Raw genomic sequence first — 62,431 nt, forward strand, 5'->3', positions numbered from 1 at the left:
GCTCACTCAGAATGGATCTAAAACGCAACTGTCCTCGTGTTTTGCCGCAGGACAGCAATCGTGAGTAAATTTTCTGTCATCTTTTTTAGGACTGTAATATGAAGAGTGTGCAAAGTAAATATATTTAGCAACAGCGTGAAAGTGAATATCACATAACTGCACAATTAACATGGTATAAACATGTCTATTGGTACAATATGCGTCACATGACTACACATGCGTCATCGTTTTCAAAAGCCCCCTTTTCCACAGTCCATACTACAACCGCTCTGCAGTTTCAAAAGCTCTGTTTTACTGGACTCCTTGTCTTCGTGTGAATGGAAGGCCAAAACAAGAGGAAAAGACAAGGCAAGGCGTGGACAAGGCTTGATAAATTGCCAAATCTAGCAACAAATTGCTAAGTCGGCCACCCTGCAGGCTACCCAGGTATTCCAGCTCGTCCCACCAAATGTCACAAACCCTTCCACTTTCCCGCGGCCTACAGCCACAGCAGCCGAAGCAAGCGCAAAGCTGCTTCCACTTGAAACACAGGCCCTCACATCTCAGTCTATTCCTCCTGTTACTTCTAACCCCCCTTTTGTTCCTTCAGTGGCTACAAGCTCCCATAGCAGATGCTAGCGTGATGTTACCTCTGCTAGCGGCCCAGGATACACGGGCTCTTCAGGATGTCACGAACCCGACTCACTTCCCGTGGCCTACAGCAGCCGAAGCAAGCGCGGGGCTGCCTCCGCCTGCAACACAGCCCGACACATCTCAGTCTTTTCCTCCCATTACTAATACCCCTAGCTTTTTCTTTTCAGTGGCCGCCAGCTCCCATAGCAGACCAAAAAAATTTCAACATGTTATCAGAGGCTATCTGCTGGATTCTCTCCAATAATTACGCAATCCCCTACCTCTTCCACCTTTTAAACGATTTTTGATAATTTCGCCTCCCGGCTTTATCCCAGCCGCGCATCTAGAATAGGTTTGGGCCGATAGACGTACATCGCCGACAATGTTGGGGAGTAACTAGTTACATGTAATGGAATTACGTAATTTAATTACAAAATAAAAGTAATTGTAATTAGTTGCAATTACTTAGAAAAAATGTATCATTAAATTACAGTTACTTATGAAAATGTTAAGGATTACAAAGGGGGTTACATCTGATTTTTTTCACACACTCTCCGACATACAGATTTAACTGATTTCTTTCATAAATTGCAGTGACTGCTCTAAAATATAAAACACCAATGTTTCAGAAGTTTATAACATGCTTATCCGATAAGTCTTATATTTCCTATATGGGTTTATGCATATGCTTTTTTTCTAAGGCATTGTTAGATGCCAGTGTTTCCTATCATAGCTATGCAAAGATTTGTTTTCAAAAACAGTATCATAGCTATTAAACTATTTCTTGTTATGATTTTAAATCTGTATTTAACCTCAGAATGATTTTTAAGTAAGTCTGATTTCGTGGTGGCTGTGCTTCATAGGGGACATCGGATGACAATTTTCCACAAGTTGGTATGATTCTTTAGGGTATTTTTGAAATGGTCTCAGTGGTCGTGTAAAATAACACAGCGACTCGTTTCTGTGCATATCTATTTACATGCTAATGAGCTCTGCTCACCCCGCCCCTCTCTTCTGTAGAAGAGCAAACACGATTCGCAAATAATCATAAAAAATAAAAAGTGAGAGACTTACTTCTTCTGGAGGTGCAGCTGGATCATGAACAATGGGTACTGATAACAAAACCTTCCTTGAATTGTCCCTTATTCAGAAAGCAGTCTGGAGTAAAATGATTTGCGCAGCCAGACATAACGAATTTAGTGAAAGTGAAGTGACATGTGGCCAGATATGGTGACCCATACTCAGAATTTGTGCTCTGCATTTTTACCCATCCAAGTGCACACACACAGCAGTGAACACACACCCGGAGCAGTGGGCAGCCATATTGCTGCGGCACCCGGGGAACAGTTGGGGGTTTGGTGCCTTGCTCGAGGGTGGAAGAGAGCTGTGGTTATTCACTACAAAATCAAAATGGCTTGATAATTGAGACTGTTTAGGATTTTGGAGGATTAAAATAAGAAGTTAATTTTTATCATTGTAGGGTGGTTGTGTCCACACACTGCTTAGAAACATTTATATGCAAATGAAGATATTTTGCATCCAATGTCTCCTTTCAAATTAAAATAATATTGTCTTAATTCAAGTGATGAAGGATTTGGAAAGTCTGACAGTAATCAGTGTTAAACACTACTGTACGGTTAACCCTGCCTGGTTTACATATTTGAAAATGATTAAAAGTTGAAAACATTAGAAATTTAGAAAAGTAATCAAAAAGTAATCAAATGTAATCAGTTACTTTAATAAAGTAATTGAACGTGGAGGAGCACTTGGGGGGAGCGCTCTGGGTCCAGGCTAAATGCCGAGCTCGGACCCCTCTACCCGGACAGAGAGAGTACCGCGGGTTCGGGAGTAATTACCGAGCTCAGAGCCCTCTCCCCAGACAGCACGCCAAATACGCATAACCTTTACTCGGTTTATTATATGTAAGTGTGAACTTGTGAATGCACAGATGGGATTGCAAATTAAATTTACAGGGAGGATTATTAAAAATAAAAAATAAAAATCACTTACCTTTTGTTGGTGGTGTCAAAGGTTTGGTCCAAACAAACACAACATCTTGACAAGTATTTATTTGTGCAACTAGAGAAATTAGATGCTAATGCGTCCTGAAAACATACCAGTAAAAGAAAATATGACCTAGACTAAATTACATAAAAGTTAATTTGTGTAAAAGAGAAATATTTTTGTGCGTTTAATTATTAGCTGAGAGGAGTAATAATTGAATTTAAATTTAAAAATAGAAACCAGTAATAAAACAATCAAAACATTCTTGACAATCAACTCTAAGAGGGTTCTCGTTTGTTTTTATTGCATATTAATGTTGTTGCACTTAGCTGTTATTTCTTAAGGGATTTTATTACAATTGAGACAAATGTAGGCCTATTCTGTTGAAGAGAAAGAAAAGGTACAAAACTGTGTTCATCTGCTTCTCCCATTTGATCTTTTTACATAGACTATCACCCTAATACAATCAGATACAACAGTAATGTCTCATATTTATTACAATATATTTATCCAGTCATCTCATACCATTAAAGTATGTAATAAATCCTAATAAATTGAACATTCACTGTGGTAGGAGATGACTGGATGCTTTCAACTTATATCCTATCGAACTTTCACTAACTGAACAGCGGTCAATTAACTATTTAATATATAGTGAATTAAGCTACAAACTCGATAATGTACAATGTTTCCTTCTAAATGCATTTTGAGGTCCAGCTCATCATATTAACCCACATGAAAAAATACTATAGTAATTTATAGTAAATACTACTGTGTTTTTGAACCATACTATAGTAAAGTTTATTATACTGTATATATTATATTTACAACACTTTGTTAATAAATGCTACAGCATACTGTAGTATTAATTATAGTGAACTGATCAAATGTAATGAATACTGTAGTATACTTTAGTTTTCCCTACAGTAAACTGTAGTGTGTTGTATTATAATAGCTGTATAAAACTTAGTACAGTATTGGGTAAAGGAATTTACTTATATTGCTATAGTTGTTATATTACCACAGCTACTATAGAATTACCACAACAAATTAATTCAAGTGCTTTACTATAGTATGGTTCAAAAATACTATAGTATTTACTATTCACTATTATCACCTCACCTGAATTTGTTCGTAGATTTCTGTTGGATTTCTGTTTGTAAACCTCAACCTTTTTCGCTTATTTCAGTTAATAGCATCAAACTAACGAGCTAAGCCAGTAGTATTGACAGTGTCATATAAATATGGCTAAAGCCACAAAAAGCGGAGGAACAGACAAACCGATTCAGTTGAGTGAGTCAATTATGCTGGAACCGCTCCGATTAATTCAAACTCTAACTTGATTCAATAGCAAAAAAAAAAGTAAATAAATAATGAGAGGAGTGAAATTATTTCCCTATGAAATTAATTCCTCATGAAGCCAAAATTTAGGAACTCTGGCAACACATGCCATGCAATAAAACAATAAAATATATAATCTGACGGGAAGATCTAGAAGAAACAACTGTCCTCTCACCCACCCTTACGTCGCCCTCCTTCCTTCCTGGGCAAATGGACCAGGTCACCAAAAGTTGACTTAGGAGTGTCAAGAACTCAAGTTACTATGCGTATATCATGCATTTACTGTATCTTCAGAATTCATAATAATAACCCTTTCATGTTTGGTATTGTTCTAAAGGTCTCTGTGCGATTGGTAAACTGGTCTCAATTTCACAGTAGTCATTTATATTATGAGAAAGTTTGAAAACTTTTGTAGAATTGTGTTCTGCTGCTGAGGGGTGTGTCCCCCTTTAGGGGTCTGTGAGAATGTTTATCTATTTCCAGCCAGGTGCAACCCTGGAGCACGAGAACCCCAAAAAAACAACAACAACAAAAAATTATGTTTTTACAACTGATTTGTTGTTTGGTCTGAGTATATAAGGGAAGTGACAAAACATTACGATGGGATTCTATAGCCAGAAACCCCCATGCAGTGTGTGTGAGAGTCTCTGAACCTTTGCACCAGAACTCTCGCTGCTGTGTGCCTCTCTGCTGTCAGGTATGCTTTGGTTTTTGGCTCATTATTTGTTCTAGTTTTTCCATGAAATGCCTGTACATTGATCCTTGCCTCTGCCTGTTTTCCCTAGCTTCTACACAACATTACAGTTTTTGACTGGAATGTCTCTTTGACTAGTGCATCTTTGAGCCTATATTTAGAATAAGTAAAATACTTAAGTACTGTTAAAATCAGATACTCTAAGACTTGAGTATCAAGTTGTTTCAGAATTGGTGACTTGTAATTTTTAGTGGAGTAACTTTCACTGTAAGGTATCTGTACTTTTACTCAAGTATGGTTTTCAGGTACTCTTTACACCTCTGATAATTTCAGATAGGGACTTCGGAGCGGGTTCGCAAATCTTTTGATTCATATCGTAATTCCGGATCGAGCTGGTGCGCGAATCATTTTGCGAATTGAAAGATTTGTGATATGCACTTCGAAGTACCGATCTGAAATGATGGTTTGTGAATCATTATTAAGATTGGGACTTGGAGCAAGATAGTGAATCATTTTATTTAGATCCAAACTTTAGATTGGGTTCGCAAATCTTTTGATTCATTTCGGAACGGAGCAAGTTTGCAAATATTTTGATTCAGATCCGAACTTCGGAGCATGTATCGCAAATCATTTGATTTAGATCAGGATTTCTGAATGGGTGTGTGAATCATTTCATTCAGATCAGGACTTTGGAGCGCGTAACGCAAATCATTTGATTTAGTTCAGGATTTCGGAGCAGGTTCGTGAATCATTTGATTCAGACCAGGACTTTGTAGCGTGCATCGTGAATCTTATTTTCTGATTTCTTTCTTTCTTTTTTTATGAAACAGTACAAAAAATCAAACCACGGCAGTGGTTCTTTCTTTCCCATGAGAAAATTAACCATGGTTTTGTTAGTGTATTGATTACCATTAGTGAAACCATTTTACTACAAATACCATGGTTAAACTACGGTTAGTGTAGCAAACCCATGGTTCCCTTCCAGGAACGTCGAGCTGCGTCGGAAGACGCTAGGGGAACGCCATCAGCGTAACCGACGCTCTGAATATCGTCTACACCTAGTCCGATAGAAGGGCGAGGCGTCACGGGCGGAGTGACGTCACGACCAGGAAGTATATAAGCACGTGAGGCAGAGCCCGCATCAGCTTTTTGTCATTCAGCAAGCGCTCTGTGTGTTGTCAGTCCATATCTGTTTGTGAGTCTTATTTAGTGTTGTATGTCCTGAAAAGAAATTAGACATCCCTAAAGCCAAGACCAAAACAGGGGGCGATCCTAGATCGCGTTTCAGATTGTGTGCTAGTCCACTGCCTGCGTTATGAAAAAAAAGCATTATGAGCGGGGACACACATGATCTGTGCGTGGTCTACCTGAGTGCGGAGCGCGAGGCAGCGGCTCTCGAGGGAGCTGACTGCCCGCATTGTGAGCGGCTCTCGCTGCGCACACTCCGCACTCGGAGGGCTCTCTTCGAGAAGAGAGTCTTTGTGAGCTCCCCGCGTGGTGCTGGCCCCGCTTTTGCCTAGGCAGAGCGGCGGCTACGCTCGTGGGACTCACAGGCTGATTTGGCGAACGAGAGTGAGACGGGAATGTCCCTATCTCCTCCCGTATCCGTCAGATCTGGCGCCCCGTCTCGCGATTCGGAAGCGGTCTCTTCCCCCCGAGACGAGGGCTCAACGCTTCGTCTGTCTTCCTCCGAGGAGGTTGACGTGACGAGCGTTGATGAGGTTTCGCCGCCTCTGTCGCCCCAATTTATATAGAAGGAAAGCGAGCTCTCCACGCGCTGTCGGCCCCGCTTTTGTGCAAAAGAAAGATAGAGCGGTGGCTGCGCTCGCACGGCTCGCAAATGGATCAAAACAAATCCAGCGCCCGCTCTCTGTGCTCGGAAGCGGTTCTCTTCCCCCAGAGAGAGGGCTCGACGCCCCGCTTGTCTTCCTACCGAGAAGGTGGATGAGAAATGATGAGCGTTGTAAACTCTAGTGTTGCACAAGCACAAATAAAGCCAGCCCCACTCTGCCGAGGCAGAGCGGCGGCTGCGCTCGTTGGGCTCGTAGAGAAAAAAGGCTGATCTGGCTGGCGGGCATATAGAAGAGAAGAGAAAAGAAACTATCTTCTCCCGTATCCACCAGATCTGGCGCCCCGTCTCGTGGTTTGGAAGCGGTACTCTTCCCGCCGAGACGAGGGCTTGACGCTGCGTCCTCCGAGGAAAAGGGATGTGACGAGCGTTGACGAGGTTTCGCCGCCTCTCTCGCCCCAGTGTGAGGAGCCACAAGAGCCTTCAGTTTCCCCCGATCTCCACCGAGGTGTTGAGATCGCGGGTGGAATCTTTGAGGGCAGATGGTATGCGCGCTCTCGAAATTCAGGCGGCTGCTGGGCGGGCGCAGCCTCCTCCGCATACCAGCTCCTCGCGCAGCAGGTCCTGACGGGCGAGCCCCAGGACCGCGGAGAGCGACCCCTACTGGGGTGGAGCGGCTTGCACCGCGGTACACGGTGACCGTCTCCCCTCGGTGCTCTCCGGGGATTTGTCTGTCAACCCTGCAGTTCCAGGGCACGGCAGGTCCCAGCGAGTGTTTTTCTCAGAATTCCCCGCCGGTAGTGACTGCGGGCCTGAGAAACTCGCCTCAGTTGCCAGAGACCGCGTCTCCCTCTGAAGCTCCGCAGCGAGACAGCGGTCTGGCCATTTCTCGGACACCGGAGGTCAGTTTCGAGAGCCTGATTCCCTTAGTAGACCATTGGGCAGTGAGCTGCCGAATGCGTCTCTTTGGGCCCTGCCTGGCAGGGTCTGGTTCGTTCAGAGGTCCTGACGGGCGAGCCCCAGGACTGCGGAGGACGACCCCTACTGGGGTGGAGCGGCTTGCACCGCGGCACACGGTGACCGTTTCCCCTCGGTGTCCTCCGGGGATCTGTCTGTCAACCCTGCAGCTCCAGGGCACAGCAGGTCCCAGCGAGTGCTTTCTCAGAATCCCCCGCCGGTAGTGACTGCGGGCCTGAGAACCTCGCCTCAAGCGCCAGAGACCGCGTCTTCCTCCGGACTTCCGCAGCAAGACAGTGGTCTGGCCATATCTCTAACACCAGAGGTCAGTCTCGAGAGACTGATTCCCTTAGTAGATCATTTAGCGGCCAGGCAGCGGCTACCAGATGTGTCTCTTTAGGTCCTGCAGACGGTAGAGCATGGTTATTCCATCCAGTTCGATGGGCCACCTCCGCCGTTCAATGGGGTTTGCGTGACTACGGTCCGCCCCGAGCAGGCTCTGGTTCTGGGACAAGAAGTCGAGAATTTAGTAAGGAAGGAAGCCATCGAGTGGTTCCTCCTCACGGAGTTCACGCCGGCGGCTCAGCCGGCACTTCATTGTTCCAGAGAAGGATGAGGGGCTGAGGCCCATACTGGATTTGGGGTTCTGAACCACTCAGCCAGAAAGCTGAAGTTCAAGATACTCACTGGCAGGCAGATCGTGTCTCAAATCAGGTCCGAGGACTGATTTGTCACGACAGACCTCTCCAGTTACCCATCCTTCCCTTTCACAGGGAGTTCCTGAGGTTCGCTTTTGGGGGCAAAGCGTATCGGGTTCCTCCTCTCGGCCTTACACTCTCACCCCGCACTTTCACTAAGTGTGTGGATGCGGCACTAGTCCCGTTGCGACTGCAGAGCATCTGCATACTCAATTGCATCGACGATTGGTCGATCCTCGCTCAATCAGAGCGGGTGGCGATTCGGCATCGAGGTGTCGTTTTCGCCCACGTGAAAGATTTGGGGGTTAAGACTAAACACCGAGGAAAGTGTGCTTTCTCCAGCTAGAGAACCACTTACCCAGGCGTAGTGAGGGATTCGACCACGATGCAGGCTCGTTTGACCCCTGCTCAGATCGAGTCGATCCTCACGGCAGTCAAGAGAGTGCGAGAAGGCCAGCCATTCACTGTCAAGCAGTTTCAGAGACTGCTTGGGCTCATGGCAGCTGCGTCCAGCGTGACTACTTCTGGCCTGCTGTACATGACGCCCCTACAGTGGTGGCTCAAGACCAAGGGGTCTCCCCGAGGGGAGACTTGCTCCGCGCTGTCTAAGTGTCACGCCGCTGTCCGTGCCTTAGACATGTGGAGGAATCCTTGAGTCTTGTCTCAGGGCCCGGTGATGGGAGCTCCTTGTTGCCGCGTTTCGCTAGCGACGGACGCTTCCCTCACCGGCTGGGGTGCGGTCATGAGTGGCCACCCTACCCGCGGTCTGTGGAGTGGTCGCCACCTACGTGGCATATCAACCAGCTAGAGTTCCTCCCAGACCCAAGAGATCACCACGTGCTGGTGCGAATATGGGAGCAGACGTCCTGTCGAGACAGGGGCTGAGGCCCGGGGAATGGATGCTTCACCCCGAGGGGTGAAGCAGATTTGGAAGGCTGTGGCCAGGCACAGGTGGACCTCTTCGCCGCTTGAGAGTTAGCGCAATGTCCCCTCTGGTTCTCTCTAGCCCCTCCAGCTCCTTCGGGACTGGACGCTATGGTACAGACGTGGAGACCGAGGCTCCGTCCGTACGCCTTCCCCCCCGATCGCTCTGCTCCCGGGAGTTCTGGAGAGAGTGCGCCGGGACGAGGTCAGTCTACTGCTGGTAGCACCGTTCTGGCCGGGCCGAGTATGCTTCTCGGACCTGATTTCTCTTCTCGACGGCACCCCGTGGCCGGTGCCGATCAGGAGAGATCTCCTCTCACAGGCCGGGGCACCGTGGTGCACCCCCGCCTGGAGCTATGGAAGCTGTGGGTATGGCCTCTGAGGGGGCACAACTCATAGTTTCCGGTCTGTCAACCGAGGTTGTCGAGACCCTCCTCCAATCCAGAGCTCCCTCCACGAGGAAACTGTACGCCTGGAAGTGGAAGCTTTCACTTCTTGGTGCGAAGACCGCCAGCTCGACCCAGTCAACTGCCCGATTCGCGCAGTTCTGGAGTTCCTGCAGGCCCGCTTCTCCGCAGGGTTAACCCACTCCACTGTTAAGGTCTACGTGGCAGTTATCTCTTTGTACCACGCCCTTAGCGGTGGCCAGTCAGTGGGCAGACACCCCCTAGTTACACGTTTCCTCCGGTGCGCTGAGGCTGAGGCCTCCGGTACGATCATGCGTCCCGACTCGGGACCTGGCTGTGGTCCTGAGGTTCGGTGCGAGCACCTTGAGCCTATCGAGGAGATAACAGATGGACTCCTCACCATCAAGATCGTCTTCTTGCTGGCCATCACTTCTCTGAGGAGGGTGTGTGGCCTTCAGGCCCTGTCTGCGGCCCCTTCGATGTTGACTGTGCGCCCGGTTTGGCGAAAGTCTTTCTCTACCCCTGTGCGGGGTACGTTCCGAAGGTTCCAACGGTCATACCACAGCCGGTCGTACTCCAGGCCTCTGTCCTCCTCCCTTCGGGGAGCCCGGCCAGGAGAGGCACAACTATATGTGTCCAGTGTGAGCACTGGGCACGTACATCCACAGAGCTGCCCTGTGGAGGAAGTCGGACCAACTGCTCGAGGGCCTTGGTCCGCCTAAGAGGGTAGGGCTTGGTAACCCACTCTTAGTAAGTGATGTTGGATGCTGTCAATTTTGCTTACGAGGCCTCTGGGCTTGCCCATCCGTGGGAGTCAGAGTGCACTCAACCAGAGGTATGGCGGCCTTCAAGGCCTTTTTGGACAGATGTACCGATCAGGGCATCTACGACGCTGCTGGGTAGTCCACGCCCCTGACTTCGCCAGGTTACGACCTCGACATCCGAGCCACTACAGGCTCTTCTGTCCTCTTGGCCTGACATCAGGCAGGGACTTGTCAGTCTGGCGGCGTTGGTATAGCGTTCCCCTAGCGTCTTCCGACGCAGCTCGACGTTCCTGGAAGGGAACGAACCAGGTTACGTATGTAACCCAGGTTCCCTGAAGGGAACGAGAGCTGCGTCTCGCAGCCATACTTCCGGCATCCCTGCCAGCGCTTGCTTCATGACATGAAGCTGACGCGGGCTCTGCCTCACGTGCTTATATACTTCCTGGTCGTGACGTCACTCCGCCCGTGACGCCTCGCCCTTCTATCGGACTAGGTGTAGACGATATTCAGAGCGTCGGTTACGCTGATGGCGTTCCCCTAGCGTCTTCCGACGCAGCTCTCGTTCCCTTCAGGGAACCTGGGTTACATACGTAACCTGGTTCGTTAATTTGTGGTGACCATAGTTTAACTACAGTAAAAAAAAATGGTTTAACCATTGTAATAATAATAATAATAATTATAATATTGGTAGGTGGTAGACCTGGTAGGTCTTTCAAGGTCACCTAGGGAGGGGAGGTTTCCAAAGCACATCAACTATCAACTACTCACTGGAGTTCCTCAGGGATCAGTTCTTGGACCCCTTCTCTTCTCCATATACACTACATCACTGGGTCCCATCATACAGGCACATGGCTTCTCCTACCATTGCTATGCTGAAGACACAGCTCTATCTCTCATTTCAACCGGGATGATCCAATGGTAGCTGCATGAATTTCAGACTGCCTGGTGGACATCTCGGCATGGATGAAAAACATCACCTACAGCTCAACCTGGCAAAGACTTAACTTCTTGTCTTTTCCTCTCCAACTCTACAGCATGATTTCACCTTCCAGCTAGGCTCATCAATAATTACCCCATCAAGTTCGGCCAGAAATCTTGGTGTAATCTTCGATGACCAGCTGACTTTCAAAAACCACATTGCAAAAACTGCTTAATGCAGGTTTGCATTGCACAACATCAGAAAGTTCAAGCCCTTCCTAACGAAGCATGCTGCACTACTTCTTGTCCAGGCCCTTGTCATTACTAGGCTAGACTACTGCAATGTTCTTCTGGCTGGACTTCCATCAGGCGCAATCAAACCTCTACAAATGATTCTGAATGCAGTGGCACGACTGGTCTTCAATGAACCCAAAAGGGCCCACATCACACCTCTCTTTATTTCACTGTACTGGCTCCCGGTTGCAGCTCGCATCAAGTTCAAGACATTAATGCTTGCATTTAGAACAGCCACAGGCTCAGCACCTGCCTACTTCCACTCACTTTTGAGAATCTACATCCCCTCCAGAAGTCTGAGATCTACGAGTAAATGACACCTTGTGGAACCACCAAAGAGAGGCACAAAATCACTTTACAGAACTTTTTTGTTCACCGTTCCTGGCTGGTGGAATGAACTTCCCACCCCTATCCGGAATGCTGACAATTTTCAAGCGACACCTGAAAACTCATCTCTATTGTCACCATTTGACTTCTTTTAAAAAAAACTTTCTCTTTCCTTAATCTCTCCCTGTCTAGCACTTCCCGCATTTATTTGCCTCTTTGTGATGTCGCTTTGGATAAAACCATCTGCTAAATGAATAAATGTAAATGTAAATGTAATAATAAATTTACACCTTCAGAGTAAATTTAAAAGAGACTGCTTTAGGATTAACATAGCTTTTAATAGTTTCCATATTAAAATCTTGTCTAGATCAAGAGGTTTTGTTTATGTATGTGAAATTTAGCTAACAGGAAATGCAAATTAAGTTATATTTTGCTATATTCTCTTTTGAGTAGTCAAAGAATGCAAAGAAAACATCTTTAAAACTGCTGCTGTAATGTTGTCAAAATCAAACCTTCACCCTGTTCAAAACATGTTAAATTAAATGTCCTGTGATTATGACAGGCTTACAATCTTGAGCTTTTAGTAGCAGAGAATAAGTAGAGCAAATTATTACTGTAGGCACGATTTCTGTCTTCACAGGATGTGTTTGTCTACATATTTGCATTGCATGTCTGTTACAGTACCCGCCGCTTTACGTTCATGAGTTCAGACAGGAAATTAACGTAATTAAAATATTTATGGGAAATGACCAGTTCATTCACCCCGTCTGCTACAGAAGAACTTTCTGTTCATTAAGCTCTGAAAATGATTTTCAGAGAAAATCACCTGATGAGTAATGTTGAAGAACGGCCTAGATATGTCTGAACAAAATGAATAGTGCTCAAATCTTCCTGTACATGACGATAAGAAAAATTATCAATTATCAGACTCGAAAGGCTGTCAAACTAAGTGTCGGTTCACCTAAAAATTTAAATTCTGTCATCATATCGTTCCTGTTTTCCAGAGAGTCCAAAAAAGGGAGAATTTTTTAAGCGTCTTGCAGGTGCAGGTCTTCCCTATAATAACCAAAAAAGTTTTTGATTTGAATAAAATTGGTGTAACCCGACAAGAAGTTCAACCGGAATTTGAATTGAAATTAAAGCAAGAGGAATTTTCACTTGAAAGAAATTCCAATTTTGGGTGCATTCTGGGGAATTCAGTGTTTTTCAACCCTTCAGCTCATAAATCTGTCTTTAAGGCCTACAAAATATTCAAATTTCAAGACTTTTTGAACTTTATTGTAAATTACAAAAATACAAATTTGTGAAAAGGGAGATGTTATGTGCATGCATATTGCATGTTCGCATAGTGCTTCTTTACAAATTGGCATTGCCATCTACTGGTCTGGCATGCATTGCCAGCATTTTAAGTTATTTTTGCGGATCCGTGTGAACAGGGATAATTTGCTAACATTGTCTGGATGCTGGCAAAAGTTTGGAATGGAACAAAGTTTCCATTTTTAGCACATTGTTCTATGTAAGATGTAAGAGCATTTCTACTTAAATTCACAAAAATATTATGACTTCAGATGAAAGCTTTTCCTTTCAGAAAAGAATACCCAGAGCCTTTTCTCTGTTTTGTGCTATGAAATTATAATTTCTTTCTCCAGTTTACTCTTGTAAACACAATGAGCAATGAGCCATGACTGAGCAAACACCACAAAAATAAAAGACAACAATACAATTTTCCAGCATCCTGCACCAGATATTAATGTATATGACTTTGATTTTCTTACTATTGCATCTTATTACAATATAAAGCCAAATTTCTGAAATTAGTAGACAGAAATTAGTAGTAGCACAATTAGTATTTTCCTTTCTCATGTCTAAAAATATCTTCCAATGAACTCAGATGTAATCAAACACTGCGTTTCTAATAATCATTTTATGTCAGCAGCAAAAATGCATTTATAATCTCAAACTGGTTGTTATTTTTATTTTATTTTTGAGTGAGGGAAAGTTCAGGGCATGATTTTTTTTTTTTTTTTTTTTTTTTTTCATCCATGACTCATGAATGTTTCGCCTCCTCTTCTTCATATGGTAACTCCTCCTCTTCCTCCTCCACCTGCTCTCCGGCTTGGCCTCGGTTGGGAGAGATGTTACCGTGGCCAATGTCCAACACCTGAAGCTTGGACAGGTGAGAAAAAGACTCTTCGGACACCGAATGAACTGAGAGACGATTAAATCTGAGGGAGAAAGAGAACGAGAGGCAGAGAAAGAGTTAATGCAAAGGAAGCATTACATCAAGGCCGATTTAAAAGCAACTTATCAGAAACATCACCAGTGAAACCTGCAAATCAAATGCAATTAGGAAGACATCTTCAGGCATGCCGTCTCGTTCCGTTTTAAGCGGCGAGTGGAACGATTTCTCAGTAAAGATGAGTGGCTTCATCCTGAAACGTCACATGTTCTCAAATCAAACAGGAGTTCAGTGAGGATGAGAAGCGCTCAAGCCAGTACTTTTATAAATAGACTAACTATTTATAAAAGTATCATAGTATCATAGTACTGAGACTGCTCTCATTAGAGTTACAAATTACCTGCTTCTATCATCTGATCGTGGTTGTATCTCTTTATTAGTTCTACTGGATCTTAGCGCTGCGTTCGACACTATCAATCACAACATTCTTTTAAATAGACTAGAACACTTTGTTGGCATTAGTGGAAGTGCATTAGCATGGTTCAAATCGTACTCATCTGAATGCCATCAGTTAGTAGCAGTGAATGAAGAGGTATCATATCGGTCACAAGTGCAGTACGGAGTACCTCAAGGCTCAGTACTAGGGCCGTTACTTTTCACGCTTTACATGTTACCCTTGGGAGATATTATCAGGAGACATGGTGTTAGTTTTCACTGTTATGCTGATGATACTCAGCTCTATATTTCTTCGCGGCCCAGTGAAACACACCAAATTGAGAAACTAACGGAATGCATAGTCGATATAAAAAACTGGATGACGAGTAACTTCTTAATGCTAAATTCTGAAAAAACAGAGGTGTTAATTATCAGCCCTAAAAACCCCACATGTAATAACCTAGAACACTATCTAAGACTTGACGGCTGCTCTGTCAATTCTTCTTCATCAGTTAGGAACCTAGATGTGCTGTTTGATAGCAATCTTTCATTTGAAAGCCATGTTTCTAGTATCTTTAAACCTGCGTTTTTCCATCTCAAAAACATATCTAAATTGTGACCTATTCTCTCAACGTCAAATGCAGAAATACTAATTCATGTGTTTATGACCTCAAAGTTAGACTATTGTAATGCTTTATTAGGTGGTTGTTCTGCACGCTTGATCAACAAATTACAGTTGGTCCAAAATGCAGCAGCTAGAGTCCTTACTAGAACCAGGAAGTACGACCATATTAGCCCGGTTCTGTCAACACTGCATTGGCTCCCCATCAAACATTGTATAGATTTTAAAATCTTGTTAATTACTTATAAAGCCCTGAATGGCTTAGCTCCTCAGTACTTGAGCGAGCTCTTATCACATTATAGTCCTCCACGTCTGCTGCGTTCTCAAAACTCTGGCCATTTGATAATACCTAGAATATCAAAATCGACTGCGGGCGGCAGATCCTTTTCCTATTTAGCACCCAAACTCTGGAACAATCTACCTAATACTGCTCGGGAGGCAGACACTCTCTGTCAGTTTAAATCTAGATTAAAGACCCATCTCTTTAACCTGGCTTACTAACACACTAATACACTTCTATTATTCAAATCCGTTAAAGGATTGTTAGGCTGCATTAATTAGCTCAACCGGAACCGGGAACACTCCCCATAACACATGATGTACTCATTACATCATAAGAAGGATGGCATCTACGCTAATATTTGTCTGTTTCTATTCTGTTTCTCAGTCCGTGTCCGGATCCAGATCAGATGGTGGATCGGCGCTGGGATATGATGTATGTGGCCCTGATGTCGGCGGAGGCCAGACACCTGGATGGGCCCGGAGACATATCCCCAGTCACCATAGCCACCCGATCCAGTCCGTATCCAGATCAGATGGTGGATCAGCACCCAGAGACGACCTCTACAGCCCTGAACGTCAGCGGAGACCAGGACACCGAGATGAGCGCCAGAGACAGATCCCCAGTGAGGACCCCGCAACTTAAACAGCCATCGGGAAAGACCACTGGAACCAGTTGAGCCCTTACAATCTGACTTTGCTGCAGTTGGAATTGAACTGCTGGTTTGTTTGGCCAGAGGAGAACTGGCCCCCCGACTGAGCCTGGTTTCTCCCAAGGTTTTTTTCTCCATTCTGTCACCGATGGAGTTTTGGTTCCTTGCCACTGTCGCCTCTGGCTTGCTTAGTTGGGGACACTTCATTTCCAGCGATATCGTCGACCTGATTGCAAATACACTATTTAAACTGAACTGAGCTGGAAGATGACATCACTGAATTCAATAATGAAATGCCTTTAACTGAAAATCTTTTTTTTTATCTTTTCATTTTACATTATTGACACACTATTTTCTCCTTTTTTGATATTGTGCAGTTGCTTTGACACAATTTACATTGTTAAAAGCGCTATATAAATAAAGGTGACTTGACTTGACTAAATTGCCAAAAAGTTACATTGACATGGGTTGTAATGGCTCAGGCATATGTTTGTATTAAGAAACGTTCATTGAGTTCATGTCTGTCCACTTGAGACTGAGCACAGTGTGTTTTATTGACGCACATGAATCCATCTTTTTCATTATCGCCAATCTTTTTGTTGATAGAGGCTGTAGAGAGCTGAGGACACGATGTGTGCGAGGAATCCGCCTCTCCCACAGGAACATTAAGTTTGGAATCAAATGTCGCATTTATACAGTTTTCATTATGTTAACTTCTGTTCATGCTTCTTGAACATCTGTGTTCTTCTCATGTAAATGTCCATTTTCATTTTTGGACAAACTATTCCATTCATATTGCTCCTGGAAAGCTGTATTGCTTTATGAGTATTTAAGTATGAATATTATAAAAGTCCTGAAATTTTACAGAATAAAGAACAATGTAGGTCTACACTGGTTAAAAAAAATGTACTGTAAAAAAAAAATTCCAGGACATTATCCAATAATTTTATAGACATTTATAGTAACTCTAAACCAATGCACAATGCAATGAAATGCAAAATTCAAAATACAGGTAAAACAACTGTAAATAAAATAAAAATATGGAAAATTCCTTCATATTAATACAGTGTATTATGTCCTGTTTTACAGATTTTGTACAGTGTAGTGACATAAAAGTCTTTCCATTTTATTGTAAATTGAAATGCCATGATATTTTCATCACTTTCTTTCAATAAAGCTCTTTTCATTAAGAAAAAGTTACAAAGTTGAAAGACCAAAAAATCTGGTAATGTTTTTTTCTCAGTAAAAACTTTTACATCTTCACTGCTAAACTGTTTAATAATAACAATAGTTGATTTTATTGTTCTTATTTGTTAGATTACCTTGAGTGTTGTGATATATATATATATATATATATATATACATATATATACTGTATATATATATATATATATACTGTATATATATATATATATATATATATATATATAGTAATAATAATAATTATAAATGACATTAAAATATAAATTTAAATGACTAAATTACAAATTTACACTAAAATATAAATTACAAATTTTTCACTCATTCGACATAAAAATCCATCTTGGAAATGCATTATTGTAATACATAACACATAGTTCAGTACTATTCAAAATTATGCAACCATACTATGGTGGCTTCATTGCAAGCATGGATTATTATTTTAATGATAAATGTTTTCTCCATAGTAAATATTGAGAGTCTGTTTCACTAAGATTACATTTTTAAGTTTGTTTTTCATTATTATTTTTATTGCACCATATACTGGTGTCTGAAATATACATATTGTGTGCTAGACAAAATTTATTGTTCTGACATAGTGACCTATTTGCTGAAAAGTTGTCAAATGTTACATAAAAAGTGTTTATCTTTTTAATATACATTTATTCTATTAAATAATTTTGCATTTAACCCCCAAATAACTACGATATAGAAAATAATTTTGTTCATCTGCAGTGGCACCTGCTGGTTTTGAAAACATGCAACCAGCACTTAAACCAGTACAAATATCTGTTTCACATGTTTCTGAAACTGATCATCAGGTCAAGATGAGAAAACTATTTTGTCCTTGCTTCGCAGTCTCTGTTTACATTCTGAACGCTTACTGTATGATTTTATGGGAAATGTTCTCGTCTCACGTTATTGTGGCAGTAAGTGCAGCTGTGAAAGCTTCCATATTGAGTTCATTACATCAGAGCAGTTTCAGAAAAAGAAACACACAATAAAACCCAGATCTGTGCACACAAATGATCCCATTACTCAGTCAATGTTTATATGTACAACAAAATGCTGATAGCTATTAAAATTAGCTCATTATAAAATCCAACATGCAAGAAAATCATGTTTACATGAGAATTTGAGCTCATCTGGTTTTTATGCAGTTTTGACACCAAAACATAAACATGTGTCTGTATGTGCCTCTGCACATGTGTTTGCAAAATCAGTATAATAGATAAAAGTCGATATGTGCTGATCAGATTTTGCTAAAACAGTTTATGACTTTTACCTAAAGGATGATAAATACACAGAAAAAAGGAAAGGATCAGCGAGTCACCTGAGGAAGATGCCTTTGATGTTGGGTGTGTTGAGGAAGGCCGTGGCAGAAACGGAGCTGATTCTGTTGTTCTGCAGGTGAAGGAACTCAAGAGACTCGGGCAGGTCAGGAGGAATGTGTGACAACATGTTACTGGAGAGATCCAGCGTCTGAAATACACATAAAACAAGTTCAAGCATCCTCTTTCTTCATATATCAAAGGGAGATTCGGCCAAGCCTTTGAAATGGGAATTTGGTTGAGCAGAATCTTTCCTTGGCTGGAAACAGCTCTTAGGAAATCATGCAGTGAAAGACACTGCTTCTTTTTATATCTTATCTTTATTCCTCATGTAAGAGCAGAGGGTCTGCTTTTCCTGTCCGGCTGATAACAGAAAACAAGCTCTTTCTTACCTACAGGCAAAATTAAATTAAATTAAAAAGACATAAACTATAAAAATAGTAAATAAAGAATATTTAAAAAAAAAAAGACATGAAAAACTACAAAGAATTATATAAAATAAAACAAAATATTACAAAAATAAAAATTATTTATTTTCATGAGGTCCACTTATATATTCGCCAATGAATAAAAAATAAAACAAGGTAATTGCGACTTTTTATCTCGCTATTCTGAGATATAAACTCGCAATTATGACTTTTTTTTCTCAGAATTCTGACTTTTTATATCGACCAAGCAAGACATCCCCGATGAAAATTATAAATAAATTAAGGATTCATTATTTTTAAATAAGTACTTTTTATTATTATTATTTAGCTTAAATGCCATCTGAAATTTTCTTCTAAAATTAGCATTTTTCGTTTATGTTCGGTTATTTCACTTTAATGACAATGAAAAGAACCTGTACCTGAGAAAAATGCTCATTTTAGATGGCACTTAAAGGCTTTTGCATCTGAACTCTTCATATATAGGCCTATATAATATACATACTTCTGTGATTAAATTATCATTGCTATAGACAATAATAATGTAAGTTGGTCTCGTTCTGGTTGCAGTTCTGGCTGTAAACTTGGTAGTGTAAAATCTAAGAAGCATATTCAGGAAAACGTTTATGAAAATGTCCAAACACAGGAAGCCTATATTCCAGATAAATGCCATCTAATTCAGGGGTGCAAAATGCAGTTGCTTGAGGACCACAGCCCTGCAGAATTTAGTTCCAACCCTGCTCAAAAACATGGGTTGATGCTAAACTTTGCAGTATAAATGAAGTATGAATTAAGTATTATGCTCTTGAAGGACAGTCGGATTCTGCTGTACCAGCACATAAAGGGATTTCTGGAAATAAAGCTGCCGATGAGCTATCAATAATAGTGTTACAATAATACGCGCTTTACTTGACAGCTGTTATTAAAATAACGCGATAGAAGCTGCCTCAAACTCAGAACTATAAAGAAATGAAGAATGTTGTGTCCGAAAGCTTGGTGGTAATGGTACTGTCCAACCGCGAGCGCAAAACACAGAAATAAAGAATAATGAGTCATTTTTATGTTTGTTCAAAAATCATATTCGGACGCAACATTCATCTAGTTCAATATATAGTTAATCTATAGCAAATTGAACAAAGCACTGCAAAGCCTTACATGGAGAGTGGTTTGCTATGGTGTGAGAAAGTCAGAGTTGTGAGATATAAACTCGCAATTACGAGATAAAAAGTCAGAATTGCGAGATAAAAAGTCAGAATTGCGACAAAAAAAGTCAGAATTGTGAGATGAAAAGTCAGAATTGCGACAAAAATAGTCAGAATTGCGACAAAAAAAGTCAGAATTGCGAGATGAAAAGTCAGAATTGCGCCAAAAAAAAGTCAGAATTGCGAGATAAAAAGTCTGAATTGCGAGAAAAAAAGTCAGAATTGCGACAAAAAAAGGCAGAATTGCGAGATAAAAAGTCTGAATTGCGAGAAAAAAAGTCAGAATTGCGACAAAAAAAAGGCAGAATTGCGAGTTTATATCTCAGAATTCTGAGAAAAAAAGTCCGAATTGTGAGATAAAAAGTCTGAATTGCGACAAAAAAAGTCAGAATTGCGAGATAAAAAGTCTGAATTGCGAGAAAAAAAGTCAGAATTGCGAGTTTATATCTCAGAATTGCGAGTTTATATCTCAGAATTCTGAGAAAAAAAGTCCGAATTGTGAGATAAAAAGTCGCAATTACCTTGTTTTATTTTTTATTCATTGGCGGAAACGGGCTTCCATAGCTTTTCTTATCCAGCTGATAACAAAAAGAAAAAAGAAAAAAAAACAAGCTTACCCCACAGGCAAAATAACACAAAATAATAAAATATAAAATAAAATATAAAACGAGGTGAAAGAACTATACATGTGTGTGTGTGTATATATATATATATATATATATATATATATATATATGTATGTATATGTATATGTATATGTATATATATTGTAAACAAAATAAAAAATAATTTGTCTATTTATAATGCACAAAAATCATGTTATCTAGCTGATCACTTAAGAAACCCCATTTTTTCTATATATTTTTTATTCATGAGCCTAGCACTCTGTCAGAATTGATCATGTTTCATATTATTTGTAGTATTTTTTTTTTACAGAAAAACTGAATTACCTGGAATTTCTCAAGCACCACCACAAGCCCATGCATAGGAAGCATATACATTCACTCTTTTTCATTAAAACTCGGTTGCCACATTTTCTTCTAATAATTAAAGTACAATTATACAATTTATCGAATGACTGATGATCTCTCACTGTGAGCGCGCTCAGCTCCTGCCAGGCTCCCTGGTAGATGGAGTTCAGCTTCAGCTGGTTGTTGGTCAGGTAGAGCTCCCTCAGCAAACTCATTCCCTTCAGAGCTCCTTCCGGTACCTCGGTCATCTGATTGTCCTTCACTTTCAAAACCTGGAGGCTCTTAGGAAGACCCAACGGCAGCGTCTGCAGCTTGTTTCCTGACAGATCCAGGGTCTCCAGGATGCGGAGCTTCCTGAAGGCCTCTCTGTGGAGTTTGGCACTGGTGAGGCGGTTGTAGCTGAGGTTGAGCTCCGTCAGGGTGTAGAGCGTGATCAGATCGTTGCGTCCAATCTCACTGATAAAGTTGTGGAGCAGCATGAGGGTCTTGGCACGGCGAGGAAGGCCGCGGGGAACCCGCTCCAGAAGGTTGTTGTACATGTGGACGGTGTGGAGACGTTTGAGACCCTGGAAGGCGGTCGGATGGATGGAGCGGGAGCGGAGGTGGTTGTTGTGGAGGAGCAAATACTCCAGATTTCGGATGGGTGTCAATGCATTCTCTGTGATGCTTTGGATTGAATTCTTCTCCAAGTGAAGCAGGATGAGATTTCGAGGAAGGCCGAGAGGAACCATGGTCAGGTTGTTATTGGACAAATCCAGATATTCCAGCCTGTTCAAGTGACTGATGAGAGAAGGCAGGATAATTTTCATCAGTTACAGCTCAGGTAGGGGTTTTACAAGAAGGTTAGGAAGGAGAGAGCCGTGCAGAAGAAAAAGTGTGAGGTAAATGATGTGTTTCTTGGATTGTTCAGTCATGCTGACCTGAAGGTCTCGTTGTCCATGCCGTCGTTACTCAGGACGTTGTTTTGCAGGTAAAGTTCTCGAAGATGGAACAAATTATCGAACGCACCTTCAGGAATCTTTTCCAGTTTGTTGCTCTGCATAGAAAAAAACCAACAAAAAAACAATCATTACAACTGCATTTGAGGTGCACAGATGCAATGATCTCATTATGTATCTTATATTTTTTATTTGCTTTTTGTTTTGATGTCCTGCTGCATTTCTCTTGATGTCGGAAGGAGGTTTTAGTTGGTTTGTTCCAGGGCTCTGAACCGGTTCAAGGAACGAAAATGAAAACCGGAAACAAACGAAATTTTGACTGGAACAGAACCGGAAACAGAAACAAAATCAAATGTTATAGTTCCCAACATAATCGAAAATTTGAAATGGCCATTAACCGGTTAATAACGTTGTTTTATTGTTCCATTTAATATTTGAAATTTGCTGTCAACCAATCAGGAATTCAAGTAGTACAGACTATGCAAATGTGATGCTGACGCATCCAGCGAGTCAAATGCCCGCCCATGCTCAACTGTGAAGACTAGTCACAATGGCAATGAATTCTGCTACCATCTGTTTTAATGGGAGATAGCAAAATCTGACAGGGTAGCACAAATCGTCAGAACACCGGGGTTAGAGTTTATCCGACGACAGTGTAATATGGATTCAACAGATCTTACGCACCTGCGGCGCTTCTGTGAACGGAGAAAACACAATAAAACTATAGGCTACCATAAAAAGGAATATATATGCCTATACACTAAATATATTTCAGGCAAATCATTGACAGATTAACAAAACGAAAGAAAAACAAAATATGCTGAGTTAGGCCTACGGTTCATTGTAACGCAGTCCAACATTCTCCGAAAGGAAAACGAGACGGCAGAAAGTAGTTTTCTTTATTTTGCAAAAGCTTTACAATTTTATTTTACAGTTTTATTTGTTTTGCAATAGCTTGACAGTTTTGAATGATGTCTTGCATCTGTATAACCAACCAGCGTTGGTATGGCCATATGGCGCTGGCGCCTCACGTGCACAAAGACACAAATTTTTGCGACATTGCAGCCAGTTCATTATCAAAATAAAATACAGTTAAAGGAACGTGTAAAAATTTACAGTGGTCCGTTGTCTGATCTGTTGCGTTCAGCGTGACCACCGCCTCACTGTGCTGTTTCTGCCGATGTGAAGGATGATGTTTTACGTCGATGAACGTAAAAGCCAATAAATAATATTTTAGTATACGTCGAGAATATGGAAACATTTGGATTCGTGCCGAGTGAGAGAGGTAGGCATCAGTTTCACCTTTAATTTGTTTTTGGAATGACGTTTTTATAGCCTATAGGCTAAATCCTTAAGTTTAGAGGATTTGTTGTGGAGAGAAACTAAGAACTGCGTTTATAATGTTTGTAAACATTTTTGATTTACCGCCATTTTAGCCTACATCATTTCTGAATAATAGCCTAATAAAATGCGACGCAGCTTAGCCTTTGTTTTTTTTTTCCCTCAAAACGAAATTTTATACAAGTAACATTTTTTTTTGTTTACAATTTGCAGCAAACATTTTTAAATATCTTAAAAAAAATACTTTAATGTCTTTAAAGCATCAATATATTTTTTTTATTTTGTTTAGTAGCCTACATTTAGAAATTTAAAAATCTAGAAAAGATGATGCTGTATTGGCTGTGACTAAGCCAGCGGGTTAAGATACTATCTCTTTCTGTATTTGTTTTCTTTCTTTTTGTGTAAAGAAAACACTGTACTTTATTATTATTATTATTATTATAGGCAAAGACAATTTTAAAAAATAATGATATTAACCGTTATTTTTTCTACTCGAACCGGTTACGGAACGGTAATAATACAGAGGAATGCAGGAACGGAAACGTTAAAATATCGATTCTGCTCGGAGTGAACCGATTGACTTTTTTTTTCATTTTCAAGCCCTGGTTTGTTCACCCAAATTAACAATTTGCATCAAAACGCATCATGTCACTGAACCAATGACATTTGCCATTATGCTTTAAAAAGTTGATTCAAGATGGCGCCTGTGTCTTTGGCATGCCGTTTTCTGCTCCTTTTTTATGTGTTTGTGGACGTCTGTCTGGTTTTCAAAATGCGCCGCACTTTTTACTTTTGATCAACAATCACTACTGGATATTCGTGCTTCATTTATGGACAGTTTTAAGCAGGACATGGAACGCGTTTTTAATCAAACGCATGGGAACCTCTTAATGGATATTACGGTGTGTATCTGCCGGGGGCCTCTCAGCACTTCGCGGAGAAAGCGGAGGAGGAGACGTGGGTGTCGGGGAGAACTTATCGTGAAACTGAAGGCACACCTTCGGGCTGGCTTCTGGCATGGCCTTTCCCGCGAGTCGTCATGCTGCCTGGTGGCCACTGAATTTGCCTTGTAGGTGGCTTTGACCTATTCTCCCCCTGTCTCCGTCCCCTGTCTCCTTGGATGGCCTTCCTCGGATCGGCCTCTGTCGCCGGCGCAACGGAGTGACTCCCGGTAACCTGTGCTCGCTGAGCATAGCATCGCTTTCTCCGGAGGTGATTCCTCCACCAAAAATGGCTCTAATCAACGCTCGATCTCTGGTGAATAAGACCTTTCTGCTAAACGATTTCTTCACTACGCATTGTCTGGATTTTATGTTCATCACTGAATCCTGGACCAAGGTTAGTTATTTAACTCCCTTCTCCGAATTGGTTCCAACTGACTGCACATTTTTTAATTCTCCCCGCCTGAATAGGAAAGGGGGTGGACTAGTAACTATTTTAAAAGACTCCTTTCCTGAACGCTGTCGGTCTGTTTCAGTGGATGTGGTTACCAGTTTTGAAGTTCAACTTCTCCATCTTGACTGGAACGGTCCTGTTTTATTAGGGGTGTTTTACCGTCCCCCTCATTCAGCAAAGGACTTCATACAGCAGTTTACTGAATTTTATAGGCAATATTGCCGTAAAGTACGACCGCTTTTTATTAGTGGGTGATTTTAACATCCATGTATACTGTCAGTCAAACTTGTTATCAAAGGAGTTTCTCAATCTTATTGACTCTTTTAGTTTGGTTCAGTGGATAAACGACTCCACTCACGTTCAGGGCCATATTTTGGATCTTGTACTCTCTCATGGGTTTGTCGTTTCTGATATTGAAATATCTGATTTTCTGCTTTCTGACCATAAGCCGATTTTATTTTCTGTCTCTTCCTAATCTTTCTCATTTTACTAAGAAACCTTTAACGCTGTCTCGGTCCTATTCTTCTAAGTTTGGGTCTAATTTTAATCAGTGTTATGGACTCTTGTTCTCATCTATCTTTGGATCTACTGCCACCTGACCTGGATGCTGACCAACATCTAAGTCTTCTAAATTCTGCCTGGCTGGATGTTTTAGACGTCACTGCTCCGCTCAAGCCTTATAAGCACAAATCTAAATCTGTTTCGTGGCAAAATTCTGATACCCGACTCTTACGACAAGCTTGTAGAAAGGCCGAGCGCAAATGGATAAAGGATAAATTACATATTTAATTTCAGTTGTGTAAAGACAGTTTATCAGCTTATCAGTCTGCTGCTAAATCTGCTAAGGCTGCTTATTTTTCTGATTTAATAAAAAAAACATTCTACTCCTAAAGCCCTGTTTTCTGTTATTAACCCTCCTGTTAACACAGTGTCTGTTGCCTCCAATGCTCTATGTGAAAGCTTCTTGAGACATTTCATTGATAAAATGAAATTTGAGACCCGAATTTGAGAAACGTGAGACCCTTCTAATTTGAGACCCAAAGTCTGTTCTCTGCACTCTGAACCCCCCCCCCACACACACACACACACACACACACCCACACACACACACCCACCACCCTTTTTTCTGCTTCCTATTTCTTGGGACGTTTTTGAACCCATTTCCTTACAATCACTCAAAGACATCATTGCTAATATTAAACCATCGCTTTGTCCTTATGACATTATACATCCTAAATTTTATAACGTAATTGCTGATACTGTTGGGCCAGGTTTGGTGTCTTTTCTCAATAAGTGCCTTTTAACTGGCTCTGTACCTGCCACTCTTAAAGTGGCTACTGTCACTCCCCTTCTCAAGAAGCCTTCGCTGGATCCTTCTATTCTGAATAGCTTCCGTCCCATTTCTGTTTTACCATTTATTTCAAAGGTTTTAGAGAAAATTGTGTTTGACCAACTGCAGCCCTTTCTAAATCATAACGGTATTACTGAAATTTTTCAATCTGGTTTTAAATCTGCTCACAGTACGGAAACGGCCCTTCTCAGAGTACTAAATTATATTCGTTTAGCTACCGACTAAATTCTGTGGTTCTGGTTCTTTTAGATCTATCAGCAGCGTTTGATACTGTGGACCACTCTATTATGATATCCAGATTAGAGTTAGACATGGGCCTAAAAGGTATGGTTCTTAAGTGGTTTCAGTCATTTCTATCCGATAGAAATTTTTTTGTCAAAGTAGGTAACTTCTCTTCCTCCATTGTTCATCTCACTTGTGGCCTCCCTCAAGGCTCGATATTGGCGCCCTCCCTTTTTTCTCTGTACATGCTTCCTTTGGGTTCCATTCTAAGAAAGCACGGGGTGTCTTTTCATTTCTACGCTGATGACACCCAAATCTATTTACCTTTTAAGAAAAATTATCCTTCAGCACTTTGTACTTTAATAAGGTGCTTAGAAGAGGTCAAAATCTGGCTTGCTCAAAATTTTTTAACATTGAATGAAGATAAAACTGAGGTGATTGTTTTTAGTCCTACTGATCATTCTCAGGCTATCAGCCTAGATCTGGACAGCTTATCGGCCTCCAGATCTTCTCGGGTGCGAAATCTGGGTGTCCATCTCGATGAGTCATTAATATTGGATAAACACATCTCTTCTGTAATTGGTTCCAGTTTTTATCATTTACATTTACATTTATTCATTTAGCTGACGCTTTTATCCAAAGCGACTTACAATTGCTATATATGTCAGAGGTCGCACGCCTCTGGAGCAACTAGGGGTTAAGTGTCTTGCTCAGGGACACATTGGTGTCTCACAGTGGATTTGAACCCGTGTCTCTCACACCAAAGGCATGTGTCTTATCCACTGCGCCATCACCACCCCCCATCAACTACGCTTGCTGTCTAAAATCAAACCCTTTTTAAATGTCACAATGTTAGAGACTGTTGTCCACGCCTTTATTACCTCACGTTTAGATTACTGCAACTCACTATATTACGGTATTTCAAAATCACAAATCACTTGCCTACAGTTGGTTCAAAACGCTGCTGCTAGATTTATTCAAAATAGTCACAAATATGATCACATCACCTCTATACTGAGGGCCCTCCACTGGCTGCCAATTCAATTTAGAATCGATTTTAAAATTCTTTTATTGGTATACAAACCTTTACATAACCAAGCCCCTAGCTATCTTTCAGAGTTGTTGCATTTTTATACTCCCACTAGAAGTCTAAGATCCAGTGATCAGAATCTCCGTTTAGTCCCTCTGTCCAGACTTAAACGTAGAGGGGATTGAGTTTTCTCTGTGGTCGGGCCTCGGTTATGGAACAATCTGCCGCCTGAGATTAGAGTGGCATCTTCCCTATCCGTTTTCAAGTCACTTTTAAAAACACATTTGTTTGATCTGTCCTATCCCTTTCTTATTACACTATATTATGGTCTGGATTATTACTCTGTTTTAAGAATGTCTATTTGTCATTCCTTTTTGGTTTTTAATTTATATGTTGTATTATCTCTGTTTTATGTGTTTATGGTTTGATTGTAATGTGCAGCACTTTGGTCAGTCTTGTGGCTGTTTTTAAATGTGCTTGATAAATAAATGAACTTGAACCTGGATCAAGACTAGCAATGCATTGACCTTTTGAAGAATATCTAAAATTTAAAAGAAAAATGAAGGATTTGCATTAAATGAAAAAGTACACATTTTTCAATAGATAATTACTTTTATGTTGTGGCTGATAACTAAAAAATTGCTAATATTTTAATTCTACAACAGAAAAATAATAAAATAAATAAAAATAAAATAAAAATAGTAAAGCAAAGTAAACCTTAACTACGAGCTACTGTACAAGCAAATTTATCACTATAATCATTATCATCATTAGTAGAATGAAATATGGATAAATGCTTCTTTTAAAATCTGCTACATAAAAAGTATAAAAAAGTGTCTTATTAGTGTACAATAAATGCTCCACCCAACACGTGTTTTTAAAATAGTAAAACTTTGCCATAATATATAGTTTTACCTTTTGCAAAGCCAATATATTGTTATGCTATTTAAACCATTCCATTTTATAATTTCAAATTTCATGTTTTGAAACAAGCAGTAACATTTTAAAAAAGCATCAGATGAACATCCAACTAAAATATTTCACAAACAATGTATAAATAATGTTTTGTGCTAATGTTTTGAGAACATTATTAATGACTAGACAACCCCCCAGCTAACAAAAAAATATGTTCTAATTAAATTATAAAAACGTTATTTCTAAATGTTCTCTGAACGTTCAAAATGTCCAGTTCTTTAAGAATTTATTTATTTATTGCTTATATGGACATTAAGGGCACATAGAAACATTATGGGAATATTATTAATTTTTTTATGTTTTAATTTTAATGTTCTCTGAATGTTTTGAAACATGTAATAACATTTAAATAAAGTTAGCAGAAATGAAACATTCCATGAAAAATGTATAAATATAATTTTTGCGGTTTGAGAACAGATGAAACACTAAACAAATTTGTTCATAACTTTGAGAGTACCTTCAATCAATCAATCAATACACTGGCAGAACAATGAGCAGTCGAGGATTCTGATTGGTGGAGGATAATGAGGGGGCGGAGACACAAGAACTATTAAATGTAAGAGCACAAGTCTTCTCATTCTGTTCAAAACTATAGCTCCAGAAGATTTGAAATATAGTGCTTACAGGCCACTTTTATGGTGCTTTTTGTGAGAAAATACCACCTTGTACCATGTATATCTGTATATCTTAGGAGAACGAAAGTGGTTTAAAATGACATGAGACTGAGTACATGACTGAACTAATTTTTTTCGACATTTAACAAGCCTCGCAGTGGTCTTACCTTCAGGTGTAGGCGGTAGAGGGTGGTGGGCAGACCCTTAGGGACATAACGGAGGAAATTACTGGACATAATGAGGATCTCGAGGTTGTTTGATCCATTAAACATGCTCTCTGGCAGACCGGCATCTGTTAGCTTGTTGTTATGGAGATACACTGACCTGAAGCACAGCACACAGACTGTTAACACTGAGTCAGAAAGCAACACACAAACCCTGTCGAGAGAGTGCTTCGGGCTTACTTCAGAGCCGGCTTCTGGCCGAACGTGTTGGGGTAGATTTTAGTGAGCTGGTTAGCAGCGAAATCAGTGCTGACCAAAGAGGGAGGGAGGTGTCTGGGAGCTGCTGTGAGCTGCAAACAAGTTTAAAGGACAATGTCAAAACAAGTCGGTCAAAATGAACACTATGTAGTGGAATGGGTTATTTATATGGATTGTTAACAAATAGATAAATAAATGGACATGAAAGATTGATTTGGGTTGAAATTATTTCATTATGTGAGAAGAGAGCTAAACTACAGTTTACAGTTGCTAAGATGTTTTATGTTTTTAAAAGATATTGCTTCTGCTCACCAAAACTGCATATTTGAATAAACAGTAATATTTTTAAATATATTGAAATTTAAAAGAGGGGTAATCTGAATATATTTTAAAATGAAATTTATTCCTGTGATGCAAAGCTGAATTTTCAGCATCAATACTTAAGTCTTCAGTGTTGCATGATCCTTCAGTTTTTTGTTTCAACAATTTTTTTTTTCTTTTTTTCTTTTTTTTTTATGCACCCAGGCACCATAAAGAACCCTGGATCTCCATTATCATGTAAACCTAATATACTTCAAGGATAAAAAAGTAGTTATATGTTAAAAGTTATGTGTGCAAAATAAAGATTCCATTCAGAGCTCAAGGTAGTCCTGAACCAGAGCCTCTGAAAGAGCTAAAGTGTGTGTTGTGCCTCTTAGTGCTGTGACCAAGACCTCCAGCGAGATGAGGGTGTCCGGAGATCCTTCTGAGCATAAAAGTGTGAAGTGAACAGATTGAAAAAAGAGATGATATGAGCAGAGAGGCGAAAGAAGATATGCTGCACGCTGCAGTTTCTGAGCTGCAAGGTCACATTTATAGTGGTGCATATTCAGCCATTAAATGATTTTCAGTAATGAGTCTTAATTATGTGTTTCATATGGAGATTTCATTTCTGGTCACAGTACTTAAGATTAAGCTAGGCAAATTATCAAATGCATAATGCAATGCAAGTATAGGGTCACTAAAGTTTGCATAAAATAGGCTACACAGTCACAGTCATTATCACAAGATGTTAACTGATGGACCGGAGTGGTGTGGATTACTTGAGGATTATTATGGTGTTTTTATCAGATGTTTGGACTCTCATTCTGACAGCACCCATTCACTGCAGATGATCCATTGGGGAGCAAGTGATGAAATGTTACATTTCTCCAAATCTGTTCTGATGAAGAAACACACTTATCTACATCTTGGGTGGCCTGAGGGGAGTAAATCTTTGGCTGAACTATTCCTTTAATAGACTGGGGTGGCAGTTTGTACTGAAAACAACAACAAAAAACTGGTAAAAATACAGGCTTGGTCAAAATATGCACAAAAGTAAAAAAGTACAGATTGATTCCTGGATAATAAATATACTTCTGCTCACAAACATGCTATTAAGAGCCTCGAACAAGTCTGAATGAATGTTACACGTCCAACGCAATCAACCCAAACATTTGCATCGGCGCGGATGCTTTCATTGTCTTGCTTTTCCAGAAGGAAGGTGAGATTAAACTGGCCAGTGTCAGATAAAATCTCAGTAGGATCTCTTTCTATTGCCGTTATCCCTTTTTAAGTCCATCATCTACAAATATGTCCAGTGCACGCTCTGGAGGTCGCCGGGACCGCTTTAGCTCCCACCGCCTGGCGCGCACAGCTGGGTGATTAAAGGGGAAAGCTGGCACGGTACATCCAGAGAGCATGTGTGCGCGTTAAAGCCTTGCCATCGCTGTTACCAGCTGGCATAAGACCAATCCACAGCACTGACAGAACGAGGGACTGAGGGGAGCTGCTCACGCCAAACTGGCTGCCAATAACAGAACACAACCGACTGTCTCATGACCAACACAAACATCAAAATCCAGTTCCCACCAGTCAGCGTTAAACAGACCTGGGAAAGGCTTCGGTCTTGGAAAACTAATGTTAGTGAGTCACTCTCAGGGGCCGTGACCGAAACCCCTGGCATTAAACAAAACTCTACATTTTAGAGGTTTTATTTGTAGAGACTCATCTAATTCTGTTTTTAGTTTGTTGTGAAAAGCATGCACTTTGCCAACAAAAATTTCACAATTAAATCATACCACAGTAAGCTTGATTACATGATAAATAGCAACACTCATTTTGTTTTTCGTTCAAAATGTCCAGTTTTTTTAATGTTTGGAAAACATTGTTTTCTGGGTTATGTGAGCATTAAAATTCCAATTTAAAATTTTGCAAACATTATTGGAATGTTGCTTTTGAATGTTCTCTGGACATTCTAAAACAAGCAGGAACATTTAAAAAGCGTTAGACAAACATCCTGCTAAAACATTTCAGGAAAAAAGTTCCATGATGAAGAATTAATGTTACTGGAAAAAATGTTTGTTCATAACTTGCCACAGAACCTTGCCAAAACGTTGAACAAAGTACTGAGAATGTTCCCTGTTATCTGGGTAGCATTATGCTGATACACGCTGAGAACACATTAGCAACCACAAAGCAATGCCCTGCCAACTACTCTAGCCTCGTGGCAATCAGAAAATGAGGAGATATAAAAGTCTAAATTTGGATGCAAAAATACTTGTGGTTATCATTCCACAATGATTAGCTCATTAACATATGACCGCCCACATTTACATGTGAACAGCTATTCAGTCTATAAAATGATGAAAGGAGTGAATTATGCTGGAATGCGAGGTCATTTGCATAAAGTCTTAAAGGTACAGTAGCAAAAACAACTAATGCATGGAAAAATAGTGATGGAAAACTAAATTACAACTGATTTGGTGCAAAACCTTTTCTTAAAATGTTATGTGCTCAGGGAGGAAATGTATCCTCATTAAACTCAAGCCATGAAAACTTCACATCTGAGCCTGCGATCTGCATTCGAGTTAGTGAATAAAGGAGAAAGAAAGAGAGAGAGAGCGAGATGAGAGAGAGAGCGAGATGAGAGTTTGAGAATAAACATAGATGACTCACCTTATTATTTGCCAAGTATAAATAACTCAGCCTTTGCAGAATATGAAACCCTTCATCATCAAGGCCTGCATACACAAATGCATGCACACACACAGACACACACATACACACACGCGCACACGTGCACACACACACGCATGTTATGACATATGCTTGACATGCCTCAAATACCTTCATTTCATGTTTCATTTCAATAATTATAATGTTGATATAAGCTATATATACATATTACACACTAATTTCTTTAAGTATCTTATGTCTCTTCTGCATTTATTTGATCAAAGATACAGTAAAAAACAGTAACATTGTGAAATATTATCACACTTTCAAATAACCGTTTTCTTTTTGTTTATATTGTAAAATGTAATTTATTTCTGTGATGCAAATCTGAATTTTCATCATCATTACTCCAGTCTTCAGTGTCACATGATCCTTCAGAAATCATTGTAATAGTTGCTGCTCAAGAAACATTTCTGATTATTATCAATGTTGAAAATAGTTGTGCCGCTTCATATTTTGTTTAGGATTCCTTGATGAATCGAAAGTTTAAAAGTTTTTGAAATAGAAATATTTGTTACATTAGAACTTTTGTTCAATTTAATGCATCCTTGTGTCCATGTATGAAACAGCATCTGTGTTTGAACAACTAGAGAGGGAGTAAATAATATCAAGAATTTCATTTTTGGCCACACTTGTGCTTTAAAGAAAAGTAATCTGATGTTTCTGCCAATTTATTTAAATAAAAACAATTCCACTTCAAATAGTCATGTTGACCACACATGCAGAAAAGAGTGCGATCCTCTTTCAGCACTCTTCCTTTCTGCATCTCTCCATCCTGCTCTCTCTCTCTCATCCTGACCCTCTGTGACAGATTATTCTGTGCTGTTTTCAGCCGCTGTCCTCCGCTGACCCTCTCATCAGCCGTACCTTGTGTCGTGAGCCGGTTGTTCTGTAGGTTTAGGGTCTCCAGCTGCTGAAGACGTGACAGATGCTCCACTGTGACCTCGGTGATTTGGTTGTTCTGGGACAGAACAGAAAAATAAATCACATTTAACATGATCAAACCTTTGCTGAAAAACCTGTTGCACACAATCATGTCCTTCTGACATCTGATTGATAGCAAGTAAAAGGCATTTTAGTATAATTTGTACGAACACCCACATTTAGCTCGGGCTTCACACATCTTTTTGCTGTCAAATCTATACTGATGTTTATGAAGTAAATGTAAGAATAACTTTTATAGCAACTTTGGTTTACTTGATCATACATACATCAATCATCATTGTATTGCATAATGCATCGCATTATGTTTTGATAATAAAAGTGAAGCATTTAAATAGCATCTTACTAAGACATATTATTGGCAGATATAGATTGATGACTGATATGTGTCATTTTATGCAAATATCTGCTATACTGATATACACCTCATTGATTTACATTATAAGAATTTAATCTTACTTTTTGTCCATATAAATATCAGTATCTGCACCAAATTGTGTATTTTTACTCTGAATACTTTTATTCTCACTATATGAGACATAAAAGCACGATGGATCAAATGATACTCAACAAAAAACACATATGCAAAATTTTCGTTCAGATATTTTGATAAACTGTTCCATTTCAATAAATTTACAGATTAATATTTTATACGTCTGGCTTTAAAAGGGTTGAAGGGATGGTCTGTCATCATTTACTCACCATCATGTTGTTCCAAACCCGTACAACTTTCTTTCTTCTGTGAAACACAAATGGAGAAGTTTAGCAGAACGTCCCGGCTGCTGTTTTCTATACAATAATAAAAGTTATATGAATGGGAACAGATGCTTTCAAGTTCCAAAAGGACAAAAAAGCACCCTAAAAGTTGTTTATCTTCTGGAGCCATAAAATAATTTAGTCTGCTTTTCAGTTTTAATTGCATTTCCATATTCAAACTAGTGCATCATTATCAGACTGTCAATTATTATTTATTTTTTTTATGTATTATGTAAATAATTACAAAAGAGTTTGATTGAGTTGAAGTGTCGATTGCTCAAACAGCAGAAGGATCCCTTAATACAGAATTTTTGTGCAAATCTAACGATTAATTACATAAAGTTTATTTTTAATTACATGTACATTTTTAATTAAGCAGACCTTTTTATACAAAGCAACTTATAAAACATCACAAAGTATGATAATTATTAGTGTTTTTATTATTAATCACCCTAAAATAACCATTAAATTGAATAGCCTACAATACAAGTATAATATATTCTCAGTGAACATTGATATGATTTGTATCTGTTTATCACAAAAAGCGATCATATGGCATCCGAAGAACTGAAATATAGTGCACCAGTCATATGAACTACTGTTATTGTGCATTTTATTGTCATTTTTTGAAATTCAACAGCCTTGTAATCAAACCTAGTCTGGACATTCTGCAGTCTGTCTTCATTTGGATTTCTTAAAACAAAGAAAGCATACAGGTTTGAAATAACAGGAGGGACATTTTTAGGTGATCTATCCATTTAATGTGTTGGAAAATATATATTAATTAGTTTCTGAATTATTTCGATTTTTTAAATGTTTTTGAAAGCTGTCTCTTCTGTTCAGCAATGCTGCATTTATTTATTTTTTATTTTTTTTATTTTTTTTTTATTTATTAAAAAATACAGTAAAAACAGTAATATTGTCAAACATTAAAGGGATTGTTCACCCAAAAATGAAAATTCTGTCATTATTTACTCACCCTCAAGTATTTCTAAACCTGTATGAATGTCTTTGTTCTGCTGAACACAAAGGAATATATTCTGAAGAATGAGGGAAACAGAGCAGTTCTGGGGCACCATTGACTTCCATAGTATTTTTTTTCCCTACTATGGAAGTCAATGGTGCCCCAAAACAGCCTGGTTACAGCCTTTCTTCAAAATATCTTCTTTTGTGTTCAGCAGAACAAAGACATTCATACAGGTTTGGAACTACTTGAGGGTGAGTACATGATGCCAGAATTTTCATTTTTTGGTGAACTATTCCTTTAATACAATTTAAAATATATAATACTTCAAAATGTATTTATTTACTCAGCAAGAGATTGAATAGACATTTATAAATATCTCCATTCTATTTCATTTAGTTAAATGTTTTTCCTTGATAATATAATAATCAGCATATTAGAATGATTTCTGAAGGATCATGTGACACTGAAGACTGCAGTAATGATGCTGAAAATACAGCTTTGCATCGCAGGAATAAATTAGATTTTAATGTATATTCAAATAGAAAAAGTTATTTTAAATTGCAATAATATTTCACAATATTACAGTTTTTACAGTATTTTTGTTCAAATAAATGCAGCCTTGCTGAGCATGAGACCTTTCAAAAACATTAAAAAAATCATTTGTTTATAAATTAGTGACATTTTTATTTAGGCATAAATTCATCATTTGAAGAGGAGCAGACCTCCCCACTCTAACATCCCAAGCATTTCAGATCTCTGTCAGATTTGATCACCAAATAAACAAGCAGCAAAATATTCAGGAAAAGTGTGTATGGGGAAGCAATCAGACTCTGCAAACAAACCCACGTACCTGCAGGGACAGCTGACGGGTCTGTTCCAATAAATCCTGTGGGAATTCAGTGAGACTGACTCCATTACAGTCCACCACTCCCTCCTCGCTGCAGCTGCATTTCTCCGGACAAGATATTTGCAGCTCTACACTTTTCACTGTTACAGGTGGGTCCTCCGCCTCTCCGTCCTCCTCAGCCAGCTTTAGATCTGTTGTTTCCGCCTGACCTCGAACCAGACTCCAGCCCAGCAAAACCAAACACAGCAGCTGCAGCAGGCCGCGCCGCTGACCCATTGCTTCCGGGCCTCAGTGCTTTCACTCGGGCCAAACGAGATCTGAAAACCCTCGTCCGACTCTGAACGGTGTATCCCGATCCAGCTAGAAACTGTGATTCAAAAGAATGAATACTTTCTGGATTCACTAAGTGACTTTACTATAGGGACATTAAGAGTGCTTATATGTTAAAAAAAACAAGGATTAAAGGGACAAAAAGCTTTCCAAAAAGAATGGAAAAAACACAAATAATACCTTTTAACATCATCAAATTATTTCTTAATGACAGACATAAGCTTCGAAAGAGATCTCAAACTGCAAAGAAAGCAAATCTTTAAATTAAAAGAGATTAAAATACAAAGATTAATATATGAGCAAACATTTTGCATCTAAGAACAAATTATTTACACTATCAGAATTCAATATGTTTATACTTTTATTTTCAGTCAAACATTTACTCTCTGCAACCCCTATAATTTTCCGGTTTTGTTTGCTATATGTTGGCCAGAAGTGAGAGTTAAAACACTTTAAAAATGAATTTATTTCTTATAAACAAGCTTTTCTCTTCACAAGACAACAGTTGATGAACGTGTGTATTACTTGTGGATTATTGTGATGTTTTTATCAGCTCTTTGGACTCTTATTCTGACGGCACCCATTCACTGCAGAGCATCCATTAGTGAGTAAGTGATGGAATGCTACATTTCTCCAAATCTATTCCAATGAGGAAACAAACTGTATTTTGAATTATGAGCAAATTTTCATTTTTGGGTGTTATCAGCAAATACTCCTTTAATTTCTCAGAGAAGAGCATTTATTTGTATTTCTACATATTAAATTGGGTTGGACAGTCTCATTCTGTGATTATTTTGCACGTTAGCAAACAGCCATATACAGCAGCAAATATGTGGTGCTCCAAATGACAAAGTGGTTTATTTCGCCTCAGTAACTAAACACAGCTCTGGGTTCATCCAGCATGTGAAAACACCACCAAACCCCAGATCTGAGAGCAGTTGTCTCCAACGTGTGCATACAAAGCCCAGCATTCCACGCCTGAAGCCCAGTTTCCCAAAGTCCTACTAAGAAATTGGAAGGAAAATGAACCGGGAACAAATTCTGGAATTAATTCCAACAATCACAAACAGGTGTCTAACATTAAGACGGTTCACGTCGCCACGAGAGCTGGAAGAGATCAACTGAAGTGGGCGCCTGGGGGAAAAACCTTCTAGAAAAATCTCTAATAACCAGTGAGGAAAGAATATTCTTACAGCAGCTCCAGTGTTATTTTAGTATTATTATCTTTTCTAACTGATCAGACTTACAGTTTTCTTAAAATGCCTTTGGACTATCTATCTATGGCTTTCTCTAGCCAACATAAATTTTGTTCATAAAAATTATTTCAGTTTTATTTAACAATTACAACACTGCTCCAAACCCCTCATGACCATCGTTTTGCCAATAGGTCATGTTACAACATCATTTGTTTACAACATTTCAGTCAAACAGCATAGTTGTAATTGTATTCCCAACCGCAACCATTAACTAAAACCAAGGGAAATGATAGCTTGATGTGAACATCGGTCAACCTTAACCATAAAATTTGACAGGAATGTTATTTCAGTAACAACAAGGATGTTGATCCAGGAACATGTTTTACTTGGCAAAATCATATTTAGCATACTGAAATATCAATTTCAGTGACTCATCACATGCTTAACAGGCAGTTTATATACAGTGAGGTCCAAAAAGAGATCACAATAAACTAAAACAAAGAAATCATACTCCATAAAGAACCTTTAACATCCATAGAATCTTTACATTTCACAAAAAGTTCTTTATAGTGGAAAAAAGTTAGGTTACACTTCCTTGTTACAGTGTAATTATACATTTAAGTACTGATTAATATTAATTAACTACATGTACTTACTATATGATTAGGGTTTGGTTTAGGGTAACTTGCATGTAATTATGCTTAATTTATTGTTATTAGTAATGTGTTACATGAGTTACAAGGACACCTTAAAATAAAGTGCTACCAAAAGTTCTTTTAGATTTTTTAAATGTTTTTCACCTTCTTCTTTTTTTCCACTAAAAGGTTCTTTGGGGGAACCATCACCCTTTTTTAATATAATAATAACAAATTATTGATCATGAAGACATAAAACGTGATTTATTTTCATCAGCTCAAATCATGATGGAGAACGATCGATCAAAAGAGACACCAAATACTAAGACATTCTCAAAATCACTCAAATTATTATAAATTTAAGAAAAGATCAAAATGAATACAAAAAGGAAGCTTTTTAATAAACGTTTGGACCACACTATGCATATTTAATGCTCAAATTCTTTGCCAAACAATAAAAGTCTCATATTATTGCATAAAATGTTGTTTTATGCAAAAACAAAAACAGACCCTCTGTTCACGGTTTCCATAAAGTTCACTGTTATGTAACACTGACTGTAACTCAAGAACATCATCCTCAGGTCAGCTACTAAAACATATGGTACTATGAAAAACACATGACTAACCTCTAGCACACCTGTTTAACATCAAAAACAACTGGAATCAGTTCACATGCTTTGGTAAAACTGAATGGATTGTAAGGGAAACAACTTGTATGCAAAGTATAAAAGTATAAACTCATACCTCCGCTTCTTCTGAAATTATCCAACAGAGTTAAAGCCAAAGTCCAACGTATGAAATCTTCCTAAAACAGCCCAAATGCATCATAAGACCAGCAGCGCTGGAGAGACACGGTCAGCCGTATTACCTTCCAGATGTGTGAAGAGCCAGAGAGGGAGAGAACGCAGAAGAGGAAAGAGGAAAGTGGTGTCGCCAAAAAATTAACGTCTTCTGTGCCTCTTGAAAACAACCATTTCCATGATTGTAGTTGCAATATGAGTCTCATTCTGGGGAAAATACAGTAATTTTGCACACACTGTAAGTAGCTGGTTGAGAAATATTCTCACTTCACTCTATAAACAATATTATAAGTTTGACATTCATATTAAGAAATTTCCTGAGCCAAACAAATAGGTCAACCCAGAGGAACATGTGGTTTTTATTTGTCTCTTGGGTTTGAACTGCATCACTTATCATACGCATGCCTCTGTAGATCTCAGTAAATCCAACTGCATGTTGTTGTTTTTATTCATTGCCAACTGAAAATTCACTGTTATTTGTAAAATGTCAGCAATAGATGCTCTGCAGTGAATGGGTGCCGTCAGAATGAGAGTCCAAACAGCTGATAAAAACATCACAATAATCCACAAGTAATCCACACCACTCCAGTCCATCAAGTAACATCTTGTTAAGCCAAAATCTGCGTGTTTGTAAGAAACAAACCCATCATTAAGACGTTTTTAACCTCAAACCTAAAATACGAGCCCAAAAAAGTATAATCTACACTGTAAAAAAAATTCTGTAGTTTTTACAAAATAATTTTGGCAGCTGTGGTTGCCAGAATAATTTTGTAGAAAATACAGAAAAACTGTAAACACAGAACAAAACTGTACAATTTACAGTATAAAACTGTAATTTACAAACAAGGAAATTTGAATGTAAACCACTAAATTAAACAACACACACTGCTATTAAAATCTGTTTTGTACCTTTAACATACTGACAACCACCATAATAATGCAGGTGGTAAAAGAGAGAGCCACATGAAGAATCAAAACTCATCACACGTAGCTTCACCACAAGCAGAAGTATATACTAATATATAATATTAAGTTAATAGTATTAATATTAACTAATAGTATATAATATACTTATATCCACAGCCATATCACCCTGCAGCCCAAGACCGGTTGCCCACTGAAGCTAAGCAGGGTTGAGCCTGGTCAGTACCTGGATGGGAGACCTCCTGGGAAAACTAGGTTGCTGTTGGAAGAGGTGTTAGTGAGACCAGCAGGGGGTGCTCACCCTGTGGTCTGTGTGGGTCCTAATGCCCCGGTATAGTGACGGGGACACTATACTGTCAAAAAGCACCGTCTTTCGGATGAGACGTTAAACCGAGGTCCTGACTCTCTGTGGTCATTAAAAATCCCATGGCACTTCTCGTAAAGAGTAGGGGTGTAACCCCGGTGTCCTGGCCAAATTCCCTCTTCTGGCCCTTGTCAATCATGGCCTCCTAATAATCCCCATCCACTTGATTGGCTCTATCACTCTCTCTCCTCTCCACCTGTAGCTAGTGTGTGGTGAGCGCACTGGCGCCGTTGTACTGTGGCCGTTGTACTGTGGCTGCCGTCGCATCATCCAAGTGGATGTTAAACACTGGTGGTGGTTGAGGAGAGACCCCCTCACATGATTGTAAAGCGCTTTGGGTGTATAGCAATACACAATAAAGCGCTATATAAATGCATCATTCATTCATTCATATAGATGGTGCACAGTCATTCATGCAAACACAAAATACCATCATGGTAACGCACATGATACTTAAATAATGCAATAAACTTTCATTAAACAACAGAAGATGTAACAAAGCCCAAATGTACATAACTGATAACAAAAACGATAAAAAAACATGATTGTTTTAACAAACTACATGTGGAGTGTCATGCAGGGAATTCTGGGAATATCAGTTTACAGTTTTTGACTAAATTATACATTGATTTGTTATTTTTACTTCTAAAAACTGTACAATTAACAGCATTTTACTGTAAAATTACATGAAAATTTTGGTTAGATCTTTTACAGTTTTTTCCTGTATATAGTACAGGAACTTACTGTTAACCTATTAACTTTTTTTTTTAGTTTTTACTAAATTTTACAGTTAAAATTACATTTATTTTTTACAGTGTATAATAATGCTTTCTTCAGTGAAAAGGTCATCTTGTCCAAATCAAGAGAGAAATGTGCACAGATGAAGCATTGTCCATTGTAAATTAGGAAGACGATTAAAGAAAACTAATTATTATAATATTTTATGAAAAGTTCAAAATTGGCAGATGACAAAATAGAAACTTTTTTTTTTGAAGTTGCATGCATAATAACACCAAAACTGTGCTATTAGAAAGCAAATAGGACTCATTTTGATTTCATATTGAGCTATTTTGTGTATTAATGTACAAAAACTGTCGCATGCAGAGACAAGCATTAGAACTCTGAAACTGCAGAAGTAAACAGACAACAAGAGCGGACAGAGAATTCCTGATCCTGCCAAGGACAAACTCTAATGTGAAACATTTCACAGTCATTATCTGAGACTGTTGCACTTGCAGACTTTTTCAATACACTGAAATGTTTCCTTAATGGCCACAAAATGAGACAATGGGCAAGACAAGAGTCACTGCGGTTCAGCTTCAGTCTGATGTTCTGATTTGTGCGGGAGGAAAAGGCACTTAACCACAACCTGAAAAACTAAGGCATTTCACAGCTTGCTTCCTAATCTGGTTTTTAAATAAACCTAAAATTGTATGCTATGAATATTGATGACAAATTGCTCATGTTCCTCATTCAGGAAGGCAAGGCACTGAACCCCCAACTGCTCCCCGGGCTGCCCACTGCTCCGGGCGTGTGTTCACGGTGTGTGTGTGTTCACTGCTGTGTGTGTGTGTGTGTGTGTGAACTTTGGATGGGTTAAATGCAGAGCACGAATTCTGAGTATGGGTCATATATGTCACTTAACTTCACTTCGCTACAACAAACAGGATATTTACAACTTAAGTTTAACTAATTGAATCATTGTTCCTATTCAACTTCATTATTTTGAGTAAACTCAGCTTGTAGATGTCATTTACTTGAAATCTGTGTTATAGTTACTAATACCCATATTCTTATTATATAGTTATGCTTTGTTATTATTATAAACTTTATATCATTATAATATATATAGAAGATAGAATGACAGAACGACAGAACAATCGACAGACAGACAGACATATTTTTTATTAAAGCTGGAAAAAAAAATACACACAAAAAATTTAAAATTAGAAATGTTGTCTTGGAAACGAACTGAAATTGAAGTGCCAAAATTACTAAAACTGAAATGAAAATAAATTGAAGCTAAGTAGTAATGTATAAAAAGCTATTATAATACATTAAAAAATAAGAAAATTATAAAAGTATTATTATAAAAGTACCAAATACTTCAAATACATTCAAGATAAATCCTGAAAATATCAAAATAAAAGCTCATTCAAAATATTAATAAACACTATATTATATAAACTAGATAAAGAAGTTCAAGACCAATATTATGTTGGCTAGAGAAAGCCATGGATGGATGGATGGATGGATGGACGGAGGGATGGATGGATGATCACCTCGTTATGATTTCCTGTCTCGTCAAGGGCAGAGCATCATTAACTGTGGATGAAGATCCCTCACGTTACACAGGTCTTGCAATCCAGGCATCACTAATTACACACAATAACTCACTGCACATCCTGAAAAGACCACTGATGGTGGGAAAAATCATTAATACATATATTTGAGCGCATGTTACAATGAGTCAGACTCACACTTCAAACCTCTAATGACAGCTGATGAAACCGGCAAGCATAAACCGCCTCTGCCCAGTCTAGACACGTTTTTCTCTCAGCCCAATAAACTGGACTGAAAGCAGCTGCATTCGTTCAGCAGATCATCTGTGGCACAGTAAAGATGAATTTACAATAAACATGAATTATGCCTGCAGAGTTTAGCAAACATTTCCTCTCGGCCCCAATTTAAAACATTTAAATGGATAGTTCACCTAAAATAAATTACATTTTTGTCATCATTTACTCCCTCGTGTCGTTCCAAACATATATTTACTTTTTTGTGTTCTTGATTCTTAAAATCAAAGTGTATCATTTCTGTGGCACTATAGAGCCCTGATTCCTGTGATGCTGAAAATGCAGACGATGTCCTCATCCTCAGGCCATGCAAGATGTAGATGAATGTGTTTCTTCATCAGATTTGTAGAAATGTAGCATTTCATCACTTGCTCAGCAATGGATCCTCTGCAGTGAATGGGTGCCGTCAGAATGAGAGTCCAAACAGCTGATAAAAACCACAATAATCCACAAGTAATCCACACCACTCCAGTCCATCTTGAGAAAAACTGCATGTTTGTAAGAAACAAATCCATCAAGATATTTTTACCCTCAAACCAATGTTTCAGGCAAAAATGAGAGTCTATCCATAATATGGATTTTTTTTTATTATTGAAAAGGTCGTTTGGTCAGAATCAGGAGAGAAATATACACAGATCAAGCACCGTTTACAAGTGAAACCAGTCCAAACCAGTTCTAAATCAATATTTTTGTGAATTTTTAATGAGAGAACAACAGGAAATATGTTTTTGTTTTGTTTAGTTTTTTCTCCACTAGAGGAAGTGTTATTATGGATTTAGGACCTTTTGGCCAGAAGCAATGGTTTACAGTTAAAAAAAAATTTAATGATAGATTTTTTTTCTTACAAACAAGCAGCTTTTGGCTTCACACGATGTTAATTGATGGATTGGAGTGGTGTGGATTACTTGTGGATTATTGAGATGTTTTTATCAGCTCTCATTCTGACGGCACCCATTCACTGTAGAGGATCCATTGGTGAGCAAGTGATGGAATGCTAAACTTCTCCAAATCTCATGAAGAAACAAACTCATCTACATATTGGATGGCCTGAAAGTGAGTAAATGTATAGCAATTTTTCATTTCTGGGTGAACTATGCTTTTAAACTATAGAGTATTTCAACACAGAAGGAAAACGACACAGCTTTAAGCGTTTCAGGTGGCCAAACACCTGCTCAGAGCCACAGTTTAATAAAATTTACTTTCCTTTTTATTCCTCTGTGTCTGGTGGCTGTAATATCGGACATGAGGAAACAGACAATAAAATTGATGGCCTAGAAATTTATTGCCTCAATACTCTTCCTGGAGAAGCGCAACGCTCCGTCAGTCTGACCGGCAAACACTCCCTGAGGTCAGACAACAGATGAGACCTACAGCACACGCGGGCAACGCAATATGAAACTCGATGTCCCTTCTTTTAGCTCATCTCTCCTCTGAAATTTAGAAAACAGGACACGATTTGAATACCAATATGAGTTCATGAAAGGTGCATTTGATGCTTGGAGTTCAGCTCCCAGGAGAAGAAGCTACAAGAAAACAATTTCAAAGTGAAGGTCGTTGAGAAACATGGGATACAATGCAACGCCTACAGAGAAACACAGGGCTTTTAACAGTCATTTCACTGTGAAAAGCTAGGATGCTTTCATGAGAACAAAAATCAACAGCTGCTTTTCTAGAAAACATATTTCTATATAGCATTACTTTCAGTCTGTCTTTGCAACCAGTGAAAAACAACATTAACTGTAAATGTAAGAATCTGAATCAATTAGTTCTTAATTCTGCTAATTTTACTCTACTGCTTATCCATGTTTACTGTGTTTAAAAGGTTGTTGAAGTTTCAAAGCACCTGTTTGTAACTAGACGTGTTCAAAACTTCACCAAACCTAAACGTCTCATCTCAATGACTTGTAATTATATCAATGCAAGAGCACTAGGAGGAGTGAATTATATACTTAGTAAAGCAAAACAACAACTCTAGTGTTTTAACCATGGTAAGAGGTGTTATATGCATCATACAAAGAAAAACAATCTTAACCGTGGAAAAAAAAAATCACTGTAAAGTGGAGACTAGAGTTGATTACTGCGGTAAAGAAATTGCAACAGGAATAAATGAAAGATACTGATCTTCTAAAAGTAAGAAGATTAATAATATACAACTGTTTACTTACAGTTAATATGCAACATGATATTTTGATATGAATCTCAACTGATGTGAAATGACAGGTGTGCATATATTACCTATTTTTATCAGCTCAGCAAATGAGTTTCATTAAAAAAATATATAAATGAATAAATAATGAGGCATAGAGGATGTGCAGCACAATTTTTGCAACTAAAAACTATATGAGGTTAAAAATCTACATAATTTATACATTAAATAGCATACATTTTATAATTAATAATTTGACATAATAATATCCAATATTTCCAAACATTTTTGTTACTTGAAATAAGTTTAACTGAAAAAATAAATAAATAAAAAAATATTATCTGCTACAGGTCTCAAAACAGTTGGCACGGGGGCAACAAAAGGCTGAAAAAGCAATAATTTTCTAAAAGATTCAGCTGGGAGAACATCTAGCAACTGATTAAGTTAACTTACATCAGGTCTGTAACATGATTAGCTATAAAAGGGATGTCTTAGAGAGGCAGAGTCTTTCAGAAGTAAAGATGGGCAGAGGCTGTCCAATCTGTGAAAGAGTGCGTAAAAAGATTGTGGAATACTTTAAAAACAACGTTCCTCAACTAAACTCTAGTTTCAGAGAACTGCTGTGTCCTCCGGGTTAAAGAGGAAGGAGACCTTCCAGCGTGTTATCAGTGTTTAGTTCAAAAGCCAGCATCTCTGAGGGTATGGGGGTGCATAAGTGCATACGGTATGGGCAGCTTGCATGTTTTGGAAGGCACTATGAATGCTGAAAGGTATATAAGGTTTTAGAGCAACATATGCTCCCCTCCAGATGACGTCTATTTCAGGGAAGGCCTTGTGTATTTTAGAAGGACAATGCAAACCACATACTGCAGCTATTACAACAGCATGGCTTCGTAGTAGAAGAGTCCGGGTGCTGAATTGACCTGCCTGCAGTCCAGATCTTTCACCTATAGAGAACATTTGGCACATCATTAAACGAAAAAAAGACGACAACAAACTCTTCAGCAGCTGGAAACCTATATCAGACAAGAATGGGACCAAATTCCAACACCGAAACTCATAACCTCGATGATTGACAGCTGGCATCAGCTTTGTTTGACCAATAGTAGAGGGCGAAATGTTCAAGAATCCTGTTTGAAAAACATAATTTTTGCAAATTCACTTGGGACACATAAACTAAACAATACAGCTACTATAATAGTATGATATGATAATATGACTAATATAATATGATACGATAATCAGCATTCAGAACTGTAATTAATAATGCATATAATACTGAGGAAATTAAGGTTTCAAATGAAGGATAGAGAGAGTCGAGCTGTGGAATGTAGGTCAGAGCTTGTTAACAATTTCAGGGATTTAGTGTTTCAGCTGAAGTTTTCAAAAGGAAAAACAAAAGCGTGGCAGGCTGGACATCGGCCAGTAGCTTTGAATGGAAACGTCTGAGCTTTCCATGAGCGCTGGAACGCACACTTACACCGGATCATCTCACAACAAGAGCAAGAAAACGATACACAGGCAAACGAGCTTCAACATGATCTGAACACTTAGCAAAAAGAAAAATGCTGGTTTACATACAAGTTTTTTTCATGGCCTCCACATTAGTTGTTTAACAGACCTGTATGCAAATTGACTTATTTTTATACGAGTTTTATTACAGGGAAAATCCTCTTTTGTAGGCCCTGCTTCCCTCGACAAAAACCAACAGGTTTTTTTTTCCTCCAATGGTTTTGGATTGAGGAAAATAACAAGTTTATGATTCCTGTACATTTTGTTCATGATAATCAAATTAAAATGATACATTAAAAACAGACACTTCCCATTTTAATGAGAAAGATTAGGTTTATTTAGTACAAAAGTATTTTAGCATCTGATGGGGAAAAACTCAAAAAAACATTGACATGATGCTACAATTATACCTGTGAGATACTGTGACTCAGTCTGTGAAAACCCAGCTAAAGTCATATTTTGGTGATTTACTGTTTTCTTAATAAAATCATCCTTCATAAGGTAAAGAACATGCTGTAAAATTGCAAAATTGATATCTTTATTACTGACTGAGCAAGACCGTGCCAAAGATTGAAATCAGTGAAATGAATGGTTATCTCATAATTAGATTTTGAGACTTTAGCCTGGATTTCACAGACTGTCAAATATACCCATACACCGTTCTGATGGATATATTTTATTAATTGGTGTTTGTTTTATCAGAGCAGCACTGTACACCTGCTCCTAATAACCTAGAATAACTATAAAGACAAAAGAGAATTAATCGCAAAGCTGTCGCACATTTTTACAACACGTTCGTCCATCAAAGCCCAGTGTGTAAGTTTATAGTTTGCAGGCACTTTACCAGGCTTCACTTCCAATAAACCCCTTCAGAGCAAACAATCAATCCACACACATACAATTTAAACAGTTATTGGTGCCAATCAAGGCGGGGGGGCAGAATCAAGAACATTATTAACACAGTAACCATCCATCAGACTCCTGTGATTCTTTTAAATAATTAGATAATTCACCCAAAAATGAGATCTCTGGCATTATTTGCTCACAAAACCACGCTCGTAATATTTGAAGTTTATCTTCAGAAAAAGACTAAGAATAGTCGTATGGTTTACATTATGGAAAGGTATTGGAAAACTGAGTAAATGATGGCCAAATGTTTATTTTTGGGTGAACTCTCTCTTTATCTCGTTTAAACTTATTCGGTGTCTGACTCCTGCAGCTACTCTAACAGAGTGAACTCGGTGGGAGGGGCTACTCGAGGCCCCGCCTTATTGGAGGCTCCGCCTCTCACAGCTTGGCTTTTCCCGGCTGCAGCTGCAGATTTTGAAGCTTCATTGCCATGCCCATGTTTCCGGTGATCTTCAGTTTGCCCTGGAAGAACGCCTGCATGAACGAGAGAGCACAAGACAGTGATTAACGGTCATTCTTCATTTGTGGTGGCAAGTGGTGTCCCTCTACTTTACAACAGTTGAAAAACTTTAAATACCAATAAATGTTTGTATTCTGTAGGGTAAACAATTTGTGCACTGTTAATAGTTACGTTTTGTTTTAAAATGCATATTTAATTGAGTTTTAGAGATTGCATTTGTAACAAAATATGGATGTTCCCACCATACCTTAGAGAGGTATAAAATATAAATATACAATTTTTAAGACAAATAAAGTGGTTATATTGTGAATATAAATTTTATTTAACATTTAGTATTTTATTTTGTAAATATAAATATAAATTTTTATTTTATAGTAATTGTTTTTAAAAAAACACATTTTGTTATTTAAGAAAAAAGTTGTGTCCCCCAAACCATGTCTGTGGTGTTACAACAATGGACGTTGCCCCTTTAAGAAAAGGGAGAATGCTATTTGGACTACTTCCTGTGTGTGAATGCCACCGCAGGTGCTGGTTGATCTGAGGGGTGCACGGGGAGTCCATTCTTGCTTATTAAGTTTCTTAAAGTTAGCTACATTTCTGACAATTTCATGTGTCACACTTTATTAGTGTCTGTGGTGTTATGTTGATAACTTGCAGATCTGACATATTTTAATAAAATTGATAAATACATACTTATTAATATTTCCAAAATGTCCCCTGAACTTGAAATCATCATGATGGCAGCCTCCATTTTTGAAAAGTCTGGATTTAGGCTGATTTGTCACACCAAAGAGCCTATAGTAACTTGCTATATAAAGTCTGTGGTGTTACTTCAAAACGACATAGACATAAGTGACTGTATCACCAGTGTTTGATTGAAATTATTAAAAAAATCTAAATCTTCTTAAGCTTTTATTTGAATGGATATAGCATATTAAACTCATTTTAAATGCAATACATTTTATTAGAAAAAAACAAACAATAATTTTTACAAATTCTGCCTCTCATTTGCCACCCCAACTGAAGAATGACCCTAACATTGATTTTTTTTAGAAAACTTAACCTCCTGAGAGAATAAGCTGTGAATTCATGTCCCAGAAATTCATTTGTTTCTTGGCAGAGGACATTTGTTTTTGTGAAGTATTTTTCTGTGACCTTACATGCCGCACTTTAGCGTCTCAAAAACCACATGCAGGGCTATTCAGAGATACTAAAAGGGGGTTTGGCCATGAAAACATCCTCTGCCTGTTTTTTGTAAACAAATGAACAAAAACACAGATTTTGTATTTAATTTCTGTATCTGATTGATATTCAGATTGATTCTTGTAAAAGCCTCTCAGAAAAATTACAGTTTATAAAGCAGAATATGATTTTCTTTTTCAATAAATACATTGAACAAAAAAAAAGGACATCAGCAATAAGCACATAAAATAAAAAGAAAGATAAATAAATGAGCAAATGCTGTATTGATTATATGATATGGAATATTTAGATTCATATAAAAATTAGACAATATGTAGTAACAAATTGTGCAATGAGTAAGGAATTGAACATTGTATAAAAAATTGGTTTATGTATGTTTAATGGAACTTAACATTTATATGAAAAAGCTGAAAAACACAGCTGAGATAAAAAAAAATAATAATAATAATAAATGCACTACTCTATAAAATATTAAATATTTACATTAACATAAAAATAGATAATATATTATTTATACTACATATAACACATTAACTCACAAAGTAAATATTGTTTAAACAAATTATGTAATACCTTTCATAAAATAGTTCAATACTACGTTGAAAGTTTGGTTTATATATTCAATCAAAGTTAACATTTATGTGAAGTTAACAATGATTGAAGGAAGCAATGAACGAATGAATAATAAATAAATAAATAAATAAATGAGTCATACATCTTATGCAGAGGCATAGCACACGTGAATCTTATATTGTAATCGATAAAAAAAAATGAAATCTCAATCTTAGAATTAACTTATGATTTACTGATGCAAGGAAAAACAGTTTCAAAAAAACAAACTTAAGGTTCAACAATTTAATTAACCTTCATTAACTGTCAGGTGAATTCTCAAACTGCTCTCGGTCACATATAAAAGATTGTGATTGTGTAAGATCAACAGCAGCTGCGGTCATCATGACAGGCTTTAATGAGTGCTTTTTTGAAGAGCAGAAATTCTTCTCGCAGAAGGGATGAACCCTGAAGTCATTTCAGTGAGTGACTCATTAAAGCTAAGCGGCAAACCTTCACTCCTGCTAACAGGAAGCACTAAAACAGAGCCACGAGTGAACGCGGTTAATGACTTCTCGTCTCAGTCTGTTCCCAAGAACAGGTAAATATAGCCAGATTTCAGGATGATGGATGTTAGCCATGGCGAGCGAGGAAACCACCTCACTACTCAACCCAGCTTGTGAAACTCACTTTGCCCACTCAGTTTATAAACATATAGTTGAGAAAGGACAAGACATGACTGAATTCATTTACATTCAAATTGATGTAGATGAAAGAGTTTTTTTTTTCTTCATCAGATTTCGAGAAATTCAGCATTACATCACTGGCTCACCAGTGGATCCTCTGGGTGCCGTCAGAATGAGAGTCCAAACAGCTGATAAAAACATCACAATAATCCACACCACTTCAGTCCATCAGTTAACATCTTGTGATGCCAAAAGTGTTTAAAAGAAACAAATCCATCGTTAAAGGTGCTGTATGTAGGATTGAACTAGGTATTGCAGTCCAAATTCAAACTATTGGAGAAGGTTTTTCTCACCCGGCCCCTCGTCCTCAGACTTGATGCACACGCGGGTTGCCAAATTAACGACACCAACGGAAACGAGCGCTCATGACGATGAATGACATTAAATACACTGCGTTTTCCGCCAGCTGGCAACCCAGGGTGCCGAAATACAACTGGGTAAACTGGCAGCGGACGGGCTTCACAAACCATAACAAACAGACATTCCGGGCCGGAACGCACATTTTCAAAGGAGAATAACTGACTGTAGCATTGTTTTTCAGATAAACATGTTAACTTAGCATGTTTCTTAAATATCTGCAAACATATTATGGTATTTTTGTGATTTAGTAGAGTCAAAAACTTACATACGGCAGCTTTAAAGAATTTTAACTTTAAACTATCACTTCTGATAGTCCATAATAACGCTTCCTCCAGTAAAAAGGTCCATCTCCTGTTGTCCTCTCTCATCAAATCACATATTTTGCTTGTAAACGGTACCTGATCTGTGCAGATTTCTCTCCTGATTCAGACAAGACGACTTTTTCACTGGAGAAAGCAATATTGTGAATAGAAGACTCATATTTTAGCCAGAAGCAACAGTTTGAAGTTAAAAATGCCTTAATGATGGAATTGTTTCTAACAAACACACAGCTTTTAGCTTCACAAGATGTTAATTGATGGACTGGAGTGGTGTGGATTATTGAGATGTTTTTATCAGCTGTTTGGACTCTCATTCTGACGGCACCCATTCACTACAAGTGATGTAATGCTACATTTCATCAAATCTGATGAAGAAACAAACTCACATTTTTAGTGAATTTTCATTTTTTTTTTTGGTAAACTTTTCCTTGGCTTTGTGGTGGCGTAATATCACAATTTAAAACTAGATCTAATAACTAATAAACAACAATGAATACAAAGGTGGTTACCAGTGTTTAAATAGATACAAGAAATAAAAACAAGTCAAATCCAAGAAATCCTTACTATAAAAAAGATGAATCCCTTTAGATTTGAATGCTGAACATTTTATTAATTCAACTTAGGGAAACTTCAAATTTAAATGACAAACTGAAAAAATAATGGCACTTTCATTGTTATTTCATTTTCGTTTTGATAAACCCACATTTCCCAAAAATTAAATGATTAATTTTCCTTACAATAACCTAGGTCTCAGGCTGCATGGTAGAAAAATCTGAGCTAAAAATACAATATTTAAAAACCTAAACTTTTAGAGCACACTTTTAGAGTGTCTCCAGCTAAAAAAAAGAAAATAATAAAAAAAGTCATTTGTGGACTTGGTTATTGAACTAGTTCAGGTTGGTCAGTTTAAACGGTCTCACTGGAGCTTGTTGATCAGTCAGGGGTCAAAAATGTCTTTCGCTCCATCTGTGGCTTTTCCATGAAGGGTGAGGTGTGGAAATTTGAAGGAAACTCTCTCTGCTCCAGATGGGAAGCCTAACAATAATCTCTCTTTCTCAATGTGAGCCATTAGCATTAGAAAAGGAAAGTGAGTGGGGAGAGAGTGTTTTTGAGCGTCTGTGCAGAAACTGTTCATGGAAAACAGGAGGTGGATTGAGACAATGTACAAAAGGAGGGTGGGAGCTACACAAACTGTGCTTTTAAGTGCTCAACCTTGATGTTCCTCTACACAGACTTTACATTTCCTTTATTACATTCTGAATCCCAGATTGATATAAAAAGGCACTCTCCTAGCTAAAAACAATACAGCTTTGAAATCACCACTACTTGCAGATCTTAATGCATTAAAAAAAATTAAAAACCTACGCAGGACAGTGTAAAGGCAAGAAAAACATCTGGGTTCATGTGGGATGAGTCTCTGTGGTACGTCCAAACAGGAAAACTGAGACTAATCAGCCAAAATCATAATTATAACCATACAAACCACTTGGAAATGTCAGGGATCTGCTTTTGCAGACATTCTAGGGTTCCTGCTTTTTTCAAGTTATTATTTTCCAGGATATGTTATGCAACCTATGTTTAAAAGTCAGCATGAAATGACATTTGCAACCTATTTTAATTGTATAATTTGACAAACTACTGTTCAAAAGTTTGGGGTAGGTAAAAAAAAAAAAATATTATTATGAAAGAAGTCTCTTCTGCTCACTATGGCATGCATTTATTCCATTAAAAAATTGTGAAATATTATTACAATTCAAAATAACTGTTTTCTATGTCAATATATTTTATGTGATGTAAAGCTGAATTTTCAGCTTCATTACTCCTGTCTTCAGTGTCACATGATCTTTCAGAAATCATTCTAATATACTGATTTGCTGTTCTAGAAAGATTTATTATAATGCTTAACATTTTTGTGGAAAATGCAATATTTTTATGAATAAAGAGTATTATAAAAGGAATAATTTTCTTTAAAAGTGTAAAAGTTTACTGTCACTTCGATCAGCTTAATGCATGCTTTCTGAATAAAAGTATGAATTTATTTAAAAACAAAAAACCTTACTGACTCCAAACGTTGGAGTGTACTTTCAAATGAAAAGTTTGAGTAAAAAATTACTTTAAAAAAACATTAAATCCCTTACAAAAAAAAAAAACATATCTAAAAATTCCTAAAACAAGCTGAATTAAATAAGCAAAACTGCAACCAAGGTATTAAAACTAATTTTCAGAGAATATGCCTTGAATTAAGTTTATTTTACTTGATCCACTAGCAAGTTGTTTTCTTGTTTAAATTATTATTATTTTTCTTAAAACAAGACAAGTTATAGCTTGTTTTATAGATTTTTTTATATGTTTAATAGGGAAAAAGTCTGGTTACATTAATTTTTTTGCAGTCTAGCTTGAATAGTAGTATAGATGGTTCATATTATTCCACGGACGGAGGGAGGGAGGTTTTGGTGATTTGTCTGTCTGCTTCATCATCACTTACGGTCTGTGGATTCATCTTTCCAGTCATGAGGTCCAGTAGGTCTAAGTCGGCCATCGCTATGGTGCAGTCTGCTTTCTTTTCTGAGAAGGAAAAAGACAGAACATTAATAAGGAACGGGACCCAGGCCGACACAGCAGCTCAGAACTCGTTGGTTTGGTGCGTTTAGCTGTTGTTACACAACGAATGAGAATCCGGCACGCGTGAGCAGCTTTGATTCTGGTCATTAGGCCAAACACACACACTCACGCTTGCTTTCATTTCCTCTCATCTTCCACACAAATCTCGTGGACTCACACACACACACACACACCTGTGAATATCGGAGACGTCACACACCCACACATCATTAAAACAGATGAGGACGGTGAGGAAGAGCACAAGTGCTTGCACTACCGGAGAAACAGCACCAAATGCCTCAAGATGAGGTTCCGTTTCAGTTCATATAACAGATGATTTGAGGGACCAAATCGTGCGGCTTGTTGCGGAGAGGTGTGCCGCTATTCTCTAAATTATTTTTCTAAGTCTGATCTAACAGAGCAGATTTACGCCAACATACTGGTCACTGTTTGAATTTCAAATCTTCAGTGTCTTGATCTGAAAAGCACATCTTTTAAAGGGCACCTATTATGCAAAATCCACTTTTACATGATGTTTAGACATAAATGCAGTGTGTGAACACAACCACCCTACAATGATAACAATCCACCCACTCCTCATTTTTGAATCCCCTTTAAACCAAGTCGTTCTCACTAGGCCTGCCGGTTTGACTCTCACCGTAGTGTGACGTCACATTGCATAGGGCCGGGCCACGGGGGTTGATTGACAGCCCTGTGTTGCTATAATTTCCGCCCTCAGGGGTTGTATGCTCTCCTTAATTTTCTCCGCGCTGGAGCAGCTGTAACGTCAACAATGTCTCGCAAGCAATCCCGGTGCTCTGTGTTTGGATGCAAGAACTAACATCTGAGCTGCTGAGGACGCAGTGGATTACGTTCATTTTTCAATGTAATGCGTCTCAAAATCTACCTAAATACATGCATCACTCCAGACTCCTTTGTGAATGTCATGTCGTTATAGTGCTTCGCATTTTAACCGTATTTGTGTGCGTACAAGTATTTTTTAGCTGATCAGCACCACGCTTGTGAGATTAGTTTGCGCCGTTCGTAGTGCGAGATTCGTTCAGTAGCACGAACGCGCGGCTCGGCCCATTGATCCTGTAACATGGCGTTGTTTCGTCCCACTTTCAATGCATTTGACTTCCCGTATGTACGGCTGAACACCGGTTCTCTCGCTCTCTGTTATGTTGCTACTACCGGCTGTTTATTGCTGTAGATATGCAATGCAGAGAGATGTATACGTGACGCCCTCTTCGGGAATATGCTGCTCTATTGCATTTAAAGGGATACACTCCAAATCAGCTCTTTTTTAGACACACCCCAAAAATGACATTTTCCAGCTGTTATAATAGATGATCTGTGGGGTATTTTTTGGCTGCAACTCCACGGACATATTCTGGGGACACCCAAGACCAATATTATATCTTGTAAAAAGGGGCATGATAGGTGCCCTTTAAAGTAACACTTGAAAACACTCGGATGCAAGGACTCATTGTGAAGGGGTTAGTTCACCCAAAAATGAAAAATGTCACTTGGATTATTTTAACAATGTCCTTGCTATGTTTCTTGGTCAGAAACATTTCAGTTGCATTGCTGTCTATGCAGGGTCAGAAAGCTCTCAGATTTAATCAAAAACATCTTATTTGTGTTCTGAAGATGAACGAAGGTCTTACGGGTTTGGAACGATGTGAAGGTGAATAATTCATTACGGAGTTTTCATTTTTGGGTGAACAATCCCTTTGACAGTTCTTTTAAAATAACAGCTTTTGAAATGTTTTACAAAAGTGACTTTATTCAACCATTCTTCTCCATGTGCTGCCATTATTGAGAGCACTGTGACGCAGGTCTTACCATGACCGAAGGTCTTACAGGTTCGGAAGAGCATGAGAGTGAATAATTCATGACAGAATTTTCATTTTTTGGGTGAACTATCCCTTAAATTACGTATAATTTCAATTTATTTAATAAAAGTTTTTAAATAAAAGCTGTTATTTTAATAGCATTGCTTTTATTCTCTTTAAATTATCAATAATTTATTAAAAATCACATTTATGTATTTGTTTGTTAATTGTTTTCAGTTTATTAATCGAGTATTATTTATATTATATTTTGTATTATTAATTTTAAGTGGGTTTTGATGTGTTGTGTGTGTGTGTGTGTCTGAGCAGGAGTTGTTCTGATAACCATTAGCAGTTTTCAGAAAAACACAGGAAAATGTCAAACTCTGGGGACAATAACGAACCACTCCTTCGACCCATGACCCCACAAAACAATTTGTGCAGCCTTTTTCCAAGTAAAATAACTACACCTGATCCAGATGCATCCAGCCAGACACATTGTTGAGCTGGAAAATGTCATCCGTTCACAGATCAATACCGTCTGCATTTAGAACAGACTCACCGGCATCATTGTGAACAGAGCCTTTTCCATTCTTAACATCAACGATCCAGATGGCTTCCTTTCCTCCCGGCCCATCCTTCACCTTGAAGGCAAACACACCTCCGATCTTCTTCACAAACTGCTCTCCATCCTGCAAACACATGCACACACAAATGTCACAGAGTAGATCAGTTGCACAACCACTGTAAACTGTGTGAACCGCAGCTACACTTAAATGTGTCATCTGCAAACTTAATGAAGAGGTTGGAGTTGTGTGACGGCGTGCAGTCGTGGGTCAGCAGAGTGAAGAGGAGGGGGCTCAGCACACATCCTTGGGGGGCCCCAGTGTTCAGTGTGATGGTGCTGGATGTGTTAATGCCGACCCGTACTGCCTGAGGTCTCCCAGTCAGGAAGTCCAACAGCCAGTTGCACAGAGAGGTGTTGAGCCCCAGCTGGACCAGTTTGTGAGTGAGGTGTTGAGGGATGATTGTGTTGAATGCTGAACTGAAGTCTATGAACACCACAGGCTCCGAGTGTCTCTGCTGTCGCTGAAACTATGGGCTATCCTCCTGGAGTACGGTCTCTTGGCCTCTCTGATGCCACGAGAAAGGTTGGTCCTAGCTGTCTTCAGGCCCTCCTCATCTCCAGCTCTAAAGGCAGCGTTCTGAGCCTTCAGAAGTCTGTAGACCTCCCCTGTCATCCACGGCTTCTGGTTGGACCTGACAGTGATGGACTTTGTGACCGTTACATTATCAATGCACTTGGTGATGTAGGCAGTGACAGTCTCTAGTACTCTTGCAGGTCTGTAGTGTTGTTGTATTGTTAAATTTAGGTATGTAATCCTACCCCATACCTAAATTTAACAACTACATTACTATTAATAAGCAGCAAATTAGTTTATTGAGGCAAAAGTCGTAGTTAATGGTTTGTTAATAGTGAGAATTGGACATTAAAATACAGTGTGACCGATTTAAATGTGCAATAACCACTGGGCCACATGTCAAAACTGGTTGAAAGTCAATGAAAAAAAAAAAAAAAAAAAGTAGGATGAGACTTGATTTTAACCTTGGAAAGAGATGATAAAACACAACCAAATAGCTAAAGTGCATTCAAACAACATCCTATTTTTTACACTTGCTTGCTTTTCAAACAAAGCAGAAGTGTCATAAACAGCAGCAAAACAGCAATGAAATGCAGGCTATTAACATAAAGCACCTCGCTCAGCCTTCCAGCCTGTGAGAGCGAAGCGTTAAATTACCCCGTAAAATTACACACTGCATTTCAGAGCGTAATGGAGCAAAACTGATCTGAAAGCGCATCGTTTTTCCCCAGAGTCCGTCTGGTTGTGTAACAGGCCGTTATTTAAGTAATATTTTTGGCAGAAGCTGAAATGTGGCTGATGGTGGGAGATTATCAGCATCTCGGCCGTGTGGAGCTAAACAGGGCAAATCTCCAGAGGGTGCGAGTGTCACGGCTGAACAATAACAAACACACATCATCGAACATAACCACGACTGAACTCCAAATTACAGCTAGTACCAGAGGCATGGATGAATATATGAGGGCTTGCTTGTAAGGGTTAGTTCATGCAAACATTAAAATTGTTGTTTATTCACCCTCATGTCATTCCAAATCCATCGGAAAGGATACACAAAAAAAGGCATTTTGCAAAGACACTTTCCATTCAGTGCAAGTGTATGGCCATTTTTACTATCAAGTTTCAAAAAGGATCAAGAAACATAAAGTAGACAAAATGACTCGCATTCCAAGTCTTCTGAAGTCAAACAATGCATTTATGGCTGCCAAAGTTAACGTGCACTTGATATATAATTTGTTTTATACATACACAAATACATGTATCTTTTGTTTAGTTTTTTTCACATTTAACAAATTTGATAATACTATCATTTTGATTCATTCTAAAGACTGGTCAGAAATCAAAATTGCAATTATTTTATTGACGCAGCATGATTTTTAAAGAAGACATGCAATTTAATGATTTTTTAAATATATATTATTAACAACCGTTCATTTCAATTTGCTTGATTATTAAAAAGGCAATTATTTAATTCAATGAAACATCAAACAAAATGAAGCTGAAGTGTCTTTAAAATATTTCACAATAGTTTTCTCACATAGTTCCAACTTGTTTTTATGAGACAACACATTGCTGCTTTTATATTTTAGGAATAAAAAATATATATTAATTTTATTGTGCTGATTATTTGCTTTTTGTAGCTTAATTTATACAGACTGTTCAAAAGTTTAAGGTTGGCAAGAATGTGTCATTTTTTTAATAAGAAGTCTCTAATGCTCATCAAGACTGCATTTATTTGATGAATAAAAAAGTGAAATATTATTACAATTTCAAATAGCTGTTTTCTATGTAAATATATGTGACCCTGGAGCACAAAAGCAGTCTTAAATCTCTGGGGTAAATTTGTAGCAATAGCCAAAAATACATGAGGGTCAAAATGATTGATTTTTCTTTTATGCCAAAAATCATTAGGATATTAAGTGAAGATCATGTTCCATGAAGATATTTTGTAAATTTCTTACCATAAATATATCAAAACTTCATTTTTGATTAGTAATATGCATTGCTAAGAACTTCATTTGGACAACTTTAAAGGCAATTTTTTTGCACCCTCAGATTCTATTTGATCTCAGTTTCAAGAAATGGACCCTTATGACTGATTTTGTGGTCCAGGGTCACAAATTAGGTCAATTCTGTAAACCTGTATGATGAGGCTAGGTCGTGGCTCGATTTCTAATATTAACTAGGTTATGAGCAGTTTGGGAAAAGGGATGGATACATATGTCACCAAACACCTTAAAAGACATGAAATTGCATGAAAAGGATCGTCCAGTTAAAACTGAGGAATTTAGGTTTAATGAAAAGACACTTTGTAGTCTGAATAAAAACCTTTCACACCAGCCAGCGGGGAAAAGCAGGCCTGACGCCTGACAGAGGATCACTGCTGACATGATTAAAGCTGGGTAATAACACAGATTCAGATTGATCTTGCTGTTGCCTTGACCAGAGATGTTGAGGTGTTAAGAGGCTTTAACAGTGAATGAGATAAATGAACCGAACAGGGCTTCTCGTACCTCATGCAGCTTTTTACTGATCTCCTGGAAGACAGCGTGAGCTTTGAAGCCCTCTAGACCCGAGGATGAGCTGGTCAACACCGCCTGGATGTGTGGAGAGCTGGGAATGAGAGAAATATACACACTCAGAAAACATGGTTGAAAGATTCATTTACCCAATAGTTCTTCTGTGCGATTCAGGTTTGACACCAAAAGTGTGAGTTAAAACTTTTTGGGTGATTTGCACAATGAGGAAAACACGGAAAGAATCGCGGAATCCTGTCACATAAATAGAACTTACTGTACTTACTTACGGAATGACACAAAATTGGGCAAATCTTGGATGATTAACTCAAAAGAAGTGCTGTATAATTAATTAAATGGTGATATGAGGACTTGAACTTCATCTCAAGAACTGCTCTGCTCTTGTTCAAAATTAGCATTTTACCGTTACATTTGAAGAAAAAATCAGTGCCTCTGTTTTGTCTCAAGATGCACACCTGCAATGTTTTTTATAAAAATGCTTTAAATGTGCTAATTGAACTATGGCCTAATCCTGGTTTAGTCTAAGCACTGTCTGTGAAACTGGGGCACTGTATGTGTGTATTTATTTATATATAATAAATATACACAGTACACATACATACATAATGAAAACAAAATTTTATTTTGGATGCGATTAATCGTTTGACAGCACTATTTTTTTCTCATGGGTAAAACTAAAAATTATAGTATTAAATGAGCACCTACTTAGCTGATAAAATATTATTATTAATACTACTACTATTACAAATAATAATTTATTTTATATAATTCATACAATTTATATCTATATTTTGAGATGGATGGATGTATCGCCGTATGCCTGAACTAAAGCATGGTAAAGCATTATATATATAAAAAAAATTATAATAAAATACTCAAATGTAATTTATTTAGCTTCAGTAAGACAGAAATGCTATTCGATCAATCCACTGTCATCATTCAAATCACATTTCATATTAGCGATTTAAAAACAGAAATCCTGTCATAAATGACCTCCATATGCTGCTGTCACACTCTGAGCTCTGCAGAAGCATTAACACACTCTGGGTCATTATAAGCACATAGGTCTGATCATCATCATCATCTTCCTCACCTGGACACCTGAAGGACTCGCATTGCTGCTGAATATGAACTGCAGACAGACAGGTGAACGCAAGGCCGCTGGCACTCGGACAATCAGCGATACATTTGTATCTGAACGCGACTTCCGGGTTCTGTGGCCATGAGGCAGACCTGAATAATCTCACACTGATCGAGAGTACTGAAAACTCAATAATCATCAGTGTACACTGTACCTCCATACTGGATTGAAAACATGCCATCTAAAAAAATAATAATAATAAAATGAAATAGTTTTGACTGAAATATGGAGATCCTTTATCCTTTGAGATAGTGAAGGAAGTGTCCAGCATCAAAATCTCAGTGTCCCTTTTAACTCTGACCCCTGCCTTCTGAGTAGATCTATGCACAGGATCCTCAGCCTACTTTAGAGAAGACAGAAACATACTTTATTAGCATAGTTTACTACTCTCCCTGATATTTATGCAATAGGCTATTTTGGAGGAGTTCTTTAACCTGCATAATATTGCTAGTTTTTTAAGTTATATAATTAATGTATTCTATATTATTAAAATAGCTTACACTATATTATTATTATTATATTTATTGGCACAGTTCACAAAGAAAGAACAATTAGCACTTCATTTGAGAAATAAAAAACAGAGAAAGACAGAAAAAAATAAAAAAAACACCAAGTAGACAGGAAAAACAAGATCATGATATTTCGAAAATAAATAAAAATAAATAGGCCTAGTTAGAAGTTGGCAACAAAAATAAATACAATAAAGAAAACTTCAACTGCATGATTAGCCTACCGCCTAGAAATAGACATTTTAATGGCAATTGCTAATGTTTCATCTTAATTTACTCGGATTATTATAAAAGGACAGATAAAAACTTAAATTCACATAAAGAGATTGTATAATGTTGGACGCGAAAACAGAAGATTCTATGCTGCCATCTGCTGGTCAGACTGGTGCACTGCGCATCCTGCTCTTCACAGGACAGATCGGGAAAGCAGACTTCTTCAAGTAAATTATCTGAACATCTTACTTTAACAGAGAGAAAAATTCAATATAGATAAAGCTGTGTTTCATGTGAAACGATCCGGGTATTTATGTAAACTCTTGTCTAAGAATTATGTCGTCTAGCCTAAAAGAGCTCGCATGAACTGAGATGAGTGACAGGTTTTTAATGATTATAAAGAGAGTTTGCAAGCAGATATAACAGTTACATAAATTAGAAGTTAATATTAAGTGACCTAATTTAAGGAATACTAGCTTAGCCTTTTGTCAACAAAAATAGTTCCAAACACAGCCGCTGCCATCCATGCAAACACAGTGGTGTTTCATTCATGATTGAATCTGCATTTGAACGAATTGAACGAATCTAGTGAGTCAATGATTCAATCACTCATTCACAAGGACAGTCATTTGAACGAATTGAACGAATCGAGTGAGTCAATGATTCAATCACCCATTCACACGGACAATCATTTGAACGAATTGAACGAATCTAGTGAGTCAATGATTCAATCACCCATTCACACGGACAGTCATTTGAACGAATTGAACGAATCTAGTGAGTCAATGATTCAATCACTCATTCACAAGGACAGTCATTTGAACGAATTGAACGAATCTAGTGAGTCAATGATTCAATCACCCATTCACACGGACAGTCATTTGAACGAATTGAACGAATCTAGTGAGTCAATGATTCAATCACTCATTCACAAGGACAGTCATTTGAACGAATTGAACAAATCTAGTGAGTCAATGATTCAATCACCCATTCACACGGACAGTCATTTGAACGAATTGAACGAATCTAGTGAGTCAATGATTCAATCACTCATTCACAAGGACAGTCATTTGAACGAATTGAACGAATTGAGTGAGTCAATGATTCAATCACCCATTCACACGGACAGTCATTTGAACGAGTTGAACGAATCTAGTGAGTCAATGATTCAATCACTCATTCACAAGGACAGTCATTTGAACGAATTGAACGAATCGAGTGAGTCAATGATTCAATCACCCATTCACACGGACAATCATTTGAACGAATTGAATTAATCTAGTGAGTCAATGATTCAATCTCCCATTCACAAGGACAGTCATTTGAACGAATTGAACAAATCTAGTGAGTCAATGATTCAATCACCCATTCACAAGAACAGTCATTTGAACGAATTGAATGAATCTAGTGAGTCAATGATTCAATCGCCCATTCACAAGGACAGTCATTTGAACGAATTGAACAAATCTAGTGAGTCAATGATTCAATCACCCATTCACAAGAACAGTCATTTGAACGAATTGAATGAATCTAGTGAGTCAATGATTCAATCACCCATTCACAA

At 38.3% G+C, this 62,431-nt stretch overlaps 2 protein-coding genes across 5 annotated transcripts; both read right to left on the bottom strand.

Annotated features, from left to right (window-relative positions):
• Positions 1-12,200: 12,200 nt before the first annotated feature.
• On the bottom strand, positions 12,201-38,909 carry LOC306860180 (podocan-like). Of its 4 annotated transcripts, XM_079401747.1 has the most exons (12): positions 38,768-38,904; positions 36,373-36,432; positions 35,866-36,229; positions 33,995-34,031; positions 33,218-33,311; positions 32,291-32,355; positions 29,297-29,406; positions 29,060-29,216; positions 21,947-22,062; positions 21,149-21,806; positions 18,431-18,579; positions 12,983-13,954 (listed from the first exon to the last, which is right to left on the bottom strand). In XM_079401747.1, exons 3-12 carry the CDS (start codon positions 35,928-35,930, stop codon positions 13,777-13,779), a joined length of 1,629 nt encoding a protein of 542 aa, XP_079257873.1. In that variant the 5' UTR covers positions 35,931-36,229; positions 36,373-36,432; positions 38,768-38,904; the 3' UTR covers positions 12,983-13,776. The 4 variants fall into 4 exon arrangements, with proteins under 4 accessions (XP_079257870.1, XP_079257873.1, XP_079257872.1 ...); XM_079401746.1 differs by lacking the exon at positions 36,373-36,432 and having other exon boundaries at positions 38,768-38,905; XM_079401745.1 differs by lacking the exon at positions 33,995-34,031.
• Positions 38,910-46,658: 7,749 nt separating this feature from the next.
• On the bottom strand, positions 46,659-60,457 carry LOC306860538 (sterol carrier protein 2-like). Its single transcript, XM_079402267.1, has 5 exons — positions 60,098-60,457; positions 58,981-59,080; positions 55,891-56,020; positions 53,378-53,457; positions 46,659-47,728 (listed from the first exon to the last, which is right to left on the bottom strand). The coding sequence occupies exons 1-5, from the start codon at positions 60,118-60,120 to the stop codon at positions 47,633-47,635; spliced, it is 429 nt and encodes a 142-aa protein (XP_079258393.1). The 5' UTR covers positions 60,121-60,457; the 3' UTR covers positions 46,659-47,632.
• Between the last annotated feature and the right edge of the window lie 1,974 nt (positions 60,458-62,431).

Source organism: Barbus barbus (genome assembly GCF_936440315.1).
Source record: "Barbus barbus genome assembly, chromosome: 41".
Classification (NCBI taxonomy): domain Eukaryota; kingdom Metazoa; phylum Chordata; class Actinopteri; order Cypriniformes; family Cyprinidae; genus Barbus; species Barbus barbus.

Bases quoted from the DNA above. Each gene is read 5' to 3' on its own strand.
- LOC306860180 (XM_079401744.1), bottom strand. From the start codon at position 36,138: ATGGGTCAGCGGCGCGGCCTGCTGCAGCTGCTGTGTTTGGTTTTGCTG. The intron at 29,407-32,290 runs GTGAGTCATCTA...ACTTGTTTGCAG, and splicing joins TATACTTGGCAAATAATAAG to CTCACAGCAGCTCCCAGACA. The intron at 21,807-21,946 runs GTCAGCATGACT...TTCTCTCATCAG, and splicing joins ATGGACAACGAGACCTTCAG to TCACTTGAACAGGCTGGAAT.
- LOC306860538 (XM_079402267.1), bottom strand. From the start codon at position 60,120: ATGCGAGTCCTTCAGGTGTCCAG. The intron at 56,021-58,980 runs GTACGAGAAGCC...ATGTGTTTGCAG, and splicing joins TCAGTAAAAAGCTGCATGAG to GATGGAGAGCAGTTTGTGAA. The intron at 53,458-55,890 runs GTGAGTCTGTTC...TTTCCTTCTCAG, and splicing joins CTCTGTTCACAATGATGCCG to AAAAGAAAGCAGACTGCACC.